At 43.1% G+C, this 72089-nt stretch overlaps 4 protein-coding genes across 5 annotated transcripts in view; 2 read left to right on the top strand and 2 right to left on the bottom strand.

Moving 5' to 3' along the window:
- Nucleotides 1–13974: 13974 nt before the first annotated feature.
- On the top strand, nt 13975–28379 carry LOC106606788 (pancreatic secretory granule membrane major glycoprotein GP2). Its single transcript, XM_045690789.1, has 10 exons — nt 13975–14113; nt 14433–14542; nt 16406–17056; nt 17351–17539; nt 17931–18136; nt 23552–23703; nt 24853–25098; nt 25345–25504; nt 27649–27724; nt 27887–28379. Exons 2-10 carry the CDS (start codon nt 14476–14478, stop codon nt 27904–27906), a joined length of 1767 nt encoding a protein of 588 aa, XP_045546745.1. The 5' UTR covers nt 13975–14113; nt 14433–14475; the 3' UTR covers nt 27907–28379.
- Nucleotides 28380–34132: 5753 nt separating this feature from the next.
- On the bottom strand, nt 34133–45781 carry LOC123725609 (polymeric immunoglobulin receptor). Its single transcript, XM_045692053.1, has 9 exons — nt 45739–45781; nt 45156–45383; nt 43718–43801; nt 42883–43218; nt 42447–42770; nt 39575–39715; nt 35644–35742; nt 35170–35222; nt 34133–34993 (listed from the first exon to the last, which is right to left on the bottom strand). The coding sequence occupies exons 1-9, from the start codon at nt 45779–45781 to the stop codon at nt 34667–34669; spliced, it is 1635 nt and encodes a 544-aa protein (XP_045548009.1). The 3' UTR covers nt 34133–34666.
- A 20418-nt stretch (nt 45782–66199) lies between these two features.
- LOC106564265 (dnaJ homolog subfamily B member 1) overlaps nt 66200–72089 on the bottom strand; it is an 8256-nt gene continuing 2366 nt past the window's right edge. The window contains exons 1-4 of one of the 2 annotated variants that reach the window (XM_014130308.2): nt 70572–71599; nt 68641–68975; nt 68245–68514; nt 66200–68069 (exon numbers count right to left, since the gene is read on the bottom strand). In XM_014130308.2, coding sequence (XP_013985783.2) covers nt 67839–68069; nt 68245–68514; nt 68641–68975; nt 70572–70791 — 1056 coding nt within the window. In that variant the 5' untranslated portion in view covers nt 70792–71599 and the 3' untranslated portion in view covers nt 66200–67838. Of the gene's footprint in view, nt 68070–68244; nt 68515–68640; nt 68976–70571; nt 71600–72089 lie in introns of those variants that run through there. The other variant, XM_045690787.1, reaches the window with a different exon arrangement.
- The window catches only part of tecrb (trans-2,3-enoyl-CoA reductase b), a 25527-nt gene continuing 25150 nt past the window's right edge, over nt 71713–72089 (top strand). The window contains exon 1 of the mRNA XM_045690788.1: nt 71713–71998. Within this exon, the coding sequence (XP_045546744.1) occupies nt 71984–71998 (15 nt within the window). The 5' untranslated portion in view covers nt 71713–71983. The remainder of the gene's footprint in view (nt 71999–72089) is intronic.

Genomic DNA, 72089 nt, shown 5'->3' with positions numbered 1-72089 from the left:
GGTCCATATTTGTGTGTCTTAATTGGCACAGAACAGGCTCAAATACAGCGAGCAACATCGAACTCCCTCACTGAAAATTGATCATGGACAGTGGACATTTTGGGGTGTTACCATCCACTGGAGGGCAGCATAATACCGCTCATTGGAAGATTTAATAGATTACAAACTGAAATAAGAACACCGTTTAGAACCCTGATTTGTGGCACTTGTCTTTAGTCAGCTGAAGAGTTTTACAAACATACCTTTAGAGTATCACTATATTTCAGTGTTTTAATGAACACCTAAGAGAAACATTTAATAATATTCTGCATTATTGGTGAAAAGAAAACATACCTCTGATGACATCTCTCGTGGGGAGGACAATCTGTGGATGGGAGAGAATGAAAAACTACAACTCAATTCAGCAATCACCAGAATACTCTACTTTACTAATTGCCTTTGCAAAAAAGCACACTTCATGATCTAAAGTATGTGGACACCTGCTCATCGAATATCTAATTCCAAACTCATGGGCATTAATATGGAGTTGGTCCCCCCTTTGCTGCTGTAACAGCCTCCACTCTTCTGGGACGGCTTTCTACTAGATGTTGGAACATTGCTGCGGGGGTCAGGCACTGATGTTGGGAGATTAGGCCTTGCTCACAGTCGGCGTTCCAATTTATGCCAAAGGTGTTCGATGGGGTTGAGGTCAGGGCTCTATGCAGGCCAGTCAAGTTCTTTCACAACAATCTCGACAAACCATTTCTGTATGGACCTCGCTTTGTGCATGGGGGCATTGTCATGCTGAAACAGGAAAGGGCTTTCCCCAAACTGTTGCCACAAAGTTGGAAGCACAGAATCGTCTAGAATGTCATTTTATGCTGTAGTGTTAAGATTTCACTTTACTGGAAGTAAGGGGCCTAGACCTAACCATGAAAAGCATCCCCAGACCATTTTTCCTCCTCCACCAAACTTTGGAGTTGGCACTATGCATTGGGACAGGTAGCATTCTCGTGGCATCTGCCAAACCCAGATTGGTCCGTCGAACTACCAGATGGTGAAGCGTGATTCATCATTCCAGAGAACGTGTTTCTACTGCTCTAGAGTCCAATGACAGCGAGCTGTACACCACTCCAGCCAATAATTAGAATTGCGCATGGTGATCTTAAGCTTGTGGCTGCTCAGCCATGGAAACCCATTTCATGAAGCTCCCAACGAACAGTTATTGTGCTGACGTTGCTTATAGAGGCAGCTTGGAACTCGGTAGTGAGTGTTGCAGCCAAGGACAGACGATTTTTACACACTACGCACTTCAACACCCGTTCTGTGACCTTGTGTGATCTACCACTTAGCGGCTGAGCCGTTGTTGCTCCTAGGCATTTCCACTTCACAATAACAGCACTTAGAGTTGACAGGAGCAGCTCTAGCAGCCTTCCCTGTAGCTCAGTTGGTAGAGCATGGTGTTTGCAACACCAGGGTTGTGGGTTCGATTCCCACGGGGGGCCAGCACAGGAAAAAAAAAAAAAAAAATGTATGAGTTGTATGAAATGTATGCATTCACTACTGTAAGTCGCTCTGGATAAGAGCGTCTGCTAAATGACTAAAAATGTAAAAAATGTAAAAATGTAGCAGGGCAGAAATTTGTTGGAAAGGTGGCATCCTGTGACGGTGCCATGTTGAAAGTCACTGAGCTCTTCAGTAAGGCCATCCTACTACCAAAGTTTGTCTATGGAGATTGCATGGCTGTGTGCTCCATGTTATACACCTGTCAGCATACCTGTCAGTTATACACCGAGTTGCCCCTAGGCCTCCCACCGTCTTCTTCAATGTACTTGTGCAGTACTAACTGGCGGGAGGCAGAGACGCTCCCTCGGTTTCACCGGGTGGGCAGGGTTTTTGCCAATGTAACCAGTGGTATGGTGGAAAGTTCAAACGAAGCCTCTCTTGTCTCGTGATGAAATATGACAGAGCTCCTGCCATTTTTTCATGCACTCAATTGTGTATGTGAGCCATTTAGAGGGTGAATGAGCAAGACAAAAGATTTAAGTGCCTTTGAACAGTGTATGGTAGTGGGTGCCAGGCGCACCGGTTTGAGTCTGTCAAGAACTGCAACCGTGAACTGCAACCCAAGGGCACAACGGCCACTCGCCGCAAAAGGCATAGATTTTTCTAGGGGGCATTACGGCCACACAAAGGCAATTCGAAGCATTATCAAGTGCTTGTGAAATTGTGAATGAGAGACTGAGGAAGTGTGTGCAGCCTGCGCAAAAAACAAAGCAGAGCTCATGCCCTTCAAGCAACTTTTTCAAATCATCATTAGAGTGGCATCATGCGAAACATATAGCCAAGCGTTTGTACCACAACTAAAGTTGCATAAATAACTCAAAATTATATATATTCTTTACCTTAATTTAACTATGCAAGTCAGTTAAGAACAAATTCTTGTTTACAATGATGGCCTAGGAACAGTAGATTAACTGCCTTGTTCAGGGACAGAACGATAGATTTTTCCCTTGTCAGCTGGGGGATTTGATCTAGCAACTTTTTGGTTACTGGCCCAATGCTCTAACCACTAGGCTACCTGTCTCTAGCCACTAGGCTACCTGTCTCTAACCACTAGGCTACCTGTCTCTAACCACTAGACTACCTGTCTATAACCACTAGGCTACCTGTCTCTAACCACTAGGCTACCTGTCTCTAACCACTAGGCTACCTGTCTCTAACCACTAGACTACCTGTCTCTAACCTGTTCAACCTCTCTTTCGTGTCGTCTGAGATTCCCATAGATTGGAAAGCAGCTGCTGTCATCCCCCTCTTCAAAGGAGGTGACACTCTTGACCCAAATTGCTACAGACCTATATCCATCCTACCCTGCCTTTCTAAGGTCTTCGAAAGCCAAGTCAACAAACAGATTACCGACCATTTCGATTCCCACCGCACCCTCTCCGCTATGCAATCTGGTTTCAGAGCTGGTCATGGGTGCACCTCAGCCACGCTCAAGGTCCTAAACGACATCGTAACCGCCATCGATAAGAAACAATACTGTGCTGTCATATTTATTGACCTGGCCAAAGCTTTTGACTCTGTTAATCACCACATCCTCATCGGCAGACTCAGTAGCCTTGGTTTCTCAAACGATTGCGTCGCCTGGTTCACCAACTACTTCTCTGATAGAGTTCAGTGTGTCAAATCGGAGGGCCTGCTGTCCGGACCTCTGGCAGTCTCTATGGGGGTACCACAGGGTTCAATTCTTTGGCCACTCTTTTCTCTGTATACATCAATGATGTCGCTCTTGCTGCTGGTGAATCTCTGATCCACCTCTACGCAGACGACACCATTCTGTATACTTCTGGCCCTTCTTTGGACACTGTGTTAACAACCCTCCAGACGAGCTTCAATGCCATACAACTCTCCTTCCGTGGCCTCCAACTGCTCTTAAATACAAGTAAAACTAAATGCATGCTCTTCAACTGATTGCTGCCTGTACCTGCCCGCTCGTCCAGCATCACTTCTCTGGACGGTTCTGACTTAGAATTTGTGGACAACTACAAATACCTAGGTGTCTGGTTAGACTGTAAACTCTCCTTCCAGACTCACATCAATCATCTCCAATCCAAAGTTAAATCTAGAATTGGCTTCCTATTTCGCAACAAAGCATCCTTCACTCATGCTGCCAAACTTACCCTCGTAAACCTGACCATCCTACCAATCCTCGACTTCGGCGATGTCATTTACAAAATAGCCTCCAATACCCTACTCAACAAGCTGGATGCAGTCTATCACAGTGCCATCCGTTTTGTCACCAAAGCCCCATATACTACCCACCACTGCGACCTGTATGCTCTCGTTGGCTGGCCTTCGCTTCATAATCGTCGCCAAATACATTGGCTCCAGGTCATCTACAAGACCCTGCTAGGTAAAGTCCCCCCTTATCTCCGCTCACTGGTCACCATAGCAGCACACACCTGTAGCACGCGCTCCAGCAGGTATATCTCTCTGGTCACCCCTAAAGCCAACTCCTCCTTTGGTCATCTCTCCTTCCAGTTCTCTGCTGCCAATGACTGGAACGAACTACAAAAATCTCTGAAACTGGAAACACTTATCTCCCTCACTAGCTTTAAGCACCAGCTATCAGAGCAGCTCCCAGATCACTGCACCTGTACATAGCCCATCTATAATTTAGCCCAAACTACTACCTCTTCCCCTACTTTATTTATTTATTTAATTTATTTTGCTCCTTTGCACCATATTATTTATATTTTAACTTTGAACTTTCTTCAAATAACAAATCTACCATTCCAGTGTTTTACTTGCTATACTTCATTTACTCTGCCACCATGGCCTTTTTTGCCTTTACCTCCCTTATCTCACATCATTTGCTCACATTGTATATAGTCTTATTTTTTTCTACTGTATCATTGATTGTATGTTGTTTTACTCCATGTGTAACTCTGTGTTTTTGTATGTTGTTAAACTGCTTTGCTTTATCTTGGCCAGGTCGCAATTGTAAATGAGAACTTGTTCTCAACTTGCCTACCTGGTTAAATAAAGGTGAAATAAAATAAATAAATAAATAACCACTAGGCTACCTCTCTCTAACCACTAGGCTACCTGTCTCTAACCACTAGGCTACCTGTCTCTAACCACTAGGCTACCTGTCTCTAACCGCTAGGCTACCTGTCTCTAACCGCTAGGCTAACTGTCTCTAACCGCTAGGCTACCTGTCTCTAACCGCTAGGCTACCTGTCTCTAACCGCTAGGCTACCTGTCTCTAACCGCTAGGCTAACTGTCTCTAACCGCTAGGCTACCTGTCTCTAACCGCTAGGCTAACTGTCTCTAACCGCTAGGCTACCTGTCTCTAACCGCTAGGCTACCTGTCTCTAACCGCTAGGCTACCTGTCTCTAACCGCTAGGCTACCTGTCTCTAACCGCTAGACTACCTGTCTCTAACCGCTAGACTACCTGTCTCTAACCGCTAGACTACCTGTCTCTAACCACTAGACTACCTGTCTCTAACCACTAGGCTACCTGTCTCTAACCACTAGGCTACCTGTCACTAACCACTAGGCTACCTGTCTCTAACCACTAGGCTACCTGTCTCTAACCACTAGGCTACCTGTCTTCTAACCACTAGGCTACCTGTCTCTAACCACTAGGCTACCTGTCTCTAACCACTAGGCTACCTGTCTCTAACCACTAGGCTACCTGTCTCTAACCACTAGGCTACCTGTCTCTAACCACTATGCTACCTGTCTCTAATCACTAGGCTACCTGTCTCTAACCACTAGGCTACCTGTCTCTAACCACTAGGCTACCTGTCTCTAACCACTAGCCTACCTGTCTCTAACCACTAGGCTACCTGCCTCTAACCACTAGGCTACCTGTCTCTAACCACTAGGCTACCTGTCTCTAACCACTAGGCTACCTGACGCCCCTATAATAGGAGGACATGTTTCTTTGTTAACCACTCAACACGGAATAGCTGCACGTGTGCACTCCCTCAAATCCTCTGGAGAAAATATCCTTTCTATTTTATTCAGCTTTGTTCAATTGTATTCTCTCTACTATTAAATAATATAAAACAATGCCACGGAATTCTAAACAAATCTTGTCTGCTTAATGAACTAGTGTAGCCCACAGCCATATGGCATAGCCACATCAGGACCTGCTTAATGAACTAGTGTAGCCCACAGCCATATGGCATAGCCAGATCAGGACCTAACATCAGGACAACTCAGAGTATGCTATTCTGTTCTTCTGAAATAGACTACATTTTCTTCATATCATGTTTCTTTAGACCTGTCTAAAATAAATAATGTATTTATTGTGAAGGTGTAGGCTATATTACATGGATTTATTAGACTTTTTTAAATGTATATGTTCCAAAGGTCTGCATCAGTGGATTGTAGGCTATGAGTGGAAGCCAGGAGAAGCTAAATGTGTTTGTTAATTAATGGTCAATTACTGTGAGACCAGCAGTTATTTGCTTGACAATCACATGCTGACAAAATGTCATGGCAGTCACAGCCCCATCCATGTCAAAGCCTGCTATGGAAACTACTATGTCTACAACTTTGTCCCAACAAAAAGATGCAACTTGGCCTACTGTGCATGTACAGTACCATAATGTGCTCGTCTCTGATTCTTAAGGACATCAATGTTCACGCTGTCTGGAATGCCTTCCAATTAGTCACAGCAAATCCATGAACCCCCCTCCCCTCTGTTCTTCCAGACATCAACACCAAGGTGTGTTCTACCTGTAGAGATGATGACACCTGTATGAGTGAGGATAAGATCACCTGGAGGTGTGAGAGGAAAGGTGAGTGTTAAGAAAAACGAAAATAAAGAGGCACAAATATTGTCCCAACAGTGACACTACCAACAGCAAAGATTAGGAGTTAATCAATATATCTTTTCTTTTTGTTGTGGGTTTTTGTTATGTAACCTTCTGCGTTTTTTGCTCTGGTGCTGGTCTGTGGGCGGAACTTCATACAGGTGGGCCTTCAAATGGTTAACCTGGAGGCCTGGATCCTTCCTCTGCTCACCTGGCCGACCCCCAGTTACTCCGCCAACCAGGAGGCTAACGGCATGGTGTGGTACCATGTGGAGCGCAGGGAGGGACGCTGTGGAAACACTCTGGAGGTGAGAACACATTACCTCAGTTTGTCGCAAGAAATTATGCAACACAGGAGGAGACAATGCATGTAATAAATCTCTTATGTCCTTTTGTCTTTTCTCCAGACCAACGCCACCCACGCTGTCTACTCCAACAGCTTATTTGTTTACCCATTAAATGCAAGAAACGACTCTCTCTCCCGACCCGTGAGCTATCCTTTCTCATGTCCCCTGGAGACAGAGAGCAGCCTGGATGTGGCTGTCAAACAATACCTGCAGTGAGAAATAGGATTTAGAACTGTTTGTTTTTAATTTCATCGTCATCATATAAACTTCATCATCAACTCAAGCTGTCATGATGAGCTACATTTAGTCTTATCATTCCATAATAGATCTGACTTCCAAACGTCAGTATTAAGGATGAGGCTGTCTCATATCTGGTTGCTTCATGTTCACCTCTCGACAGGACGGAGAGTGGAGTTTCAGGTTTAGGTGCCAAGGCCGAAGACTTCATGTCTCTGTATCAAAACGCCAACTTCACAGAGGCTTACCCACCTGGAGAAGTCCTCCTATCAGCGGGCTTTGCCTTGCACGTGGGTGTGTCCGTAGACAAGACAAACGACCAGTTGGTGGTGGTTCTGGAGAATTGCTACGCCACTCACACCCCCATCTTTGATGATCTTATGTGATACGTCCTTATTCAGAACAGGTCTGTCCGTGCCTTCTTGAGTTGTGTCTGGCCATTTACTAAAACTGTTTTTCTGTATGAATATTTAAATATTTAATGCATTCAGAAAATATTCAGAAAGTATTCATACCCTTTGATTCATTCCACATTTTCTGTTACAGCCTGAATTCAAAATGGATTGAATAGATGTTTTTTCACACACAATAACCCATAATGACGAAGTGAAACATTTTTGTTTTTTTTGCACATTTATTGAAAATGAAATTCTTCGAGCTCTGTGAAGTTGGTTGTTGACCATTGCTAGACAGCCATTCTCAAGTCTTGCCATAGATTTTCAAGCTGATTTAAGTCAAAACTGTAACTAAGCCACTCAGGAACGTTCAATGGCGTCTTGGTAAGCAACTTCAGCGTATATTTGGCCTTGTGTTCTATGTTATTGTTCTGCTGAAAGGTGAATTTGCCTCCCAGATTCTGTTGGAAAGCAAAAAAAACTCCCTAGTCCTTGACGATGACAAGCATACCCATAACATGATGCATCAACCACCATGCTGGAAAATATGAAGAGTGGGTCTCAGTGATGTGTTGTGTTGGATTTGCCCCAAACATAACGCTTTGTATTCAGGACATAAAGTTAATGTCTTTGCCAAATGTATTGTAGTTTTACTTAAGGACCTTATTGCAAACAGGATGCATGTTTTGGAATATTTGTATTCTGTACAGGGTTCCTTCTTTTCACTCTGTCATTTATGTTAGTATTGTGGAGTAACTACAATGTTGTTGATCCATCCTCAGTTTTTTATCACAGCCATCAAACTCTGTAACTGTTTTAAAGTCACCATTGGCCTCATGGTGAAATCCCTGAGCAGTTTCCTTCCTCTCCGGCAACTGAGTTAGGAAGGACGCCTGTATCTTTGTAGTGACTGGGTGTATAGATATACCATCCAAAGTTTAATGAATAACTTCACAATGCTCAAAAGGATATAAGTTGTTAAGAACATTCTTACTCCGGAACTTATTTAGGCTTGCCATAACAAAGCGGTTGAATACTTATTGACTCAAGACATTTTTTATGAATTTGTAAACATAAAAAAAATTGTAATTATGGGGTATTGTGTGCAGGCCAGTGACACACAATCTCAGTTTAATCCATTTTAAATTCAGGATGTAACACAACAACATATGGAAAAGGTCAAGGGGTGTGAATACTCTCTGAAGGCACTGCATTTAATAGAGTTTTTCTATGCTCTGCGCGAAAATGAGTCTGTCACAGGTGCCCTAGCGACCATCGTCAGGTGAGGGTGGAGAACAGCAGGTCGTCCCTCAGGGCTCGCTTCTCTGCTCTGCTCTTCCTGTACCAGGGGGACAACCGGGACATCATCCTACACTGCAGCCTCAGCCTTTGTGACCAGAGGAGCTCCTCCTGCACTCAAGTTAGTCTTCAACTCCTCCACAATCTCTCTCTCTCTCTCTAGTCCTACTGAGTCTCTCCCTGGTGTCTCCCTGGTGTTTCTGCTTCAGTGTCTGGTGTCTCCCTGGTGTTTCTGCTTCAGTGTTTGGTGTCTCCATGGTGTTTCCCTGGTGTTCCTGTCTCAGGGTCTGGTGTCTCCCTGGTGTTTCTGCCTCAGTGTCTGGTGTCTCCCTGGTGTTCCTGTCTCAGGGTCTGGTGTCTCCCTGGTGTTTCTGCTTCAGTGTTTGGTGTCTCCATGGTGTTTCTGTTTCAGGGTCTGGTGTCTCCCTGGTGTTTCTGCTTCAGTGTTTGGTGTCTCCATGGTGTTTCCCTGGTGTTTCTGTTTCAGGGTCTGGTGTCTCCCTGGTGTTTCTGCCTCAGTGTCTGGTGTCTCCCTGGTGTTTCTGTTTCAGGGTCTGGTGTCTCCCTGGTGTTTCTGCTTCAGTGTTTGGTGTCTCCATGGTGTTTCTGTTTCAGGGTCTGGTGTCTCCCTGGTGTTTCTGCTTCAGTGTTTGGTGTCTCCATGGTGTTTCCCTGGTGTTTCTGTTTCAGGGTCTGGTGTCTCCCTGGTGTTTCTGCCTCAGTGTCTGGTGTCTCCCTGGTGTTTCTGTCTCAGGGTCTGGTGTCTCCATGGTGTTTCCCTGGTGTTTCTGCTTCAGTGTTTGGTGTCTCCATGGTGTTTCCCTGGTGTTTCTGTTTCAGTGTCTGGTGTCTCCCTGGTGTTTCTGCCTCAGTGTCTGGTGTCTCCCTGGTGTTTCTGCCTCAGTGTCTGGTGTCTCCCTGGTGTTTCTGCTTCAGTGTCTGGTGTCTCCCTGGTGTTTCTGTCTCAGGGTCTTATGTCTCCCTGGTGTTTCTGCCTCAGGGTCTGGTGTCTCCCTGGTGTTTCTGCCTCAGTGTCTGGTATCTCCCTGGTGTCTCCCTGGTGTTTCTGCCTCAGTGTCTGGTGTCTCCCTGGTGTTTCTGTCTCAGTGTCTGGTGTCTCCCTGGTGTTTCTGCCTCAGTGTCTGGTGTCTCCCTGGTGTTCCTGTCTCAGGGTCTTGTGTCTCCCTGGTGTTTCTGTCTCAGGGTCTGGTGTCTCCCTGGTGTTTCTGTCTCAGTTTCTGGTATCTCCCTGGTGTCTCCCTGGTGTTTCTGCCTCAGTTTCTGGTATCTCCCTGGTGTCTCCCTGGTGTTTCTGCCTCAGGGTCTGGTGTCTCCCTGGTGTCTCTCCTCAAAGTCCGTTCTCTCTGACTGTCTTTGGTCTCTCTCCTCAGAACTGTGGTAGAAGAATATCCCACTCTGTCTTCACCTCGGCCTCCCAAAAGTCCCTCACTGTTGGACCAATCACCTGTCACACTCTCCTCAAAGTACCTTGTGCGCAGTCAGACACACACATACACACACACCCCTCACTAGTAACCTTCTCTTTGCACTGTTTGTTTTCTAGGGACCAAAGGGCCAGAGTGAACCAAACAGCACTGCAATGGGACAACAGAGAGCTTCTGTATCTAAGCGATTATTAGACAATAAAATGAAGCTTTTTACTCTTATATCGATCTGTTGTGTCATTACATCAATGTCTGTTCTCTGTTATCTCTTGGCATGGTCTGTTGGCGAAGCAGAGTTAGCGTTAGGGTTACAGATGTTAAATCTTAATTTGCTCACCTTGTTGTTGCAGGAAATGCAAATGTGTAGTGTATTCAAAGTTTAAAAAGGCATCTAAAGTTTGTAATTTCCACTTGACCATTTCAGACTTAATTTGCTCTAACTAAATAAATATGAACCCCTACAACAATGGCCATTAATTATAATTATTATAATATGAATTATAATAATTCATATTTCCTGTTGCTGCAGGATTATTTTCCTGCTGTGAGAAACTTGTCAAATTAAGATACAACACCTGTAAACGGAGGTTCTGACAGAATTTAATCTTGTTCCTGTCTTTTATTTTCTTTGTTATTTTCTACTTAATGTTTCACACTTAACTTGACTAAACAGCAGGACCTATTAAAGGGTTGCTTCCTTCTTCATCAATTAGGCTACATGATATGACCATATTTGGTTTTAGGCTTGTTGCTAAGGTGTTGAGTATGTTATTTACTAAGGTTTTCTAATTGTTTGATCAGGCTTAATGTTATTTTTACTCCCTTACAGTGGGGGGGGAAAGTATTTGATCCCCTGCTGATTTTGTACGTTTGCCCACTGATAAAGAAAGGATCAGTCTATAATTTTAATGGTAGGTTTATTTGAACAGTGAGAGACAGAATAACAACAAATATATCGAGAAAAACGCATGTCAAAAATGTTATAAATTGATTTGCATTTTAATGAGGGAAATAAGTATTTGACCCCCTCTCAATCAGAAAGATTTCTGGCTCCCAGGTGTCTTTTATACAGGTAACGAGCTGAGATTAGGAGCACACTCTTAAAGGGAGTGCTCCTAACCGCAGCTTGTTACCTGTAAAAAAGACACCTGTCCACAGAAGCAATCAATCAATCAGATTCCAAACTCTCCACCATGGCCAAGTCCAAAGAGCTCTCCAAGGATGTCAGGGACATGATTGTACACCTACACAAGGCTGGAATGGGCTACAAGACCATCGCCAAGCAGCTTGGTGAGAAGGTGACAACATTTGGTGCGATTATTCGCAAATGGAAGAAACACAAAAGAACTGTCAATATCCCTCGGCCTGGGGCTCCATGCAAGATCTCACCTCGTGGGGTTGCAATGATCATGCGAACGGTGAGGAATCAGCCCAGAACTACACGGGAGGATCTTGTCAATGATCTCAAGGCAGCTGGGACCATAGTCACCAAGAAAACAATTGGTAACACACTACGCCGTGAAGGACTGAAATCCTTCAGCGCCCGCAAGGTCCCCCTGCTCAAGAATACATATACATGCCCGTCTGAAGTTTGCCAATGAACATCTGAATGATTCAGAGGACAACTGGTGAAATTGTTGTGGTCAGATGAGACCAAAATGGAGCTCTTTGGCATCAACTCAACTCGCCGTGTTTGGAGGAGGAGGAATGCTGCCTATGACCCCAAGAACACCATCTCCACCGTCAAACATGGAGGTGGAAACATTATACTTTGGGGTGTTTTTCTGCTAAGGGGACAGGACAACTTCACTGCATCATTTGATGGGACCATGTACTGTCAAATCTTGGGTGAGAACCTCCTTCCCTCAGCCAGGGCATTGAAAATGGGTCGTGGATGGGTATTCCAGCATGACAATGACCCAAAACACCCATGGCCAAGGCAACAACGGAGTGGCTCAAGAAGAAGCACATTAAGGTTCTGGGGTGGCCTAGCCAGTCTCTAGACCTTAATCCCATAGAAAATCTGTGGAGGGAGCTGAAGGTTCGAGTTGCCAAACGTCAGCCTCGAAACCTTAATGACTTGGAGAAGATCTGCAAAGAGGAGTGGGACAAAATCCCTCCTGAGATGTGTGCAAACCTGGTGGCCAACTACAAGAAACGTCTGACCTCTGTGATTGCCAACAAGGGTTTTGCCACCAAGTACTAAGTCATGTTTTGCAGAGGGGTCAAATACTTATTTCCCTCATTAAAATGCAAATCAATTTATAACATTTTTTTTACATGCGTTTTTCTGGATATTTTTGTTGTTATTCTGTCTCTCACTGTTCAAATAAACCTACCATTAAAATTATAGACTGATCATTTCTTTGTAAGTGGGCAAACGTACAAAATCAGCAGGGGATCAAATACTTTTTTCCCACACTGTATAAGGGTGCAGCCTCTAAACATGAAATACCTAGCTCTCAAATGGTTCAAGCATGTACAACTGACTGAACACTAAAACAAAATAACAAAACTTGCTGTATCGTCTATAAGCCATAGAGAGAGGGATAATACCTGTGGAACACTATGGCTCCGTTTCAAATGGCACCCTATTCCCTATTTAGTGCACTACTTTTGACCATCTTAGTGAACAAAAATAGTGCACTATACAGGGAATAGGGTGCCATTTGAGTCTGTGTTTAGAGGGAACAGTTGACCTTTCCCTCAGCGTGAATAGTTGATATAATGTCATCATGGTGACAACTGGCTATTGTTGGTCATCTAGAGCAAAGAGAAAAGGGTTTGGAATAAGACAAAGGGATTGGGTCAGATCTTGGTATTAATCCGCTGATTCAGCGTGACTAATTGGAGATGTATTACGTGAGAGCAACACAGTTGAAACAGTTGAAACTATAGTACAAACAGAAGACAAGAAACTGAACGATAAAGGGAACAATGTCAAGAACACTTAGAGGTAGCCTATCTGTCAGCACGGCACAGTTGAAACAGGCATATCTATATCACAAACAGAAGACAAAAAAAAAACAGATTGAAAAAAATGGGACAATCAAGCTAGGGTGTATCCAAAAGCATGGCACGGTCGAAACAAGCATATATATAGCACATAAGACAAAAAACGGATTGAAAAACTGCACAGTTGAAACAGGCATGTCTTTAGCGCAAACAGAAGACAAAAAAACTGATTGAACAACTGATTGAAGAAGGGTGGAAATGACATTAAAACAAGGGTGTTGGCCTATCCAAGAGCACCAGCAACCCATTACACATTGTCTTTATAACAGAGCCTGAGAGGTAAGAAGTCAGCCAAATGTTAAGTGGTTCTCTGGGTTATTGTGAGGCATTATTTACCTCATAAATCATATGGTGTTGACCTAATGCCACCCACCCACCAGCCACCATACACATGCCCTGTCACTTAATTAGTTTGAAAACATCCAATGTATCTGACGCCACCCAACAGAGCATATAGACTTTACCTTAACCACACCCCAGGTTGTCATGGTTATCAGGCCATTGTTGCATTCCTTACATATGAACGTTGATACAGATGTAGGATCATAATTTGAGCCAGTTTGCTACAGAAGGAAAATAAACCTGCAGCAACAGAAAATGTGAACAATTATTATTATTAATGGACATTTTTGTAGGGGCTGATACATTTTTCGTAAAAGAAAATCAAGTCTAAAATTTGTAAGTGGAAATAACAAACTTTAGAAGCCTTCATAAAACTCAAATACACAGGGAAATGTTCAGCAACAAAAGAGTGATCAAATTAAGATTCTACTGTAGTTGGGATCTATAGTTGTCATTGAACCTCTTCCAGACCCATTGTTAGCCTGAAATCCAGTCAGTTTCTGATGACATTTCACTCCTTGTACTCTGTGTCATTGCCAAACAGTTTATCATGACAAGAAGTGGCAAGGAGTGGAATGAGAGCTGAACATACTGGGACCCAGGCTAAGGTATTGTCCCTGGGAATATTGCACAATGTGTCCCGTTTCCCCCACTCCCTGATAACCAGTGTATAAATGCCTAGCTTACAGGTGGGTTCCAGCAGTCAGCATCAAGATTTGGTAAGTCAGTATTCCTCTCAGATCACTATTCATACTGTATGGTTAAACAAAGTTATTTTTGGTTTGGTGAAATTAATATATCTGAACACATTAAGTTTGAAATGTTATAATACCCTCCAGAGAATGTGTGTGTCCATGCTCAATATATATTATTGTATTTTATGTTTTGTACCATGGTTCTTTGCAGTCTTGTGACAGAAAATAAAATATATTTTTTAATCACAATAGGATGACCTTGAATTTAAAAGTGACTGACTTTCCAGTAGATGTAAATTGTGGATAAAGTGTAGATGAATATAATAAGTGTATTTTCTTTCAGGTTGTGTTCCCCGTTTCTGCCCCTATATAAGTAACTAGTGTTGATGAGGATGATCCTGGTAGCTCTGCTGGTTCCTCTCCTGGTTCTGTCCAGCGCTGGACATACCTCAGGTACACGCAAATATACTATACATTGCATTCGGAAAGTATTCAGACCCCTTGACTTTTACCACATTTTGTTACGTTACAGCCTCATTCTAAAATAGATTAAATTCATTTTTTCCTCATCAATCTACACACAATACCCCATAATGACAAAGTGAAAACAGGTTTTTATAATTTGAATAAAAACTTGAATAACTTATTTACATAAGTATTCAGACCCTTTGCTTTGAGACTCAAAATTGAGCTCAGGTGCATCCTGTTTCCGTTGATCATCTTTGAGGTATATCTACAACTTTATTGGAGTCCACCTGTGGTAAATTCAATTGATTGAACATGATTTGGAAAGGCACACACCTGTCTATATAAGGTCCCACAGTTGACAGTGCATGTCAGAGCAAAAACCAAGCCATGAGCTCGAAGGAATTGTCAGTAGAAAACAGAGACAGGATTGTGTCGAGGCACAGATCTGGGGAAGGGTACAAAAAAATGAAAGTCGCCAAGAACACAGTGACCTCCATCATTCTTATATGGAAGGAGTTTGGAACCACCAAGACTCTTCCTAGAGCTGGCCGCCTGGCCAAACTGAGCAATCGGGGGAGAAGGGCCTTGGTCAGGGAGGTGACCAAGAACCCGATGGTCACTCTGACATAGCTCCAGAAGGACAACCATCTCTGTAGCACTCCACCAATCAGGTCTTTATGGTAGAGTGGCCAGATGGAAGCCACTCCTCAGTAAAAGGCATATGACAGCCCTCTTGGAGTTTGCCAAAAGGCACCTAAAGGACTCTCTGTCATGACTTCCGCCGAAGTTGGCTCCTCTCCTTGTTCGTTCGGCGATCGCCGCTCCATTTTTCATATGTCCATTTGTTTTGTCTTGTTCCATACACACCTGGTTTTCATTCCCTAATCACACTGCATGTATTTAGTCCTCTGTTCCCCTCCATGCCTTTGTGTGATATAGTTTCATGTTATGTGGGTATTGCCACGCGCCAGACCTTTTGTTCGTGTTCCGTGTTTTGGGCACGTTATTGTTGTTATGTGCTTTCATTTTTGGAACGGAATTAAAGTGCGACTGTTACTACACTCTACTCTCCTGCATCTGACTTCGCCTCCCACACGATTCTCTGGTCTGATGAATCCAAGATTGAACTCTTTGGCCTGAATGCCAAGCGTCACGTCTGGAGAAAACCTGGCACCAAACCCTACGGTGAAGCATGGTGGTTGCAGCATCATGTTGTGGGGATGTTTTCAGTGGCAGGGACTGAGAGACTAGTCAGGATCGAGGGAAAGATGAACGGAGAAAAGTACAGAGAGATCCTTGATGAAAACCTGCTCCAGAGCGCTCAGGATCTCAGACTGGGGCGAAGGTTCACCTTCCAACAGGACAACAACACTAAGCACACAGCCAAGACAACGCAGGAGTAGCTTCGGGACAAGTCTCTGAATGTCCTTAAGGGTAAAAAACGGTTTAATCCATTTTAGAATAAGGCTGTAAATTAACAACATGAGGAACAGGTTTGGTCTGAATACTTTCCGAATGCACTGTATATTTAATACATTAAAATATTTATGTATATTACATAATGAATACTACATATGATATAAACTATATAGCATTTGTTTATTTGATTTTCGTATTGAGTGTCTTATTTTAGTTTAGCCATATCGAACTCTGACCAAAATATATTTGGTTAGAGTTGACAGTGTAGGGATACATGTATTATGTATTAAGTATTAACCCACCACACAATTGACTTTCTCTGCTCTTTAGTTGCAGAACCTAAAAATGGAGGCATCAAAACAATGCAGGTGTATCATGATACCTCAACCTAAAAAGACGATGAACCCATATATTCCCAAATTCCCACAGGTACGATTGTCACCAGCTGCGAGGCGTGTCACGAACAAGCCGTTTGCCGCACCTCGCCCATGGCAGGTGACATCACATGTACCTGTAAGAAGGGCTTCACCGGAGACGGCCTCATCTGCTTACCTGGCCACACCGCCACCGACGACCACCATGCCCCTCGCCGTGTCCGCCGCTCCTACCCCACCTCCAACACCAACCTTGCCCATGTCCGGTTCAGCTGCGGCTTTTATGAGTGCGCCGATGGGGAGGACTGCATCACGGTCAACGGCATCCAGCAGTGCTCCAACCCCTGTAAGATCTACACGGTCCTGAACGACGCCTGGCGTTCCACCAACAACAACGTGGGCGAGAAACACTGCGACCGCAACGTCCACTGGGACGGCTATTACCGCATGTTCATCGGCAACCAGAGCGTGTCCATGCCGGACAAGTGTGTGGATTCGTTCATGTGCGGCACCCAGGCTCCCTTGTGGCTGGCGTTTCCTCCCCCCCAGCAGGTGGATGAGATTGTCCAGAGTGCAGTCTGCGCCAGCTTCAATGGGGACTGCTGCTGGGTGCAGTCTCAGCCCATCCACGTCAAGGCATGCCCTGGGAACTACTTTGTGTACAAGTTCGTCATGCCTCCCGGGTGCTACTTCGCCTATTGTGCATGTAAGGTTTTGCCCCCTGCTCTGCCAAGTTCTGAGTGGGGCTTGTTGTTGTTGTGCCTTTTGAATTGAAGTTATTGTATTTATTTTTTTAACTGTTTACTGCTTAGTCATTCACCAGCTGGTTATATCCACCATGATGTTCTTCTTATGGTCCTAGATATCAACAGTACTCAGCATATTCATCCAGTACATTCGTATTGTGTGATTCTGGTAATACCAACATACTAGTTCTTTCAAAACATGAGCGATGAATGTTCCCTCATAACTGTGTCTCCTGTTTAACTCCTTGTTCCAGATGTGTCAGCTCTCACCACAACACCAAAACCAGTCACAACTACAGAAACACCACTAGAGAACAATCGCACCACAACAACAACACAGTCACAGGTTGCCACGACTACACCAAAAGCAATGTGTGGTACCTGCAGAGCGGGGGAGACCTGCGTGAGCACCGATGGGGTCACTTGGCGGTGTGAGAGGCCAGGTGAGTTCTCAGAAAACACCTGATTGAGGGACCTATGTACTGTAAACTCCTATAAATAAAGGCGCTATCTAGAACCTAAAAGGGTTCTTCAGCTGTCCCCATAAGAGAACCCCGTGAAGAACCCTTTTTTGGTGCCAGCTATTACCCTTTTGGTTCTAGGTAGAACCCTATTGGGTTTCAAGTAGAACCCCTTCCTGGAACCAAAAAGGGTTCTACCTGGAACCAAAAAGGGTTATCCTATGGGGACAGCCGAAGAACCCTTTTGGAACCCTTTTTTTCTAAGAGTGTATATGAGAATTTGTAATTCCTTCTTTTCATTTGGGGTTCTTGAATAACTTTTTTCCTGTTGTCTTTCTTTTCTCATGACTCTCGCTCTCGTTCTCTCTTACAGATCAGCCTGTTTTGCTGCGACCTGAGCTGGTGTGTGGGCGGAGCCTGGTACAGGTGGGTCTCAACAGGACTAACCTGGAGGCCGCTGGTCTGGACGCCACCACTGCTAACCTGGCCGACCCCCGATGCAAAGCTCACGAAGAGCATGACGGCATGGTATGGTACCAGGTGGAGCGCAAGGAGGGCACCTGCGGAAACACTCTGGAGGTGAGAACAGACCCCGACCCGTTCACCCCTTTCCTCACCGGAACTTTCAACAGAGAACACTTGCTGTGTGAGACATTAGCCTGGATACCAGTCTCTTTAGATAATATTTCACTCATTGCCAATCCTTGTCATTGCCAAAGACACTGGCCTTTTGGCAATCTTCAAATATGAACATTCCATTTATTACATGTTTATCATCAGCCAATGTGATCACGTCACACCAGAGAAGCTCTCGCCATTCAAACTTCCCCCTCAGTTCATTGTGAACACAGTAGCCGGAAGACAATTTTATATCCAGTAAGAAAGAACAAGGTACTTCTTTTCTTTTTATATCTATATTTTTAATTGCTAAAAGTAAGTGACCAAACTACTGTAGTTTGCTTCTTCTGGGTCATGCTTGGGCAACTGGTTCAAACGCTATGAGAGGAAAACAGCGAGGTTGGAAGAGATAGAGGCAAGGGGAGATGCATGAACTGCACAAGGATGGAACAGTGAATAGATGTTTTATTTTTATGTTGAACCTTAACACGGAAGACATATTGAGGTCTACGTCTCTTTTTCAAATGCTGTGTAATACAACATAAATATACATACATATACACTACCGTTCCAAAGTTTGGGGTCACTTAGAAATGTCCTTGTTTTTGAAAGAAAAGCAACTTTTTGTCCATTAAAATAACATCAAACTGATCAGAAATACAGTGCAGACATTGTTAATGTTGTAAATGACTATTGTAGCTGGAAACGGCAGATATTTAATGGATTATCTACATAGGCGTACAGAGGCCCATTATCAGCAACCATCACTCCTGTGTTCCAATGGCACGTTGTGTTAGCTAATCCAAGTTTATCATTTTAAAAGACTAATTGATCATTAGAAAACCCTTTTGAAATTATGTTAACACAGCTGAAAACTGTTGTTCTGTTTAAAGAAGCAATAAAACTGGCCAGTTGAGTATCTGGAACATCAGCATTTGTGGGTTCAATTACAGGCTCAAAATGGGCAGAAACACAGAACTTTCTTCTGAAACTCGTCAGTCTATTCTTGTTCTGAGAAATGAAGGCTATTCCATGCGAGAATTTGCCAAGAAACTGAAGATCTCGTACAATGCTGTGTATTACTCCCTTCACAGAACAGCGCAAACTGTCTCTAACCAGATTAGAAAGAGGAGTGGGAGGCCCCGGTGCACAACTGAGCAAGAGGACAAGTACATTAGAGTGTCTAGTTTGAGGCCTCACAAGTCCTAAACTGGCAGCTTCATTAAATAGTACCCGCAAAACACCAATCTCAACGTCAACAGTGAAGAGGCGACTCAGGCATGCTGGCCTTCTAGGCATAGTTGCAAAGAAAAAGCCATATCTCAGACTGGCCAATAATAAGAAAAGATTAAGATGGGCAAAAGAACACAGACACTGGACAGAGGAACTCTGCCTAGAAGGCCAGCGTCCCAGAGTCGCCTCTCCACTGTTGACATTGAGACTGGTGTTTGGCGGGTACTATTTAATGAAGCTGCCAGTTTAGGACTTGTGTGGCGTCTGTTTCTCAAAATAGACACCCTAATGTACTTGTCCTCTTGCTACCGTTCAAAAGTTTGGGGTCACTTAGAAATGTCCTTGTTTTCCGTGAAAGCATACATGAAGTTAGTTGCAAAATGAAAAGGAAATGCAGTTGAAATCCGAAGTTTAAATCTACTTAGGATAGAGTCATTAAAACTAATTTTTTCAACCACTCCACAAATGTCTTATTAAAAACTAAAGTTTTGGCAAGTCGGTTAGAACATCTACTTTGTGTATGACACAAGTAATTTTTCCAACAATTGTTTACACACAGATTATTTCACTTATAATTCATTGTATCACAATTCCAGTGGGTCAAACGTTTACATACAGTGGGGGGAAAAAAGTATTTGATCCCCTGCTGATTTTGTACGTTTGCCCGCTAACAAAGAAATGATCAGTCTATAATTTTAATAGTAGGTTTATTTGAACAGTGAGAGACAGAATAACAAAAAAAATCCAGAAAAACGCATGTCAAAAATGTTATAAATTGATTTGCATTTTAATGAGGGAAATAAGTATTTGACCCCTCTGCAAAACATGACTTAGTACTTGGTGGCAAAACCCTTGTTGGCAATCACAGAGGTCAGACGTTTCTTGTAGTTGGCCACCAGGTTTGCACACATCTCAGGAGGGATTTTGTCCCACTCCTCTTTGCAGATCTTCTCCAAGTCATTAAGGTTTCGAGGCTGACGTTTGGCAACTCGAACCTTCAGCTCCCTCCACAGATTTTCTATGGGATTAAGGTCTGGCGACTGGCTAGGCCACTCCAGGACCTTAATGTGCTTCTTCTTGAGCCACTCCTTTGTTGCCTTGGCCGTGTGTTTTGGGTCATTGTCATGCTGGAATACCCATCCACGACCCATTTCCAATGCCCTGGCTGAGGGAAGGAGGTTCTCACCCAAGATTTGACGGTACATGGGCCCGTCCATCGTCCCTTTGATGCGGTGAAGTTGTCCTGTCCCCTTAGCAGAAAAACACCCCTAAAGCATAATGTTTCCACCTCCATGTTTGACGGTGGAGATGGTGTTCTTGGGGTCATAGGCGCATTCCTCCTCCTCCAAACACGGCGAGTTGAGTTGATGTCAATGAGCTCCATTTTGGTCTCATCTGACCACAACACTTTCACCAGTTGTCCTCTGAGTCATTCAGATGTTCATTGGCAAACTTCAGACGGGCATGTATATGTATTCTTGAGCAGGGGGACCTTTCGGGAGCTGCAGGATTTCAGTCCTTCATGGCGTAGTGTCTTACCAATTGTTTTCTTGGTGACTATGGTCCCAGCTGCCTTGAGATCATTGACAAGATCCTCCCGTGTAGTTCTGGGCTGATTCCTCACCGTTCTCATGATCATTGCAACTCCACAAGGTGAGATCATGCATGGAGCCCCAGGCCGAGGGATATTGACAGTTCTTTTGTGTTTCTTCCATTTGCGAATAATCGCACCAAATGTTGTCACCTTCTCACCAAGCTGCTCTGTGATGGTCTTGTAGCCCATTCCAGCCTTGTGTAGGTCTATAATCTTGTCCCTGACATCCTTGGAGAGCTCTTTGGTCTTGGCCATGGTGGAAAGTTTGGAATCTGATTGATTGATTGCTTCTGTGGAAAGGTGTCTTTTTTACAGGTAACAAGCTGCGGTTAGGAGCACTAAGAGTGTGCACCTAATCTCAGTTCGTTACCTGTATAAAAGACACCTGGGAGCCAGAAATCTTTCTGATTGAGAGGGGGTCAAATACTTATTTCCCTCATTAAAATGCAAATCAATTTATAACATTTTTTGACATGCGTTTTTCTGGATATTTTTGTTTTATTCTTTTATTCTGTTTCTCACTGTTCAAATAAACCTACCATTAAAATTATAGACTGATCCTTTCTTTGTCAGTGGGCAAACGTACAAAATCAGCAGGGGATCAAATACTTTTTTCCCCCACTGTACACTAAGTTGACTGTGCCTTTAAACAGCTTGGAAAATTCCCGAAAATGATGTCATGGCTTTAGAAGCTTCTGATAGGCTAATTGAAATAATTTGAGTCAATTGGAGGTGTACCTGTGGATGTATTTCAAGGCCTACCTTCAAACTCAGTGCCTCTTTGCTTGACATCATGGGAATATCAGCCAAGACCTCAGAAAAGAATTGTAGACCTACACAAGTCTGGTTCATCCTTGGGAGCAATTTCCAAACGCCTGAAGATACCACGTTCATCTGTACAAGATGAGATATGTCCTTTGGTCTGATGAAACAAATATGGAACTGTTTGGCCATAATGACCATCGTTATGTTTGGAGGAAAAAGAGGGGAGGCTTGCAAGCCGAAGAACACCATCCCAGTCGTGAAGCACAGGGGTGGCAGCATCATGTTGTGGGGGTGCTTTGCTGTAGGAGGGACTGGTGCACTTCACAAAATAGATGGTTTCATGAGGAAGGAAAATTATGTGGATATATTGAAGCAACATCTCAAGACATCAGTCAGGAAATTAAAGCTTGGTTGCAAATGGGTCTTCCAATGGACAATGACCCCAAGCATACTTCCAAAGTTGTGGCAAAATGGCTTAAGGACAACAAAGTCAAGGTATTGGAGTGGCCATCACAAAGCCCTGACCTCAATCCTATAGAAAATGTATGGGCAGAACTGACAAAGTGTGTGCGAGCAAGGAGGCCTACAAACCTGACTCAGTTACACCAGCTCTGTCAGGATGAATGGGCCAAAATTCACTAAATTTATTTTGAGAAGCTTGTGGAAGGCTTCCCAAAATGTTTGACCCAAGTTAAACAATTGAAAGGCAATGCTACCAAATACTAATTGAATGTATGTAAACTTCTGACCCACTGCGAATGTGATGAAAGAAATAAAGCTGAAATAAGTCAATCTCTCTACTATTAATCTGACATTTCACATTCTTATAATAAAGTGGTGATCCTAACTGACCTAAGACAGGGAATTTTCACTTGGATTAAATGTGAGGAATTGTGAAAAACTGAGTTTAAATGTATTTGGCTAAGGTGTATGTAAACTTCTGACTTCAACTGTACATATTCTCATTCATCCCTTTACATTTGTGTATGTAAGGCAGTCGTTGTGAATTTGTTAGATTACTTGTTAGATAATACTGTCTGAACTAGAAGCACAAGCATGTTGCTACACTCGCATTAACATCTGCTAACCATGTGACCAATAAAATTTGATTTGATATTATCTCATAGAACAAAATGTGTAAGATCTCCTAAGCCTGTGTCAACCTCAGACATTATTTTCAGCTTTTATTCCAAAACCGTAGTCTTTCCACATTAATATTTCCCTTAGGGATGGCTGAATGAACCAGAGGGAACTCATTTCCAGGTTTTAGGACTACAAGTTGGGGAGCTCCACTGACTTGAATGAAGACGCCCTTTCTATTCATTCTTATTTCTATGATTGACACTGCATTCTCACAAGATAATTACAGCATCAGGTCGTAACGGCATTGTTTGTTGTTGTTCTTAAGATTCTTATTCTATATTGATTCTATATTGATTCTATATTGTGCCAAATTTGCGCTCACCCCATGTTCCGTAACTTTGTCATGGAAAATATTTATGTTTTTTCCAACTACCAATCAGCAACTGCGCCGTAAATACGACTGGACACTGAGCATTGAGATTGCCGAAAGCCAGTCTGTTTGGCAATGACAAGGAGTGGCAACAAGTGGAATTTTAGTTAAAGAAACCGGTACTCAGGCTAGAGAGACATGTTGCCATCAACAGAAAATGATGAACAGATTAACTGAAATACAATAGTCCAAGAATGGTATTAGAAAATGGTAACTGGTGAGAGGTCCTCTCCTAGCTTCTAATCTTCTTCCCTTTTCCCCCTTTCACCAGACAAACGGAACTGATGCCATCTTTTCCAACAGTTTATTCATCTACCACATTCACGACGTGTCCTTCACTCGACCCGTGAGCGTGCCTTTCTCTTGTGCCTACCCTCTGGAATCAGAGACCAGCCTGGATGTGGCCATCAAACCCTACCTGTCGTAAGTGGAGACGTTACGTTACAGTAAACAATGTAAAACATGGACAATGTAACACAACAGGGGCACAAGTTTGACCAGTTTTATCATTGGAATGTGATACAATACGAGGCAACGGTGTACTTTAGGACCATGCGGACGCCTCCGAGTGGTTGGGTAGGCTTTTTATCTGACTGGATTTAAAAACAATAATAATTATGTCCCCCCCCACTTCTAAAACCAAAGTTGCGCCCCTGTAACACAATGTAACACAATGCAGGCTGACACATGTCGAACTGTCAGTATTCTGTTAATGCATAGACAGTTTATACTCTAAACCTGTGGTTCTTGATGATCCTTTAGATAACTAGTTAAGGGGTTTGCACCTCCTCTGTCCACTCATCACAGTACTGGTTGTTCTGGTTGTTCCATCAAGATACGTAGCTGAAGCTGGCTGTGTAATAGTGTTGAAATTATTATAATAATAATAATAATAATAATTTATTATCTTGCCTATCTAAAGTGACTTTGGGTGTCTTGAAAAGTGCCTCAAAAATAATGTGCATTATTATTATTATTATTATTATTATTATAAATAATGATAATAACAATTCATTTTATTTAGCCTGTAAAGTCCATTTCTCACACCCAAGGCACTTTGTTTGTCCTTCACCATCTCTGACTGCATCTCTTATTAACTGATGGGTTCTGACTCCTAAACTTGAAATATGGAGTACCATAGTCAGGTTTGTACACCAGAAGTTAATGGTTATCTGTAGGAGGAATGTATGTGGTGGAGGCAGTTAAGCTTGGAATGTATTGAGTAAAGGAAAGGCAATCACACGGATGCAAGAACTGATAAGGATGGAGAGATGTGGGTTAGGGAGGAATGGAGGTCAGGTCAGGTCACATTGGGAGAAGGAACAGTTTATTGCCTGCATCACTTAACTTCCTGCTTAGCAATAAACATGTCATGTTTAGAGGGAAGGAGGATGCTCCACCCAAACCGGGGTATATATACTACCACTGGTGGAAACATGTCTTTGTCATATGCTGCTGTATGACCCAGTGGGTGAATATACTTGGTTTGAGCTTTACTAAGTGTCCGTGAGTTTTTTACTCTGTTTATTTGGAATCTAACAAAACCAAATCTCCTATTTGCCCATTTGACAGGCTGAAGGATTCCAAAGTCGGTAAGGGCTCCAAATTGGGCTCCAACATGACTCTGTACCACAGCGACAACTTCACAAAGGCTTACCCAGCGGGCGGAGTCACCTTGCCGGTGGGTTCCGTGCTGCACGTGGGTGTGTCCGTAGAGGAGTCCGAGACGGAGCGTTTTGTGGTCGTTCTGGAGGACTGCTATGCCACACAATCCCCCGACCCTAAAGACATCATGCGATACTACATCATTCAGAACAAGTATGTGTGTGGGTGTCTTGGTTTATACTCAAGGAACATATGGAGGAGGGTTTCCCAGACACAGATTATTTCTGGTCCTGGACTAACAACACTTTAAATGGGGCTTCTCCATTGAGAATACTTTTTACTCCAGGACCAGGCTTAATCTGTGTCTGGGAAACCGAACCCTAATGTTTGTGTATTTTTTGGTTGCGTTTTTTTTGGTTGCGTTATCTAACCTAAACCCTGGCCCTCCCGGTTTCTTAGATGTCCAACTGAATTCCGTCAAGTTAGGGTGGAGGAGAGCGGCTCGTCCCTCAGGGCTCGCTTCTCTGCTCTGCTGTTCCTGTACCAGGGGGACTACCGGGACGTCTTCCTGCACTGCAGACTCAGCCTTTGTGACCAGAGGAGCTCCTCCTGCACTCCAGTGAGTCCTGCATCTTTCCCACTGGCTCATCCGCTCAGTCTGTGCTCTCTCTCTGGTCTCACTCAGTCTGTGGTCTGTCTCTGGTCTCACTCAGTCTGTGCTCTCTCTCTGGTCTCACTCAGTCTGTGCTCTCTCTCTGGTCTCACTCAGTCTGTGGTCTCTCTCTGGTCTCACTCAGTTTGTGGTCTCTCTCTGGTCTCACTCATTTTGTGGTCTCTCTCTGGTCTCACTCAGTCTGTGGTCTGTCTCTGGTCTCACTCAGTCTGTGGTCTCTCTCTGGTCTCACTCATTTTGTGGTCTCTCTCTGGTCTCACTCAGTCTGTGGTCTCTCTCTGGTCTCACTCAGTCTGTGGTCTCTCTCTGGTCTCACTCAGTCTGTGGTCTCTCTCTGGTCTCACTCATTTTGTGGTCTCTCTCTGGTCTCACTCATTTTGTGGTCTCTCTCTGGTCTCACTCAGTCTGTGGTCTCTCTCTGGTCTCACTCATTTTGTGGTCTCTCTCTGGTCTCACTCATTTTGTGGTCTCTCTCTGGTCTCACTCAGTTTGTGGTCTCTCTCTGGTCTCACTCATTTTGTGGTCTCTCTCTGGTCTCACTCAGTCTGTGGTCTCTCTCTGGTCTCACTCAGTCTGTGGTCTCTCTCTGGTCTCACTCATTTTGTGGTCTCTCTCTGGTCTCACTCAGTCTGTGGTCTCTCTCTGGTCTCACTCAGTCTGTGGTCTCTCTCTGGTCTCACTCATTTTGTGTGTTGTCTCTCCGACTCTCCTGAGGCTTTCTGGGCCCGTATCCACAATGCGTCTCAGAGTAGCAGTGCTGATCTAGGGTCAGGTCCCAATCTGTCCATATATTCTTATTAATTATGACCTAAAATGTGAAACTGATCCTAGATCAGCACTACTACTCTGAGAGGCTTTGTGGATACAGGCCCTGGTCTCTCTGTCTCAGTGTCTCTCTAACTCCTTCTCGTCTCTCAGTGTCTGGTCTCTCTGACTCCTGACTCTCTCTGTCTCAGTGTCTGGTCTCTCTGAGTCCTGATTCTCTCTGTCTCAGTGTCTGGTCTCTCTGACTCCTGACTCTCTCTGTCTCAGTGTCTGGTCTCTCTGACTCCTGACTCTCTCTGTCTCAGTGTCTGGTCTCTCTGAGTCCTGATTCTCTCTGTCTCAGTGTCTGGTCTCTCTGACTCCTGACTCTCTCTGTCTCAGTGTCTGGTCTCTCTGAGTCCTGATTCTCTCTGTCTCCGTGTCTGGTCTCTTTGACTCTCCTGAGTCTCTCTGTCTCGTTCTCTGGTCTCTCTGTAGGGTCTCTCTGACTCTCTCTGTTTCAGTGTCTGGACTCTCTGACTCCTCGTCTCAGTGTCTGGTCTCTCTGACTCCTTCTCGTCTCTCTGTCTCAGTGTCTGGTCTCTCTGACTCCATCTCGTCTCTCTGTCTCAGTGTCTGGTCTCTCTGACTCCTTCTCGTCTCTCTGTCTCAGTGTCTGGTCACTCTGACTCTCCAGTCTCTCTGACTCTCTCGTCTCTCAGTGTCTGGTCTCTCTGACTCCTTCTCGTCTCTCTGTCTCAGTGTCTGGTCTCTCTGACTCCATCACGTCTCTCTGTCTCTCTGACTCTCTCTGGTCTCTCTGTCTCAGTGTCTGGTCTCTCTGACTCCTTCTCGTCTCTCTGTCTCAGTGTCTGGTCTCTCTGACTCCTTCTGGTCTCTTTGTCTCAGTGTCTAGTCTCTCTGACTCCTTCTGGTCTCTCTGTCTCAGTGTCTGGTCTCTCTGACTCCTTCTCGTCTCTCTGTCTCAGTGTCTGGTCTCTCTGACTCCTTCTCGTCTCTCTGTCTCAGTGTCTGGTCACTCTGACTCTCCAGTCTCTCTGACTCTCTCTGTCTCAGTGTCTGGTCACTCTGACTCTCCAGTCTCTCTGACTCTCTCTGTCTCAGTGTCTGGTCTCTCTGATTCTCTCTGTCTCAGTGTCTGGTCTCTCTGACTCTCTCTGTCTCAGTGTCTGGTCTCTCTGACTCTCTCTGGTCTCTCTGTCTCAGTATCTGGTCTCTCTGACTCTCTCTGGTCTCTCTGTCTCAGTGTCTGGTCTCTCTGACTCTCTCTGGTCTCTCTGTCTCAGTGTCTGGTCTCTCTGACTCCTTCTCGTCTCTCTCCTCAGGTGTGCTCCAAAAGGAAATACCGCTCTGTCACCCCCTCCGTTCCCCTCGAACCCCTCACCATCGGACCAATCACCTGTGAGTACAACCTCATAAGTTATCAATCAAAACCAATAATTTAATAGATGTCAATCAAACAAATTATGTTGATGTCAGTGATGGACGCTCAGGTAACTAACTAACTAACTAACTAACCAACTAAATAAATAAATGACTGTTATGTTTGTTTCTGACTTCCAGGGTCCCAAAATGAAGTTTGAACTTCATGAATCCCTGTCATGCTTCCTGTATCCTAAATTAACAATGAATACAGTTATAAATAATGATCTATTTTTATATTTCTCGTATGGCTAGAATGATTAGTAAAATATTTATATTTGAACCAACACAAATTCATTGATGAACCTTTAACTAAGGCTTGAGGCCAGAAAGTGTATGTGCCACTAATGTTTGAAACATGAAAATAAATGGACATATAGTTGGGATTATATCAACACAAACATCTCCCCTTTCTAGTTCACACTGCAGTAAGAACTTCTATTTAAAAGAAAATATTATTTAATCCTATTACTCTAAAATGCTTTGTATGTGCAGCAATTTAATATTGTTATTAAAGACGATAAATGTATGTATCAATGTATTAATGTACTGGGCATGTAGTGTACTATTGCTCTAAAATGCTTTGTATGTGCAGTAATTGAATAGTGTTAATAAAATATAAATTATAAATATATGTATAAATATAGTAATGGATGAATAATGTACTGGGCATGTAGTGTACCACTGCTATAGCTGAGTTCTTTCTCTTTGGGATCAGTCTTGACAATGATGAACCAGTAGGTGTCAGTATTACCACAGAAACACTGGTAGAAGTCTGCATCATCACCACACAACAACAGCAGACTTAGAAAGAGGAAATCTCAATGAATTACGTAATTAATTAATTAAAAGGAAAATCTCTTCATTTTCATTATCGACAGCACATTGTCTACATATGTGAAAATGGCGCATTTCTACAAGTTGTAGAAACAAATATAAAGGTAAAAAGTTCTACCTGATGACCATCAAAAGTTAAAACGTGTTAAAAACATTGGCTGTGTTCCAAAATGCGCACTTGTGTTCTTACGTATGTAACCACGATTATGTGAGCTATTGGATCACTCCAATATGGTATCACAATACCAGATGAATCGGTGAACTAGGTAAGTGCCAGACAGAGAGCAAAGTCCCATAGGACTGAGCTCAGGGCAGTCATAGTTGATATGTCCCCCACTCAGGGGATGCCCAACTGGCCGAGGCGCAAATGTCATTGAGGGGAACTCCTCGGAGCAGTGATCACAATGTAGCTACTCCTCTAGTAGAATGCACCGCTACAGCAGAGGTCAGAGGTCAGAGGCCCACGATGTAGCTACTCCTCTAGTAGAATGCACCGCTACAGCAGAGGTCAGAGGACCACGATGTAGCTACTCTAGTAGAATGCACCGCTACAGCAGAGGTCAGAGGTCAGAGGCCCACGATGTAGCTACTCTAGTAGAATGCACCACTACAGCAGAGGTCAGAGGACCACGATGTAGCTACTCTAGTAGAATGCACCGCTACAGCAGAGGTCAGAGGTCAGAGGCCCACGATGTAGCTACTCTAGTAGAATGCACCACTACAGCAGAGGTCAGAGGTCAGAGGCCCACGATGTAGCTACTCTAATAGAATGCACCACTACAGCAGAGGTCAGAGGCCCACGATGTAGCTACTCTAGTAGAATGCACCGCTACAGCAGAGGTCAGAGGTCAGAGGTCAGAGGCCCACGATGTAGCTACTCTAGTAGAATGCACCACTACAGCAGAGGTCAGAGGTCAGAGGCCCACGTTGTAGCTACTCTAATAGAATGCACCACTACAGCAGAGGTCAGAGGCCCACGATGTAGCTACTCTAGTAGAATGCACCGCTACAGCAGAGGTCAGAGGTCAGAGGTCAGAGGCCCACGATGTAGCTACTCTAGTAGAATGCACCACTACAGCAGAGGTCAGAGGTCAGAGGCCCACGATGTAGCTACTCTAATAGAATGCACCACTACAGCAGAGGTCAGAGGCCCACGATGTAGCTACTCTAATAGAATGCACCACTACAGCAGAGGTCAGAGGTCAGAGGACCACGATGTAGCTACTCTAGTAGAATGCACCACTACAGCAGAGGTCAGAGGTCAGAGGTCCACGATGTAGCTACTCTAATAGAATGCACCACTACAGCAGAGGTCAGAGGACCACGATGTAGCTACTCCTCTAGTAGAATGCACCACTAGGAAGGTAGAGGCCGGCTGGCCTGCCGATATGCTGTAGTAATAGTGTCCACAATCCAGCGTGAGGGTCGTTGTATCGATAGGCTCTGGCCCAAAACTCTCTCATCATAGCACCACAATCCAGTGTGAGGGTCGTTGTATCGATAGGCTCTGGCCCAAAACTCTCTCATCATAGCACCACAATCCAGTGTGAGGGTCGTTGTATCGATAGGCTCTGGCCCAAAACTCTCTCATCATAGCACCACAATCCAGTGTGAGGGTCGTTGTATCGATAGGCTCTGGCCCAAAACTCTCTCATCATAGCACCACAATCCAGTGTGAGGGTCGTTGTATCGATAGGCTCTGGCCCAAAACTCTCTCATCATAGCACCACAATCCAGTGTGAGGGTCGTTGTATCGATAGGCTCTGGCCCAAAACTCTCTCATCATAGCACCACAATCCAGTGTGAGGGTCTTGTATCGATAGGCTCTGGCCCAAAACTCTCTCATCACAGCACCACAATCCAGTGTGAGGGTCGTTGTATCGATAGGCTCTGGCCCAGAACTCTCTCATCATAGCAAACAAATAGCCAATCAGTCTGTCATATTGTCTGTGTCTGTGTAATGTAAGTGGCCAAGGCACACTTGGGGAAACAAACACCCAGCTAACCCGCAGCCGTGGGAGGAGAAAATGCAGACAAATGTAAAGGCCGGTTCACGTCTGTCAAACAGGACCTTCAGCATGAATGAGGGGTTAAGACGGAGGGTGACACTCCTCTTGTCTGGACCCATTCTGAAAAACATTGCTCACTGAAAAGGCATGTAGTTCACTCACCATCTTAGTGGAGGTAATAGCCAACAGGAATGCCACCTTCATGGATAGGTGCTTCAAAGTCATCGACTCTACCATCAGACCTGACCACAGACAGGAGGAGAGACTTTACAGAGTACTGTATATATCATAGATACCATCAGACCTGACCACAGACAGGAGGAGAGACTTTACAGAGTACTGTATATATCATAGATACCATCAGACCTGACCACAGACAGGAGGAGAGACTTTACAGAGTACTGTATATATCATAGATACCATCAGACCTGACCACAGACAGGAGGAGAGACTTTACAGAGTACTGTATATATCATAGATACCATCAGACCTGACCACAGACAGGAGGAGAGACTTTACAGAGTACTGTATATATCATAGATACCATCAGACCTGACCACAGACAGGAGGAGAGACTTTACAGAGTACTGTATATATCATAGATACCATCAGACCTGACCACAGACAGGAGGAGAGGCTTTACAGAGTACTGTATATATCATAGATAACATCAGACCTGACCACAGACAGGAGGAGAGACTTTACAGAGTACTGTATATATCATAGATAACATCAGACCTGACCACAGACAGGAGGAGAGACTTTACAGAGTACTGTATATATCATAGATACCATCAGACCTGACCACAGACAGGAGGAGAGACTTTACAGAGTACTGTATATATCATAGATACCATCAGACCTGACCACAGACAGGAGGAGAGACTTTACAGAGTACTGTATATATCATAGATACCATCAGACCTGACCACAGACAGGAGGAGAGACTTTACAGAGTACTGTATATATCATAGATACCATCAGACCTGACCACAGACAGGAGGAGAGACTTTACAGAGTACTGTATATATCATAGATACCATCAGACCTGACCACAGACAGGAGGAGAGACTTTACAGAGTACTGTATATATCATAGATACCATCAGACCTGACCACAGACAGGAGGAGAGACTTTACAGAGAACTGTATATATCATAGATACCATCAGACCTGACCACAGACAGGAGGAGAGACTTTACAGAGTACTGTATATATCATAGATACCATCAGACCTGACCACAGACAGGAGGAGAGACTTTACAGAGAACTGTATATATCATAGATACCATCAGACCTGACCACAGACAGGAGGAGAGACTTTACAGAGTACTGTATATATCATAGATACCATCAGACCTGACCACAGACAGGAGGAGAGACTTTACAGAGAACTGTATATATATCATAGATACCATCAGACCTGACCACAGACAGGAGGAGAGACTTTACAGAGTACTGTATATATCATAGATACCATCAGACCTGACCACAGACAGGAGGAGAGACTTTACAGAGTACTGTATATATCATAGATACCATCAGACCTGACCACAGACAGGAGGAGAGACTTTACAGAGTACTGTATATATCATAGATACCATCAGACCTGACCACAGACAGGAGGAGAGACTTTACAGAGTACTGTATATATCATAGATACCATCAGACCTGACCACAGACAGGAGGAAAGACTTTACAGAGTACTGTATTTTATTGTATTTCTTTTATTTTTATTTCACCTTTATTTAACCAGGTAAGCTAGTTGAGAACAAGTTCTCATTTACAACTGTGACCTGGCCAAGATAAAGCAAAGCAGTGCGACACAAACAACAACACAGAGTTACACATGGAATAAACAAGCGTACAGTCAATAACACAATAGAAAAATAGAAAGTCTATATTCAGTGTGTGCAAATGGTGTGAGGAGGTAAGGCAATAAATAGACCATAGTAGCGAAGTAATTACAATTCAGCAAATTAACACTGGAATGATAGATGAGCAGATGATGATGTGCAAGTAGTGATACTGGTGTGCAAAAGTGCAGAAAAGTAAATAAAAACAATATGGGGATGAGGTAGGTAGATTGGGTGGGCTATTTACATGTATATCATAGATACCATCATTAGAGAAAAGCAAAATGGTCACTGTATTTGTGGATGCCTTTTCTTTCGTTTTACACACAGCTCCTCCTAAACCGTCAACTGTCACCTCTAGACCTCATGTCTGCACAACCTTCCCAAACTTCTCTACAACATTATCTAACATCTCTACAACCTTCCCAAACTTCTCTACAACATCCTCTAACCTCTCCACAACATTTCTGACATCTGGAGTGTTGGTCCTTCACAGTTAGCAGGTATGATGGACTGGTCACTTGCCATCATTCTATCACCTTCAGACAACTTTAACATGCTGTTATATAATTCAGGCTATCAGATGATATAGGCAGAAACGACAATATCTGGTCATGCATTGGACAAATCTCACTACTTCTGTCTTTCTCTCTCTTTCTCCCGCTCTCTCCCTTTCAATTCAATTCAAGGGGTTTTATTGGCATGGGAAACATATGTTTACATTGCCAAAGCAAGTAAAATGGATAAACAAAAGTGAAATAAACAATAAAAAGTGAACAATAAATATTACACTCCCACAAGTTCCAAGATAATAAATATATTTCAAGTGTCATATTATGTCTATATAAAGTTTTGTAACGATGTGCAAATAGTTAAAGTAAATAAGGGAAAATAAATATTTACAATGATGTTTGTTTTTCACTGTTTGCGCTTTTCGTGTGGAAACTGCTGTGTGATTACACACTGGTTTTTCACAGAATAGATGTGGGAGTTAATAAAAATGGGATTTGTTTTCTAATTCTTTGTGGATCTGTGTCATCTGAGGGAAATATTCTCTAATATGGTCATACATTTGTCAGAGGTTAGGAAATGCAGCTCAGTTTCCACCTCATTTTGTGGGCAGTGTGCACATAGCCTGTCTTCTCTTGAGAGACAGGTCTGCCTACGGCGACCTTTCTCAATAGCAAGGCTATGCTCACTGAATCTGTACATAGTCAAAACTTTCCTTAAGTTTGGGTGAGTCACAGTGATCAGGTATTCCGAAACTGTGTACTCTCTGTTTAAGGTCAAAAATCATTCTAGTTTGCTGTTTTTTTTTGTTAATTCTTTCCAATGTGTCAAGTAATTATCTTTTTGTTTTCTCATGATTTGGTTGGGTCTAATTGTCTTGCTGTCCATGGGGCTCTGTGGGGTGTGTTTGTGTTTGTGAACAGAGCCCCAGGACCAGCTTGCTAAGTGGACTCTTCTCCAGGTTCATCTCTATGTAGGTGATGGCTTTGTTGTGGAATAATTTGGGAATCGCTTCCTTTTAGGTGGTTGTGGAATTTTAACGGCTCTTTTCTGGATTTTGATAATTAGTGGGTATCGGCCTAATTCTGCTCTGCATGCATTATTCTATGTTTTACGTTGTACAAATCAGAAAAAATCTCATTATAAAACCACCACAAAACACAAAGACAATAAACATCAAGTAAAAAGATAACAGATTTATATTACACCAAGCATCACATTATAATCACATAATATTATATACAGGGAAATAATAACAATAATAATCATTATCATCATAATCTACTGGGTGGGTGCCCTCGCTTTGAACTTTTAAGGCAGAGTTTGTTAACTCCACCCCTATATCGAGCCTCGTTGTCAGTTTTGAGCAGGGCATTCGGGTTTTGCTGCTGGGATCCTAAGTTGCCAATCAAGAGATACATTCGCTCACCTGGGCGAGAATCGGGCATCTCATAATAGCGAAACATGCACACTCATGGCCAGGATTTGAGACAGATTATGAGAGAGAGAGAGAGAGAGAGAGAGAGAGAGAGAGAGAGAGAGAGAGAGAGAGAGAGAGAGAGAGAGAGAGAGAGAGAGAGAGAGAGAGAGAGAGAGAGAGAGAGAGAGAGAGAGAGAGAGAGAGAGAGAGAGAGAGAGAGAGAGAGAGGCTAAAAATAGAGTTCAGCGCATATAGTTAAAATATGTCTCTTGTGATTGGTTGCCAGTGACTCAAGTGTCTCTGGGTTTGCTGATTGTGGAATAGATGGGAGGAGCCTCAGAGGAGCTGTGTGGATGATTGACAGTAGAGTAGGTGGGGCTTTGACCAAAGTTCACAGTAGCATAGTCACATGATGAAGTGCCCTCTTTAGTAATGGTGTCAGTGGCTTCGTTGGGGCATCTGGGGTTCTTGTGGAAGTTGACTCTGGCGTAGTGGAGAGAGTCAGAGTGGCTGGTGGGTAAGTTGACGGTGGCGTAGATGGTGGAGGTCACAGCGCCTGAGTCTGACCTTAGGGGGCTCTCCTTTATCTCTTCATAGTCACCGTCACCATGACAACCCTGGAGAGGAGGAAGAGGAAGAGGAGTAGGGAGAGGGAGAGGAGGAGGAGGAGGAGAGAGATACAAGGAGAGAGAGAGAGGGGAAGAGGGGAAGAGGAGACAATAGTATGACTAATAAAACACAACTCATTGACATCTTTCAGTCCAAAAATAATAATTATAACACAGACACTGACCCCTTCATTGTTTCCTGTTTCTGGACTCACTCTGTGTGTTGAAGAGACAGATCCTGTGGAACACAACACACACACACAACACTCAGAGAGAGAGATAGAGAGAGAGACAGGAAGAGAGAGACAGGAAGAGAGAGGGAGAGAGAGAGAGAAGAGTGCTTTACTTCCCCCAGAACCAGGCAGGTGTCAGACACTCCTCAGGGACTATTCATACTCTTCTTCTCAACCAGGGCGCAATGATGATGTGGATATTATGCAAATGATTTTATCTGAAAGGAAAACTGAGATATTTGAAAAAGGGGAACTTACTCTCCTTTTATAAACCTGTGTGTGTGTGTGTGTGTGTGTGTGTGTGTGTGTGTGTGTGTGTGTGTGTGTGTGTGTGTGTGTGTGTGTGTGTGTGTGTGTGTGTGTGTGTGTGTGTGTGTGTGTGTGTGTGTGTGTGTGCGTGTGTGTGCGTGTGTGTGTGTTTCTCACCTGTGACCTTTTTGTATTTCCATCTGTAGACTATGATCAGGCTGATCACCAGCAGTAACACTACCAGACTAACAGACACCATGATGACCACTGAGGTACCTGGAACACACACACACACACACACACACACACACACACACACACACACACACACACACACACACACACACACACACACACACACACACACACACACACACACACTGTTACGTAACAGATTAGACAAACCTACTGTTACACTATACTTGCTAAGTCTAGGGGTTGTGGCCTTGCATACTGTTCTGTAACTTAACTAGGTGTTCTGTAAACTGACTAGGTGTTCTGTAACCCAACTAAGTGTTCTGCTACCTGACTGGGTATTATGTAACCTGACTAGGTGTTCTGTAACCTGACTAGGTGTTCTGTAACCTGACAATGTGTTCTGAAACCTGACTAGGTGTTCTGTAACCTGACTAGGTGTTCTGTAACCTGACTAGGTGTTCTGTAACCTGACGATGTGTTATGTAACCTGACGAGGTGTTCTGTAACCTGACTAGGTGTTCTGTAACCTGACAATGTGTTCTGAAACCTGACTAGGTGTTCTGTAACCTGACTAGGTGTTCTGTAACCTGACAATGTGTTATGTAACCTGACTAGGTGTTCTGTAACCTGACTCGGTGTTATGTAACCTGACTAGGTGTTCTGTAACCTGACAAGGTGTTCTGTAACCAGACACGGTGTCCTGTAACCTGACAAGGTGTTCTGTAACCTGGCAAGGTGTTCTGTAACCTGACTAGGTGTTCTGTAACCTGGCAAGGTGTTCTGTAACCAGACAAGGTGTCCTGTAACCTGACAAGGTGTTATGTAACCTGACAAGGTGTTCTGTAACCTGACTAGGTGTTCAATAACCTGACTAGGTGTTCTGTAACCTGGCAAGGTGTTCTGTAACCAGACAAGGTGTCCTGTAACCTGACAAGGTGTTATGTAACCTGACAAGGTGTTCTGTAACCTGACAAGGTGTTCTGTAACCTGGCAAGGTGTTCTGTAACCTGACTAGGTGTTCTGTAACCTGACAAGGTGTTCTGTAACCTGACAAGGTGTTCTGTAACCTGACAAGGTGTTCTGTAACCTGGCAAGGTGTTCTGTAACCTGACAAGGTGTTCTGTAACCTGACAATGTGTTCTGTAACCAGACAAGGTGTTATGTAACCTGACAAGGTGTTCTGTAACCTGACTAGGGGTTCTGTAACCTGACAAGTTGTTCTGTAACCTGACAAGGTGTTATGTAACCTGACTAGGGGTTCTGTAACCTGACAAGGTTTGCATTTTCAGTGAGAAGTCAGAGCATGCAGACCGTGTTGGATGCATGTGTCCAGGGGAAATCAACTTTACCTGGTTCCAGGGGACAGCAAACTTACGTGGGTACAGGGGAGAGCAAACTTACCTGGGTTCAGGGGACAGCAACCTTACCTGGATTCAGGGGACAACAACCTAACCTGGATTCTGGGGACAACAACCTAACCTGGATTCTGGGGACAACAACCTTACCTGGATTCAGGGGACAGCAACCTAACCTGGATTCTGGGGACAACAACCTAACCTGGATTCTGGGGACAGCAACCTAACCTGGATTCTGGGGACAACAACCTAACCTGGATTCTGGGGACAGCAACCTAACCTGGATTCAGGGGACAGCAACCTAACCTGGATTCTGGGGACAACAACCTAACCTGGATTCAGGGGACAGCAACCTAACCTGGATTCTGGGGACAACAAACTTACCTGGATTCAGGGGACAGCAACCTAACCTGGATTCAGGGGACAACAACCTAACCTGGATTCTGGGGACAGCAACCTAACCTGGATTCTGGGGACAACAACCTAACCTGGATTCTGGGGACAGCAACCTAACCTGGATTCAGGGGACAGCAACCTAACCTGGATTCTGGGGACAACAACCTAACCTGGATTCAGGGGACAGCAACCTAACCTGGATTCTGGGGACAACAACCTAACCTGGATTCAGGGGACAGCAACCTAACCTGGATTCTGGGGACAACAACCTTACCTGGATTCTGGGGACAACAACCTAACCTGGATTCTGGGGACAACAACCTTACCTGGATTCTGGGGACAAAAGCCTAACCTGGATTCTGGGGACAACAACCTAACCTGGATTCTGGGGACAACAACCTTACCTGTGTTCAGGACCAACCCCACGTTGACGTCTGTGTCAGCCAGCCAGCAGGTTATAGTTGTTCAAGGTGACCAAAATAAATATATACACAAAAAAATACAAAAGAAGACAAAGACCTGCTGAGAGGCTTCTCACCACCTCTCTCAATCATCCCCAATTACCTGAGTCATTATCAAGACTTCCTGGCAGAGCAGAGAACCCTGGAAGTGTTTTAACACTAACCTACCCTCATATCATAACACTAACCTACCCCTCATATCATAACACTACATACAGACATGTCTACCACTAACCTACCCTCATATCATAACACTACATACAGACATGTCTACCACTAACCTACCCTCATATCATAACACTAACCTACCCCTCATATCATAACACTACATACAGACATGTCTACCACTAACCTACCCTCATATCATACCACCAACCTACCCTCATATCATAACACTAACCTACCCTCATATCATAACACTACATACAGACATGTCTACCACTTACCTACCCTCATATCATAACACTACATACAGACATGTCTAACACTAACCTACCCCTCATATCATAACACTACATACAGACATGTCTAACACTAACCTACCCCTCATATCATAACACTAACCTACCCTCATATCATACCACTAACCTACCCTCATATCATAACACTAACCTACCCCTCATATCATAACACTACATACAGACATGTCTACCACTAACCTACCCTCATTTCATAACACTAACCTACCCTCATATCATAACACTACATACAGACGTGTCTACCACTAACCTACCCTCATATCATAACACTACATACAGACATGTCTACCACTAACCTACCCTCATATCATAACACTACATACAGACATGTCTACCACTAACCTACCCTCATATCATAACACTAACCTACCCTCATATCATAACACTTCATACAGACATGTCTAACACTAACCTACCCCTTATATCATAACACTACATACAGACATGTCTAACACTAACCTACCCTCATATCATAACACTAACCTACCCTCATATCATAACACTTCATACAGACATGTCTAACACTAACCTACCCCTTATATCATAACACTACATACAGACATGTCTAACACTAACCTACCCTCATATCATAACACTAACCTACCCTCATATCATAACACTACATATAGACATGTCTAACACTAACCTACCCTCATATCATAACACTACATACAGACATGTCTACCACTAACCTACCCTCATATCATAACACTACATATAGACATGTCTACCACTAACCTACCCTCATATCATAACACTACATACAGACATGTCTAACACTAACCTACCCTCATATCATAACACTACATACAGACATGTCTACCACTAACCTACCCTCATATCATAACACTACATACAGACATGTCTACCACTAACCTACTCTCATATCATAACACTACATACAGACATGTCTACCACTAACCTACCCTCATATCATAACACTAACCTACCCTCATATCATAACACTTCATACAGACATGTCTACCACTAACCTACCCTCATATCATAACACTACATATAGACATGTCTACCACTAACCTACCCTCATATCATAACACTACATACAGACATGTCTACCACTAACCTACCCTCATATCATAACACTACATATAGACATGTCTAAAACTAACCTACCCTCATATCATAACACTACATACAGACATATCTAACACTAACAAAAATGAGACTCGTACATTCAAATTTGTAAAAGTTGACTTACCAAATCCGTTGAGTGATGGTGATGATGGTGATGGTGATGGTGATGGTGATGATGATGATTGTGAGATGAAGGTGGTTGTGGCTGGGTCTGGAAGTGCTGTAGTTGTTGTTGTTGATTTTGTAATAGTGGTGGTTGGTGCTGCTGAAAACAATTGAAACAAGTGGGAAAATGTTTAAGCAAGGTGAGGAGAGGGAGAGAGAGAGATGGAGGGAGAGAGTCACAGGGAGAGAGAGAGAAAGAGAGTAGTAGAGAAAGAAAGAGAGAGAGAAATGGAGAGAGAAAGAAAGAGAGATAGAGAGAAAGAGAGTAATAGAGAGAGAGTGAGAGAGAGATAGAAAGAGTGATAGAGAGAAAGAGAGTGAGTGATAGAGAGAGAGAGAAAGTGAGAGAGATAGAGAGTAATAGAGAGAAAGAGAGATAGTGTGATAGAGAGAGTGATAGAGAGAGAGTAGAGACAAAGAGTGATAGAGAGATAGAGAGTAATAGAGACAAAGAGAGTGATAGAGAGATAGAGAGTGATAGAGAGAGAGAAAGAGATTTATAGAGAGAATGCACTCAAACAAAAAGCCCGCAGAGCATTGTATGTAATAAAAATGAAATTATTCTATATCAACATCCCAATTAGAATTTGGACCAAGATATTTGACACTGTAATCCTACCAATAGCTCTTTACGGAAGTGAGGTTTGGGGTCCACTCAATACACTTTAAAATGTGGGACAAACATCCAATTGAAGCCCTACATGCAGAATTCTGTCAGAAAATTCTACAAGTCCAGAAATACACAAACGTATGCATGTAGGGCAGAATTGAGCCGCTTTCCAGTGGTAATGAAAATACAGAAAAGATTTAAAAAATGTTGGCTACATCTAAATTCAAGTCTGCAATTTAAATCACTTCAAACCCAAGAGCTGAGCCCAGAAATGAGCTCTCTCAGTCAGCTGGTGTTGGACCTAACCACTGCTTCAAAAGAAAGAATTCAAATAAACAAAATCATGAACCAATCAAAGGACTCATATTTACAACATTGGAAAAACAAAACAAAATCCCAAAGCCGACTAAATTACTATCTGGCCCTAAACAGAGAATATGAATTGGCTGATTATCTCTGCTCTGTCAGAGATACGAAGCAGAGACAGATGCTTACCAAGTACAGGCTGAGTGACCACCGATTGGCAATAGAAACCAGCAGACATAAAAAGACATGGCTACCCAAAGAGGAGCGTGTATGTGGTCACTGCACGACAGGGGAGGTAGAGACAGAGATGCACTTTCTCCTTTACTGTGATACATTTTCCTCACCAAGAGATTCATTATTCACAGAAATGACTACATTTATTCCAAATTTTAACTTATTAAACCCAGGGGAAAAACTCAAAATACTCATGGGCGAAGGAGCAATGGCTCCTCTTGCAGCCAAATATGTGTTTGCCTGCCATAGCCTGAGGGACACTGAATAATAACATCTGCATAGTAAGCAGTAACTTACTTATTATTAGTATTATTGTTATCACTTTTATTGTTGTTACTATTATTATTGTTGTTGTGATTATCATTCCAAATTGTATGGGTAGTAGGGTGATGGTAATGATAACAGTTTAGTGATGGTGGTAGTAGTAGTAGTAGTAATGATGATGGTAGTTGTAGTACTGATGTAATGGTGAAGATGACAGTTATTTAGTTATAAGTTAGTTATAGTTTCATCTTCCATGTTTAGGTTTTTATATTTATTCCATTTCGACTACTGACTTACCATTTTATTGTTGTTATTTTTGTATTTAATTTTGTATTATTATTTACTACCATTTTATATTATTATATGTTATTGTTTATAATTTTATTACAATGTATATTGTATACATTGTTGCTTTGGCAATATTGACACAATGTTTTTCATGCCAATAAAGCAGCTTGAATTTGAATTTGAATTAGAGAAAGAGAGTGATAGAGAGATCAAGAGAGAGAGAGAAAGAGAGAGATAGAGAGAAAGAGAGTGATAGAGAGAAAGTGAGTGATAGCTCACCCTCTCTCTTGTCTCTCTTTCATCCACATCCATCTCTCTCTATCTCTCTTACACTCATCACTCTCTCTATCTCTCTTACACTCATCACTCTTTCGTATCTCTCTCTCTCTCTCTCTCTCTCTCTCTCTCTCTCTCTCTGATGACAACTGCAGGTTTCATGATGACATTCATACTGAAACTTGGGGTTTTATATCTTGAACACATGACTGCTTAGTGATACTGAGACAGATATAGAAACACACAGTTATTACAGAGGAAGTTACAGTGTTCTGGTCCAGTGTCTTTTCACACCACTACAAACACACAGTTATTACAGAGGAAGTTACAGTGTTCTGGTCCAGTGTCTTTTCACATCACTACAAACACACAGTTATTACAGAGGAAGTTACAGTGTTCTGGTCCAGTGTCTTTTCACATCACTACAAACACACCCAGCCTCCACTAACACACTGACTAACATACTGTAGTTATAACTAATAGATTGATATAATAGAATGATATATACTATTTACATGGTCAGACATAACATACTGTAGTTATAACTAATAGACTGATATAATAGAATGCTATATACTATTTACATGGTCAGACAGTATATAACATAGTTACTGCAGGTGTACAGCATGGGGAGCAGAGAAGGCTGGTGGGAGGAGAAATGGGAGGATCGGCTCATCCTAATGGCTGGAATGGAATAGATAGAACGGTATTGATCCTCAAAGACACACATAGTTTCCATGGTTTCCACGAGTTGATACTTTTCCATCCGTTCCATTCCAGCCATTAGGGTGAGCCTCTCCTCCGATATCTCCACCCACCAGCCACCACTGATGTAAAGAGTTGATCCACTTACCCACAGAGATTATAAATCTAGTGTAGTCTGCAGGTCTCCATCTTCTATCAGATCCACACCAATATGTCCCAGAATCCTCTGGTCTCAGCTCTTTGATGTACACTGTGACGATGGTCTTCTCACGGTTGTCAAATAGGGAAAACCTGCCATTGTCTGCCATTTTGTTCTGTGTCCTAGATGTTATTTTATCTTCACATGTTGAAGGACTGTCCCCTTTACAAAATATCTTCTCTTTCTCCTCATTCTCCCGTGGATATTTACACCAGAGACTGACGACCTCCCCAACATGTCCTGTCTTCTTTACAGATCTGACGTCCCTCCAATCTGTGAATGACATTAAAAAAACACATGCAATTATTTTGTTACATACAGTAGATATGACTAACTTGTGTGTTTACGTTCACATGTTAAAGAGAAAGAAGAAGTTTATACTCACCTATAACATCCAGCTTCACCTGTGTGATCAGTGTAATGTAACGTTGTCCTGTCCTACTGGTTTCTACTCCACACCAGTAGGTCCCAGTATCATCTTCAGTCAGGTCACTGATGGTCACTGTGGAGAATCTCTCTCTTCTGTTGTCAGACAGAGAAAATCGTTGTACGGTGTCAGATATTTTGTTGCTGTTGGAGTTAATGGAATTGCAGACGAAGCGATCTTGTTCCTTGCAGAAATACTTGATGCTGTCCTCATGGTCCTCTGGATAGTTGCATCTGATGGTAGCTTCTCCTCCCAGATAGGCCGTCTCTGTGACTGACTTCTCACAGCAGTCATCTGTCAATAGAAACACACATCACAACCTTAGTCTAATACTATAGACTGACTTCTCACAGCAGTCATCTGTCAATAGAAACACACAACACAACCTTAGTCTAATACTATAGACTGACTTCTCACAGCAGTCATCTGTCACAGTGGCGAAAATCTGATATCAACTTTGGGGGGGACAATTACATGAAATTTTCTCAAGAGCAATTCCTGAGGGGGACACCAAAAGTAGTGCTGTAACACATAGCCTACATTGTAATATGGTAAATGTATATTGAGGAACCAAAGAAATAAGGTGTTTGCCATACTCCTAACTACCGGTACCCAAAACTGCACAACTAATCACAACAGCAATACCATTGCCTTTAACAAATCTTAGTTCAGTCACCAGTTTAAGTTGAGAGTGGGGGTATCCATGGCATTTTCCAATTATGTTCCTATTTTACAAGTAATAAAATTTGAGAACCTTTCATAATGTTGCCAAACAAAGACTCAACAAACTTACCTGAGACTCCCTGTCTCTGCCAGTCTGTCCCTGCATATCTGTCCCCAACTCTGCTGTCTGTGTGCCATCTGTTGCCTGCTCTGCCTAATGACATCATTGTAAAACATTTCCATTAGAATTTCATTTCTTTCTTATGAACATTTTATCAACTAATCTTTGAGATATTAGGCTACTAGGGTTCTTACTTTGCGTTTTGGCGTACTTAAAAATACTCTGATGTCCGTCTTTTATTTTTCTGCCATTTTTCTACCTGGCTGGCTGGCTACACACACACACAGTATGTAGGTTATTTACAGTAGGAGATGGGCTTCTATCACCTTATCTTTTATCATTCTATTTGGGCTTCGATCTAAAAGGTAGCTAGCAAATGTGAAACGGATTAAAATTACAAGAGTTGACAGCTGTATGAGTTCACCATTTACACAACATATGCTGCAACCTTTTGTAATTTTAATAGTTTGTTTCATATTGGCTGGCTTCCAACAATAGCTGAATTTGCAAAGCTAGCGAGCACCAATTCAGTTTCAGTGGTGTTTGCTATAATCTTTGCTACCCGGGTTAAATAAAATAAATAAATAAAAGTTCCCTTGCGACAATTTAGCTTTTGCAACGAGACCATTAAATATATTTAAGACAACGGTAGAAGAGAGTGTAGTTCTGTTCAGTTTGGACTTCAGTTTATCGCTAACCTTATCACAGGGACTTTGAAGCACTAACTTACATCATCTGCATGCTGATCTCGGAATAAATTGACGATAGCAAAGATTCCATCTTTGACGAGGCCACATAAATGGAATAGGTACTAGCTAGCTTAATAGTTAATATTTGCGCGCTAGCTCTGCATATTCAGCTAGTGTGTGTGCGCGATTGACTGGATTAACCTCACGTCAGTTACGTTCATTGAGTGCCTTTCAGACAGTGGCTACGACCCCTCTGTTCCCTTGCCAGTGGATCAAACCATTGTGAGGAAAAGGGTGGGGGGGTCGCAATCTTTTGAAACTTAAAAACGCGCTATTAAGTGTCTATAATCAGCACAATTGCTTTCATTGCGTATTATTAATATTATTTAAATTACATAGTTATGTTTCAGTGATATATTGGGGGGGACAAATCATATTTTTCCCAGGATGGGGCGGTCGTGTCCCCCCCGTCCCCCCCGGGATTTCCGCCCCTGATCTGTCAATAGAAACACACAACACAACCTTAGTCTAATACTATAGACTGACTTCTCACAGCAGTCATCTGTCAATAGAAACACACATCACAACCTTAGTCTAATACGATAGACTGACTTCTCACAGCAGTCATCTGTCAATAGAAACACACAACACAACCTTAGTCTAATACTATAGACTGACTTCATTGACTAGTGGTACTGATCATGTAAGAACATATGTAGCTAAATTCATTTTATAAGGTTAAAGTAAAAGTCTCTCACCCTTCTTCACATCCAGCTCTACCTTGGTATAACTGTCAGGTATAGTAGGTTTGTCCACTCCACACCAGTAGGTCCCTTCATCTTTTCTGGTCAGTTGTCTGATGATCACCTTGAAGTAGTTTCCTCCAGTGTTGTCATACAGAGAGAATCTACCACTGTGTACCCAGGTGTTCTTCAATCCAGTTTTGATTTGATCCTTGCTGTTGCCATCAGTGAAATATTTTGATTGTCGTCATGACGATGTGAATATTTACAGTAGAGGATGACAGTTCCTCCAGAGTATCCTGTCACTTTGAAGGAGCTCAAACAACCTGTCAATCAGAACAGAGGAAAATATATTTTATATTCCTCTTGGTTTAGTGTTTTGTAATAGTAACTTACTTACGGTTAGGATTCCTATACCAGTACATCCTCAAATTACACACACACACACACACACACACACACACACACACACACACACACACACACACACACACACACACACACACCGTAGTGTTTCCTTATCTGTAGTAGCAGCCTCTATAAGAAGGCTAACTGAATTTTATTACATTGTTATAGAGAGTTATAACAAGCTTATTACCTGTCATGAAGGAGAGGAGGATGAATATCAGCAGGATCCTCATCTTGTTGTGTTCTCTCCAGGTTGGTCCAGGTGTCTATAGGACCTGATATAATGCTGTGTTCTCTCCAGGTTGGTCCAGGTGTCTATAGGTCCTGATATAATGCTGTGTTCTCTCCAGGTTGGTCCAGGTGTCTATAGGTCCTGATATAATGCTGTGTTCTCTCCAGGTTGGTCCAGGTGTCTATAGGTCCTGATATAATGCTGTGTTCTCTCCAGGTTGGTCCAGGTGTCTATAGGTCCTGATATAATGCTGTGTTCTCTCCAGGTTGGTCCAGGTGTCTATAGGTCCTGATATAATGCTGTGTTCTCTCCAGGTTGGTCCAGGTGTCTATAGGTCCTGATATAATGCTGTGTTCTCTCCAGGTTGGTCCAGGTGTCTATAGGTCCTGATATAATGCTGTGTTCTCTCCAGGTTGGTCCAGGTGTCTATAGGTCCTGATATAATACTGTGTTCTCTCCAGGTTGGTCCAGGTGTCTATAGGTCCTGATATAATGCTGTGTTCTCTCCAGGTTGGTCCAGGTGTCTATAGGTCCTGATATAATGCTGTGTTCTCTCCAGGTTGGTCCAGGTGTCTATAGGTCCTGATATAATACTGTGTTCTCTCCAGGTTGGTCCAGGTGTCTATAGGTCCTGATATAATGCTGTGTTCTCTCCAGGTTGGTCCAGGTGTCTATAGGTCCTGATATAATGCTGTGTTCTCTCCAGGTTGGTCCAGGTGTCTATAGGTCCTGATATAATGCTGTGTTCTCTCCAGGTTGGTCCAGGTGTCTATAGGTCCTGATATAATACTGTGTTCTCTCCAGGTTGGTCCAGGTGTCTATAGGTCCTGATATAATACTGTGTTCTCTCCAGGTTGGTCCAGGTGTCTATAGGTCCTGATATAATGCTGTGTTCTCTCCAGGTTGGTCCAGGTGTCTATAGGTCCTGATATAATGCTGTGTTCTCTCCAGGTTGGTCCAGGTGTCTATAGGTCCTGATATAATACTGTGTTCTCTCCAGGTTGGTCCAGGTGTCTATAGGTCCTGATATAATACTGTGTTCTCTCCAGGTTGGTCCAGGTGTCTATAGGTCCTGATATAATGCTGTGTTCTCTCCAGGTTGGTCCAGGTGTCTATAGGTCCTGATATAATGCTGTGTTCTCTCCAGGTTGGTCCAGGTGTCTATAGGTCCTGATATAATGCTGTGTTCTCTCCAGGTTGGTCCAGGTGTCTATAGGTCCTGATATAATGCTGTGTTCTCTCCAGGTTGGTCCAGGTGTCTATAGGTCCTGATATAATGCTGTGTTCTCTCCAGGTTGGTCCAGGTGTCTATAGGTCCTGATATAATGCTGTGTTCTCTCCAGGTTGGTCCAGGTGTCTATAGGTCCTGATATAATGCTGTGTTCTCTCCAGGTTGGTCCAGGTGTCTATAGGTCCTGATATAATGCTGTGTTCTCTCCAGGTTGGTCCAGGTGTCTATAGGTCCTGATATAATACTGTGTTCTCTCCAGGTTGGTCCAGGTGTCTATAGGTCCTGATATAATGCTGTGTGTCCAAGTCTACAACTCTCTCTGTTCTCTCTCTACTTTTAACTTCATGTACTTTATGTAATCTCTCTCTCTCTCTCTCTCTCTCTCTCTCTCTCTCTCTCTCTCTCTCGCTCTCTCTCTCTCTCTCTCTCTCTCTCTCTCTCTCTCTCACTCACTCACTCTATGCACTCTTATAACTATGTACTTCGCTATTTCTGCATCTCTCTCTGTCTCTCTCTACAAGTTCAAACCCTCCTACCACATGTTATGTCTGACAGCCCCTCCCTCTTCCTCCTTAACCAATCACATCTCTGTTCCTACATCACAGTAGAGAGAGAAAATGAGATCAGTGAGAAAAAGAGAGTGAGAGATTCCTCTATGGATCATAGCATAGAAACACATTTATACACTCTCATGCAGACTGGAGGCTGTCTACAGAGGAGAGAAACAGAGAAACAGATATAATGCATTGTGTCCAAGTCTACAACTCTCTCTGTTCTCTCTCTACTTTTAACTTCATGTACTTTATGTAATCTCTTTCTCTCTCTCTCTCTCTCTCTCTCTCTCTCTCTCTCTCTCTCTCTCTCTCTCTCTCTCTCTCTCTCTCTCTCTCTCTCTCTCTCTCTCACTCACTCACTCTATGCACTCTTATAACTATGTACTTCCCTATTTCTGCATCTCTCTCTGTCTCTCTCTACAAGTTCAAACCCTCCTACCACATGTTATTTCTGACAGCCCCTCCCTCTTCATTCTTAACCAATCACATCTTTGTTCCTACATCACACAGTATTGAGAGGGAGGGAGGAAGGGAGAGAGGGAGAGAGAGAGGCGCCTCTCTTATAACACATAAACACATTCATACGCTCTCATGCAGACTGGAAGCTGTCTACGGAGGAGAGAACCAGAGTTATTCTACCACTGGAGGGCACTATCCCTCCATCTATCCCTCCATCTCAGCTCTGTGTGTCTAGTGACAGTGGTACATGCTGATGAGACAGGGACTGAGTTTACTGACAGCACCAGTGGAGGCTGGTGAGGGGAGGACTACTTATAGTAATGGCTAGAATGGAACGTATCAAACACATAGAAATACATTGGGGCTTTATTGATAAATATAAATAGTGTCATTTCCCATCAAGTGGAGTAAAAAACACTACAAAGCTACAAACTGTCTCTTTTTGTTCATACACTCTCATGCAGACTGGAGGCTGTCTACAGAGGAGAGAAAAATAGTTATTCTGCCACTGGAGGTTATGCTCTCTCCCGTGTGTGGCCTCCACGTGCCTGTATGACCTCCCTACAACGCCTGGGCATGCTCCTGATGAGGTGGCGGATGGTCTCCTGAGGGATCTCCTCCCAGACCTGGACTAAAGCATCCGCCAACTCCTGGACAGTCTGTGGTGCAACGTGGCGTTGGTGGATGGAGCGAGACATGATGTCCCAGATGTGCTCAATTGGATTCAGGTCTGGGGAACGGGCGGGCCAGTCCATAGCGTCAATGCCTTCCTCTTGCAGGAACTGCTGACACACTCCAGCCACATGAGGTCTAGCATTAGGAGGAACCCAGGGCCAACCGCACCAGCATATGGTCTCACAAGGGGTCTGAGGATCTCATCTTGGTACCTAATGGCAGTCAGGCTACCTCTGGCGAGCACATGGAGGGCTGTGCGGCCCCCCAAAGAAATGCCACCCCACACCATGACTGACCCACCGCCAAACCGGTCATGCTGGAGGATGTTGCAGGCAGCAGAACGTTCTCCACGGCGTCTCCAGACTCTGTCACGTCTGTCACATGTGCTCAGTGTGAACCTGCTTTCATCTGTGAAGAGCAAAGGGCGCCAGTGGCGAATTTGCCAATCTTGGTGTTCTCTGGCAAATGCCAAACGTCCTGCATTTGGCATTTGGTGTTCCATTGTTGCCGTGCTAGTTCCTCGTAACGTTGCCGTTCCTCCCTCGCTGTCTCCACCTGCTTCCATGGCAGGGTCTTGTCCCCTGCCATTACCTCCTCCCAGGTCCAGGACGTCCTCCATTCTTTCCTCTCCCGGGCCCAGGATCCCTGCTCCTCCTGGGCACGCTGCTGGTCCTTTGGTGGTGGGAGTTTCTGTCACGTTTGTCAAAAGGAGTAGACCAAGTTGCAGCGTGTGTGTTGTTCCACATTTTATTTACACTGTGAAACTTTGCAATACATACACAATAAACTGAATGAACAGAAAACAACAAACCGTGACGCAGAGTAGATAGAAACACTAACTCAGAAACAATCTCCCACCAACCCAGGTGGAAAAAAACCCTACTTAAGTATGATCTCCAATTAGAGACAACGAGGATCATCCCAAACAAAACCAACATAGAAAAACCAAACTAGAACATGAACATAGAAATAGAAAACATAGAAAAACACCCCTGTCACGACCTGACCTACTCTACCCTAGAAAATGACATCTTTCTATGGTCAGGACGTGAAAAACTGAGTATTATGGCATTACTGTCTTCATTATTAAAACAGACAAAATGAAGCCAATATGCTACGACAAACACAGTTCATATTTACACAAATATTTGCAAAAATATTTGCAAAAACTTTCACAAAATCTGGAGATACAATTTATTTTAATCCCAGATGTTCATATTTTCCATACATTATATTCAATAAAATCGCATAAGCTGTTTTAATACAATATGTCAAGGATTTGAAACATGAATGGGATTGGGTTTTCTAATGCATATCCAAGATGGCGGCTCTGTGGTGACAACCCTTCATCTCTCTACAGGGAGCTTCCCTTCATCCCAGATGGCACCTTGTTCCCTATATAGCACTGCCTTTGACCAGGGTCCATATGGGGGATAGGTAATAGGGTGCCACTTGGGACGCATCCCTTGTATAGATCCTATAGTACTACATTATTTTGGGTGGCTGGGCTGTAGAGTAGATGGTGTCTTCTGGAGTGTCTTTAGAGAGGTGTACTATCTTGTAGATTCTACTGTATCTTTGGGTAGCTGGGCTGTAGAATAGATGGAATCATCCTGGGTTCCACTGGCTGTTGGAGGGCTTGATAGCTTGGATTTATATATCTTTGGGAAGTCCACAATAGAATAACATGGCAGGTTAGGTTAACTAACGTGGGAGGTTAGTAGAAATAAAATAGCAGGTTAGGAAAATGTACATTGCCATTCAGCATAACTAACGTGGCAGGTTAGGAAAATCAGGTTAATGTTAGGAAAAGAGTTGGGTTAGCTAAAATGCTACAAGGAAGCAGCAAGCAGCCATGCAAATAGATATTGAGTGGCCACCAAACTGCCCAATTAGCTGTTAGGTTTCCATACACCCACTAATGTTGCTCTTCCCACTTATTTGTCAACGCCCACTTTCAAACACTCCACGTGTGCAGTTACACATGAATCTGTAGAATACCTGTGGCAGAGCTAGCAGGGTAGGTTGTAGAGGCTTGTCCAGCAAGGTAGGTTGTAGAGGCTTGTCCAGCAGGGTAGGTTGTAGAGGCTTGACCAGCAGGGTAGGTTGTAGAGGCTTGTCCAGCAGGGTAGGTTGTAGAGGCTTGTCCAGCAGGGTAGGTTGTAGAGGCTTGACCAGCAGGGTAGGTTGTAGAGGCTTGGCCAGCAGGGTAGTTGGTAGAGGGTTGGCCAGCAGGGTAGGTTGTAGAGGCTTGACCAGCAGGGTAGGTTAGAGCTGGTAGGTGAGTTTACAGTAGAGTAGACTGAAGAGATGACCACAGGGAGTATGTCTGTCTGTCTGACTCTCTGATCTCCTCACACACACAGTCAACCTGCATACAGAACCAATGACAATTACTACATACATGGTCAATATGGAAAAGATTGGAGGCGCACAGCCAATGTGAGTCAAGGTTCAAACTAAAAAATGTCATGAAGAACTACATTGTTAATATGGCTGCATTTACACAGGCAACCCAATAATTGGCTAAATATCTAATCTGATTGGTCAAAAGACCAATCATTAGATCAGAATTGGGCTGCCTGTGTTGAACACCCTTAGATGTCTAGTTTACCACCCCCTGTCTATCACCTCTACACTACAAGTTGTTATGGACACACACACACACACACACACACACACACACACACACACACACACACACACACACACACACACACACACACACACACACACACACACACACACACACACACACACACCCTGATATGTCTCACCTCTCCAGTAGGGTCAGGTTGTGTGTTGGAGGAGACTGGTGGTGGTGGTGGTGTTCTCCTGGTTCCTCTCCTCTGTCTGTAGAACAGGAGCAGGACCAGTCCTAACACTGTCACCATGACTACCAGACCAGCACTGGTCCACACCATCAGACCTGACCACAGACAGGAGGAGAGACTTTACAGAGTACTGTATATATCATAGATACCATCAGACCTGACCACAGACAGGAGGAGAGACTTTACAGAGTACTGTATATATCATAGATACCATCAGACCTGACCACAGACAGGAGGAGAGACTTTACAGAGTACTGTATATATCATAGATACCATCAGACCTGACCACAGACAGGAGGAAAGACTTTACAGAGTACTGTATATATCATATATACCATCAGACCTGACCACAGACAGGAGGAGAGGCTTTACAGAGTACTGTATATATCATAGATACCATCAGACCTGACCACAGACAGGAGGAGAGACTTTACAGAATACTGTATATATCATAGATACCATCAGACCTGACTACAGACAGGAGGAGAGACTTTACAGAGTACTGTATATATCATAGATACCATCAGACCTGACCACAGACAGGAGGAGAGACTTTACAGAGTACTGTATATATCATAGATACCATCAGACCTGACCACAGACAGGAGGAGAGACTTTACAGAGTACTGTATATATCATAGATACCATCAGACCTGACCACAGACAGGAGGAGAGACTTTACAGAGTACTGTATATATCATAGATACCATCAGACCTGACCACAGACAGGAGGAGAGACTTTACAGAGTACTGTATATATCATAGATACCATCAGACCTGACCACAGACAGGAGGAGAGACTTTACAGAGTACTGTATATATCATAGATACCATCAGACCTGACCACAGACAGGAGGAAAGACTTTACAGAGTACTGTATATATCATAGATACCATCAGACCTGACCACAGACAGGAGGAGAGACTTTACAGAGTACTGTATATATCATAGATACCATCAGACCTGACCACAGACAGGAGAAGAGACTTTATCAGGGTTAAAATCTTCCAGGTTTTCCAGTAATGACCAGAATAACTGATCCCAATGCTTTACAGTCTGTAGATATCATACTGATAGATAGTTACCAGGTTGCTCTGGTGGGTGTGTTAGAGATTGGTAGATAGGTCAGTCAATAAGGTCGACAGACAAGCAGACAGACAGACAATAAAGGTGTGATGAAGGAAGAGACTATGAGAAAGATACTGATCAGAGTTACCATAGCAACAGAGGCCATGGTGTCAGCAGCAGCTCTCCACAAAACCTTAAATGTTGCATCACTTCCTGTGGGCCTCTTTGAGACTCACATCTACATGGCCTCAAATGCTTCCTGGGACAGATAACATTAGCTGAGAGAGAGAGAGAGGGCAGCATTACTGTATTTCATTAGTTGCAATGTCTAAGATGAGAGATTCATCATACCTGCTCGTGATAGAGGAAGACCACTGATATCTCTAGATGCCCGAAACATTGTAGAGAGGTAAGAGGATGTTGTGAGGTTCAGGAGGGTTGTGAAGGTGTTTGTTGGGGATGTTGTAGAGAGGTTTGGGAGGGTTGTGGAGGTGTTTGGCGATGTTGTAGAGAGGTTTGGGAGGGTTGTGGAGGTGTTTGGGAATGTTGTAGAGAAGTTTGGGAGGGTTGTGAAGGTGTTTGGGAATGTTGTTGAGAGGTTTGGGAGGGTTGTGGAGGTGTTTGGGGATGTTGTAGAGAGGTTTGGGAGGGTTGTGGAGGTGTTTGGGAATGTTGTAGAGAGGTTTTGGAGTGTTGTGAAGGTGTTTGGGAATGTTGTAGAGAGGTTTGGGAGGGTTGTGGAGGTGTTTGGGGATGTTGTAGAGAGGTTTGGGAGGGTTGTGGAGGTGTATCTTCCTTGAGTTACATTCTTGCTCCTCTTTGTTTCAACCAGAATGTCTTTACCAGAACATGTCCCCTTGCAGAAGTATTTGTTGTTGTTCCCTGCCCAAGTGAATGAGCAGCCCACAGTGACTTGTCCTCCTACCACTTCCTTATTGACAGCTGACACCACAACACACAGAGCTGTCAAACAGAAACACACAATACAGTCACAACTGTTGACCTGTGAGATATACTTTAACCCTGCTCAAATCTAACTTTAACTCTGCATAAATCTTACTTGAACCCTGCTCAAATCTAACTTGAGCCATGCATAAATCTTAGTTTAACCCTGCTCAAATCTAACTTTAACCCTGCTCAAATCTAACTTTATCCCTGCTCAAATCTAACTTTAACCCTGCTCAAATCTAACTTTATCCCTGCTCAAATCTAACCTTAAACCTGCTCAAATCTAACTTTAACCCTGCTCAAATCTAACTTGAGCCATGCATAAATCTTAGTTTAACCCTGCTCAAATCTAACTTTAACCCTGCACAAATCTTACTTGAACCCTGCATAAATCTAACTTTAACTCTGCATAAATCTAACTTTAACCCTGCTCAAATCTAACCTTAACCCTGCTCAAATCTAACTTTAACCCTGCATAAATCTTTCTTTAGCCTTGCCAATCTTACTTTAGCCCTGCATACATCTTACATTAGCCCTGCATACATCTTACATTAGCCCTGCATACATCTTACTATAGCCCTGCATACATCTTACATTAGCCCTGCATACATCTTACTTTAGCCCTGCATACATCTTCATTTAACCCTGCATACATCTTACTTTAGCCCTGCATACCCTACAGACCTCAACAGAGAGGAGACAGCAGGAGACAACATGGAGTATCTTTATTCTGGACAGTTACTCCTCAGTTACTATGGTGTTAAAGTTACTTTACTATCACAGTTTCTATACTGTTAAAGTGACTTTACTACCACAGTTACTATACTGTTAAAGTGACTTTACTATCACAGTTACTATACTGTTAAAGTTACTTTACTATGACAGTTACTATACTGTTAAAGTTACTTTACTACCACAGGTATTAATCTGTTAAAGTTACTTTACTACCACAGTTACTATACAGTTAAAGTTACTTTACTACCACAGTTACTATATTGTTAAAGTGACTTTACTATCACAGTTACTATACTGTTAAAGTTACTTTACTATACTGTTAAAGTAACTTTATTATCACAGTTACTATACTGTTAAAGTCACTTTACTACCACAGTTACTATACTGTTAAAGTTACTTTACTATCACAGTTACTATACTGTTAAAGTGACTTTACTATCACAGTTATTAATCTGTTAAAGTTACTTTACTACCACAGTTACTATACAGTTAAAGTTACTTTACTACCACAGTTACTATATTGTTAAAGTGACTTTACTATCACAGTTACTATACTGTTAAAGTTACTTTACTATACTGTTAAAGTAACTTTATTATCACAGTTACTATACTGTTAAAGTCACTTTACTACCACAGGTACTATATTGTTAAAGTGACTTTACTATCACAGTTACTATACTGTTAAAGTTACTTTACTATACTGTTAAAGTACCTTTATTATCACAGTTACCATACTGTTAAAGTTACTTTACTACCCAGTTACTATACTGTTAAAGTTACTTTACTACCACAGTTACTATACTGTTAAAGTTACTTTACTATCACAGTTACTATACTGTTAAAGTTACGTTACTAACACAGTTACCATACCGTTAAAGTAACTTTATTATCACAGTTACTATACTGTTAAAGTGACTTTACTACCACAGTTACTATACTGTTACAGTTACTTTACTATCAGAGTTACTATACTGTTAAAGTGACTTTACTATCACAGTTATTAATCTGTTAAAGTTACTTTACTATCACAGTTGCTATACTGTTAAAGTTACTTTACTATTAAAGTTACTATAGTGTTAAAGTTACTTTACTATCACAGTTGCTATACTGTTAAAGTTACTTTACTATTAAAGTTACTATACTGTTAAAGTTACATTACAATCACAGTTACTATACTGTTAATGTTACTTTACTATACTACCAGCTAGCACAGGTCCACAACAGCTTGTCTGTCAGCTATTCATTTGACAGCAGGGTGTTTCTGAAATGCTCTGTCTTCCTTAACTGTAAGCTCCTCCCCCTCTGACACCCCACTCCTCTCTATCTGTCTCTCTCTGTCTTTCAATTCAATTCAATTCAAATTGCTTTATTGGCATAGGAAGCATATTTTTACATTGCCAAAGCAAGTGAAGTAGATAATAAACAAAAGTGAAATAAACATAATAAAACTAATGTCAGAGAGAATGAGATAGTGATGGTGGTGGTAGGAGAGGGTGAACATTAGCTGAAACATCCTCATTTCTCTGAATTGACCTCAGTGTCTCCAGGTCTATATGTGCTGCAGAGTGAAACTGGTTCAATCAGGCCGGAGTTTAGACTTCTAAACCACCAGACAACTCAGCTTCCTGTAGGTGACTAAGTGTTAAAACGGTCAACTTCTCTGTTCTAAAGTTACCATGTTCGTTTCAGCAGAGGAGGAACATATTGTTGAGATGATGACAATATAGTTAAAGTATACATCAATATATTTTATTACTTTTTCTGACATTTAATTGATCCAAATACAGTCTTTGTAAATGATCAACTCAACAGATGAGTTTCTGAACAGAAGAAATATCCCTCCTCTACAACCCAACTCCCCTTAATGAATGATGTCATCACATAACAGACAAGCTACTGAGATCTCAGTAAACCAATAGAACAACCTCCACATCGCCCCTACAGAATGTTATCAGTACTGATGAATAAATCTACTATAATCTCCACCACCAGTCGTCTCTCTCTCTCTCTATGGAGCCTGGGGACGAGGTTACAGTTATTCTAATGAACTATATGTTTCAACTCAGTCAATTCAGGAAGTGAAGTGAAATTCCATTCATGGATTGAAAAGTCCACATGGAAAATGACAGTCATCATTGATAAATTGAATTGTGATTATTTTAATGAATTTAATTGAATTCTATTCAATTGGACCCCAGCTCTGGTAACGATAACACTTTTGGGTCAAAACCATCAGGCGACCTCTTCTCTTTAGAACACAGAGCATAGAATTACATATTAGAATCTAATTACATATTAGAAACTAGTTACATATTAGAACTTCATTACATATTCAAATGTAATTCCATGTAAGTCAGGTTTTAATAGGATCTCTGTGCTACAGAGTCTATCCGGAGCCAGTAGTTGTGATACTGTTGAGGTTCTGGTCCAATGCTTTAGGGTCGAGTGCTTAAAAGGCTGATTGGTAGAGGGCGGGGACATGAGCAATGCATTCTGGGTCAGCGGTAGACACGGGCTGAGGGGCCGCTCCATTGTGGGTGGAAGTTATATTTTCTTCATCCTCACCATCTTCCTCATCATCAACCTTTGAGACAGTGAGGAGAATCATGACTGTTACCATTAGGTGAAGACAGAAACACACACACGGATGCGCACATACACACACTCTCTCTCTCTCCTCTCCCTCACCTCTTCAGTGCTTCCTGTGTCTGCATCAGGCCTGTTCGAGATTGACCCTGTGAAACACACAATAAACTGTATATTATAACTCTGTGTATGTGTGTGTGTGTGTGTGTGTGATATTGATGGTATCTCACCTAGAGCCTTGTTGCGTTGCCAGCACCTGTAGAATATGAGGGGGATGACAGCAAACACCAACACAGCCAGACTCACACACACAATGATCCCCACTGAGGTACCTGGAATACAGGGAGGTATGAGCGGTGATAAATGACAGAAATTAACCGGTGAATGTCCTGTAGGAAAACAAGAAAAAATCTGAAAAGTCAGGACATTTTACATTTTCTGAATTTGTTAACCTCTCTCCGCTAGGTGGAACTCTAGCGTCCCATCTGGCCAACATCCGGTGAAATTGCAGAGCGCGAAATTCAAAAATACAATATTCGTAATATTAAACATTCATAACATACAAGTGTTCTACATAATTTAAAAGATTAACTATTTGTTAATCCAGCCGCTTTGTCAGATTTCAATAAGGCTTTACGGCGAAAGCATACAATGCGATTATCTGAGGTCAGCGCCCCGCACACAAAAGCAGTAATTCATTTTTCAACCAAGCAGAGTCATCACTAAAGTCAGAAATAGCAATTAAATAAATCACTTACCTTTGAAGATCTTCTTCTGGTTGCAATCATAAGAGTCCCAGTTACATCACAAATGGTCCTTTTGTTCCCAAACGTTACCAATACATTTCTCCAAACAAGTCAAACAACGTTTATAATCAATCCTCAGGTACCCTATTATGTAAATTAATGATACAATTCAAGACGGAGAATAGTATGTCCATTACCGGAGATAAACAAGAAGTATGCGCTCTCATCCATGCGCGTCATAAAACTACAAGCCAAAATGGGAGCCACCTGGAAAAATTACAAATTCTAGCTCATTTTTCTAAAAACAAGCTTGAAACTCTTTCTAAAGACTTTTGACATCTAGTGGAAGCCCAAGGAACTGCAATTTGGGAGGAATTCGTTGTATTTTTCCACTGACAGGCATTCTAATCAGGGGTGAGCTGGAGAAGAAAAAAAATCTGGATGGATTGTCCTCGGGTTTTCACCTGCCATATCAGTTCTGTTATACTCATAGACATTATTTTAACAGTTTTGGAAACTTTAGAGTGTTTTCTATCCAATACTACAAACTATGCATGTCCTAGCTTCTGGGCCTGAGTATCAGGCAGTTTACTTTGGGCACCTCATTCATCCAAACTTCCGAATTCTGTCCCCTAGAGCGAAGAAGTTAAAAGGGTTAGGGGTTAAGGGTTAAGGTTAGGGTTAGGTGTTTAGAGTTATACCCTGAATACACCGCTCGCAGCGCATGTGCGATTTTTGCAAAATAAATTTAGGAATCTATGTTATTAAATTATTGCACCCACACTGCTCGCGCGCTCCAATGAGCGTCTGTGTTTCCAAGGGATAAAATAGAAGTCATTCCTATTTCTGACGCAGATCGCTCTGCAAGTTCTGCCTCTCCCATCTCCTCATTGGTTTATAGAAGCAGGTATCCACGTGCCATCTCCTCATTGGTTATACCCACGTGGGTGATTGAAAGACGAACTGTGTTGCCGGTTGTCGTGGTAATACTATGGAAGTTTAGATGCCGATCACCATATAAGTTCAAAGATGAAAAAGCCTGGAAGGATGATAAGAGAATTATCTATATAGAGGTAAATGAATCAATAAACCATGATGAATTATTAGTCATACAGAATGGTTAATGAATAATCAATGTAATGATCAATGTAGTGATCGATTGGTCTGATTAGTTCCAGAAAGTCCAGGAACCACTGGAGAGGGAAAGAAATGTGTGTATGTAATTAGTATAGAGAGCAGGGGACAGATGGTAAAGGGAGTAAAACTTCAAAGAGTTCCTAACCTTGAGGGAAAGGAACAGGCTGAGCTAGGCAGTGATAACAGTGTGAGAAGTCAATGGGGGATGCAGGTCACCAACAGTTTGTGTGTAAATGCATGTGCGTAAGTAAGCAAGAACTATAAAATGACTGTTTTGTTATCCTGACCTCAGAACGTTCTCATGAATAAAGCGACAGAAACCTTTTGCCGAAAGCTGAGTCCTTGCCTAATTATTTAACCCATTGTCTTACAAACCTTGGGCATTAGTCAAGGCGAATTGATTATTGATTATTATCATCAAGATATAAAATTCCTTTAACAAAGGAGGAGAGATGACTAGAAACGATTCGGTTGACCGTTTTATGTGTGGATTAATTGTCGGAGTAGAGGACCTTGTGCATTTCAGGTAAAATAACAACTAAATGTTTATATCCCAGGACAAATTAGCTACCAACAGCAAGCTAGCTAGCTAAATTGCCATACATGTTTAATGCTTTTCGACCTGTCCCCAAATTAATGTAATTGGTTCAGAGTTTGTTTTGATATTTTAACCTATGTGTCATGATCGCCTTTGGTGTAGGGGGACAAAATAAACTTATGCACGATGGCGCACGCGTGCAGCCGGTTTGGGTTCCATGTTAGGGTTATGGAAAATAGGATTTTGAAAGGGAATACATCTGTTGTCCAGAAAATTCACAAAAACAATGTGTGTGTTTATGTCTGTGTCCTGTAAGTACCTGTTAGGAGGGACTGTGAATGAAAACCTCTCTTGATCTCCTCTGTTGAATGCTGTGTTAGTAGTACTGCTGGGGATAGACTGGGCCTACTGGACGATGACTGTTGTGTTAGTAGTACTGCTGGGGATAGACTGGGCCTACTGGATGATGACTGTTGTGTTAGTAGTACTGCTGGGGATAGACTGGGCCTACTGGATGATGACTGCTGTGTTAGTAATACTGTTGCTGGGGATAGACTGGGCCTACTGGATGATGCGGACAGCGTGGTGTAGACTGTGAGGAGAGTTCAGAGCGGACAGGAGTGTTCAGAGAATAGAGGAGAGGAGAGGAGAGTGTATCACAAGATCCAAATAATTTCTCTCTTTCATAACAAGATACAGTTGAAGTCAAAATTTTACATACACCTTAACCAAATACATTTAAACTCAGTTTTTCACAATTCCTGACATTTAATCCTCGTAAAAATGCTCTGTCTTAGGTCAGTTAGGATCACCACTTTATTTTAAATATGTGAAATGTCAGAATAATAGTAGAGAGAATTATTTAATTCAGCTTTTATTTCTTTCATCACATTCCCAGTGGGTCAGAAGTTTACATACACTCAATTAGTATTTGGTAGCATTTCTTTAAATTGTTTAACTTGGGTCAAACATTTTGGGTAGCCTTCCACAAGCTTCTCACAATAAGTTCGGTGAATTTTGACCCATTCCTCCTGACAGAGCTGGTGTAACTGAGTCAGGTTTGTAGGCCTTCTTGCTTGCACACACTTTTTCAGTTCTGCCCACAAATTTTCTATAGGATTGAGGTCAGGGCTTGTGATGGCCACTCCAATACCTTGACTTTGTTGTCCTTAAGCCATTTTGCCACAACTTTGGAAGTATGCTTGGGGTCATTGTCCATTTGGAAGACCCATTTGCGACCAAGCTTTAACTTCCTGACTGATGTCTTGAGATGTTGCTTCAATATATCCACATAATTTTCCTGCCATCTATTTTGTGAAGTGCACCAGTCCTTCCTGCAGCAAAGCACCCCCACAACATGATGCTGCCACCCCCGTGCTTCACGATTGGGATGGTGTTCTTCGGCTTGCAAGCCTCCCCCTTTTTCCTCCAAACATAACAATGGTCATTATGGCCAAATAGTTATATTCTTGTTTCATCAGACCAGAGGACTTTTCTCCAAAAAGTACGGTCTTTGTCCCCATGTGCAGTTGCAAACCATAGTCTGGCTTTTTTATGGCGGTTTTGGAGCAGTGGCTTCTTCCTTGCTGAACAGCCTTTCAGGTTATGTCGATATAGGGCTCGTTTTACTGTGGATATACTGTAGATACTTTTGTACCTGTTTCCTCCAGCATCTTCACAAGGGTTTTTGCTGTTGTTCTGGGATTGATTTGCACTTTTCCCACCAAAGTACGTTCATCTCTAGGAGACAGAACGCGTCTCCTTCCTGAGTGGTATGACGGCTGCGTGGTCCCATGGTATTTATACTAGCATACTATTGTTTGTACAGATGAACATGGTACTTAGTGTATGTAAACTTCTGACCCACTGGAATTATGATACAGTGAATTATTAGTGAAATAATGTGTCTGTAAACAATTGTTGGAAAAATTACTTGTATCATGCACAAAGTAGACAACTATAGTTTGTTATCAAGAAATTTGTGGAGTGGTTGAAAAACAAGTTTTAATGACTAACCTAAGTGTATGTAAATTTCTGACTTCAACTGTATGTTATAAAACATGTATTTGTTTGTTTGTAGTCATGCCTTAGACACTACTATAATAACTGTGGTCAGAATCCTGACTTGAGATGTTTCTGACTATTGCTACAGGTCAAAACACACAGCTATAAGACAGGACCAGAACTACATGTCAAAACACACAGCTATAAGACAGGACCAGAACTACATGTCAAAACACACAGCTATAAGACAGGACCAGAACTACGTGTCAAAACACACAGCTATACGACAGGACCAGAGCTACAGGTCAAAACACACAGCTATACAACAGGACCAGAGCTACAGGTCAAAACACAGAGCTATAAGACAAGACCATAGCTACAGGTCAAAGCACACAGCTATACAACAGGACCAGAGCTACAGGTCAAAACACACAGCTATAAGACGGGACCAGAGCTACAGGTCAAAACACAGCTATAAGATAGAGGCAGAGCTATATGTCACAGCTATAAGACAGAGTTAGAGATACATGTCACCCAGCTATAAGACAGAGGTAGAGCTATAGGACAGAGGTAGAGATACCTGTCACCCAGCTATTAGACAGAGGTAGAGCTACAGGTCACACAGCTATAAGACAGAGGTAGAGCTACATGTCACACAGCTATAAGACAGAGGTAGAGCTACATGTCACACAGCTGTAAGACAGAGGTTGAGCTACATGCCACACAGCTATAAGACAGAGGTTGAGCTACATGTCACAGTGTTTAGAGTCAGAGAAAGACTGTAAATTGAATCAAACATGCAGTGTGGAACATAACTTTGCTACAACCCCTCCTCATTTGTATTTCTCAAAGTCAGTAAGCTTACTTCTACTTGAGTAAAATGTCATTAAAGTAACAGTACTACTACTTTAGTAGGATATTGAGTAAAAGAGGGAGTTTGTGAGTGATGAAGAGTAAATGAGGGAGGGAAAGTGAGTGAGTGAGTGAGTGAGTGAGTGAGTGAGTGAGTGAGTGAGTGAGTGAGTGAGTGAGTGAGTGAGTGAGTGAGTGAGTGAGTGAGTGAGTGAGTGAGTGAGTGAGTGAGTGAGTGAGTGAGTGAGTGAAACCGTGTGAATGGGTGATTGAGTGAGTGAAACCGTGTGAATGGGTGATTGAGTGAATGTCAGCTGGCCCCATGGACAAGCAAGAAATAACAGAGCGGTGAATGAGGGATTGAATAGGTGAAAGAATTAGATCTGTTTGTTTCTGGAGTCTGAAGTAGATTCTGTTTGTTTCTGGAGTCTGAAGTAGATTCTGTTTGTTTCTGGAGTCTGAAGTAGATTCTGTTTGTTTCTGGAGTCTGAAGTAGATTCTGTTTGTTTCTGGAGTCTGAAGTAGATTCTGTTTGTTTCTGGAGTCTGAAGTCGATTCTGTTTGTTTCTGGAGTCTGAAGTAGATTCTGTTTGTTTCTGGAGTCTGAAGTAGATTCTGTTTGTTTCTGGAGTCTGAAGTAGATTCTGTTTGTTTCTGGAGTCTGAAGTAGATTCTGTTTGTTTCTGGAGTCTGAAGTAGATTCTGTTTGTTTCTGGAGTCTGAAGTAGATTCTGTTTGTTTCTGGAGTCTGAAGTAAATTGAAGTCTGGCAGCTTCATTGTTTAGGACTCTTTTTTTCTATTGCTTGTTTATTTTAAAAATATATATATATTTAACCTTTATTTACACCGGTTTTTCTCATTGAGATAAAATCTCTTTTTCAAGAGAGACCAGGTCAAAATGACCTTGTCTATGATTCAATATGTTTTAATTTCTTTGAATGTATAATTTATTTTCAAATGTTAATAGTATATTTTTGACAAGTCCTTATTTTGTTTTACACAGAGATCTGCCTTGTTACAACTGAAAAAATAAATCAACTTAGTTCCTACTGTACATTCATTTCCTCTCTTCCTTTTGAAGTTGATGCATGGACAAGGTCATGTGTAACAACCTACACGTAACCTTATAGCAAAATGATCAAGGTCAATGTTTTTTTTAAAGTAACTCAATTAATTTTACTCTGAGTACTTTTTAAATTAGCTACTTTTTACTTTTACTTGAGTAGTTTTTTAACATCAGTAATTTGTCAGTACTCTTTCCAACCCTGGTGATTGGTTAGTAATTGGTTAGTGATTGATTAGTGATTGATTAGTCCAGTCTGACTGGCTGAAAACAGAACTCACCTGAGAGGACGCAGCAGGTGACAACATGGAGGATCATTGTTCTGACTCCCATAGAATCTACACCACGACTCACGTCAAGACTCACGCCAAGACTCACACAACAGCACATTTCCTCCAATACTACAAATAATCAGATCACTTGAACTACAAAAATACACCAACTTTAAGAACAAAAATACACCAACTGTAAACTATAAAGTACACCTACTGTTACCACAATAATAGTAATCTCATTTAACCCAAAAATAAATGTTGTGTAAGTTGGTCTCTCTCTCGCTCTCTTGTTATTTTCTGCCTCATCTGTTGTAACACACACACACACACACACACACACACACACACACACACACACACACACACACACGGGTGAGAAGGGAGGGGACCGAGTGGGAGTGTGGGAGAGAGAAGAGAGAGAGAAGTTAGACTCATTCTGCATCGGCTATTAGGAAACACACACACACACACACACACACACACACACACACACACACACACACACACACACACACACACACACCTCTCTCACCTGTCCTGGGTCGTCCTGCTCACACTCACTGGTGTTCTTTGGGGCCCAGCGTCCGTCCCCACTGCACACTCTATACACCACACCCTGCTGGACTGGAACACACACACACACACACACACACAAATTAGTGCACTATATAGGGACTAGGGCCCTGGTCAAAAGTAGTGCACTATATAGGGAATAGGGCTCGGGTCTAAATTAGTGCACTATATAGGGAATAGGGCTCAGGTCTAAAGTAGTGCACTATATAGGGAATAGGGCTCTGGTCTAAATTAGTGCACTATATAGGGACTAGGGCCCTGGTCGAAAGTAGTGCACTATATAGGGAATAGGGCTCGGGTCTAAATTAGTGCACTATATAGGGAATAGGGCTCTGGTCTAATGTAGTGCACTATATAGGGAATAGGGCTCTGGTCTAAAGTAGTGCACTATATAGGGAATAGGGTTTTAGTCTAAAGCAGTGCACTATATAGGGAATTGGGCTCAGGTCTAAAGTAGTGCACTTTATAGGGACTAGGATGCCATTTGGGATGAAGCCTGGCTTTTGAGGGGCGGCAATGCTGTTTCCGTGCTGAATACTGCCTCCTAGTGGCTTAATAGTCACAGCTGATCTTTTGATTAGACATTATAGCAAAGATCAGCTGTCACTTTTTTAGTTAAGTAGACAGAATATCATAATCTGTATCACCATCATCATCACCATCCTCATCATCATCGCCACCCTCCTCACCAGTCTCACCTGTTGTAGGACAGCAAGTAAAAGTGAGACCTCTTTTCCATTTCCTCCTTCAGGGTTGCCACAACAACCAGCACAGAGTTAAACAACATGTATTTGTATTAGTGTTTATTATGGATCCTCATTAGTTCCTGCCAAGGCAGCAGCTACTCTTCCTGGGGTTTAATATGGATCCTCATTAGTTCCTGCCAAGGCAGCAACTACTCTTCCTGGGGTTTAATATGGATCCTCATTAGTTCCTGCCAAGGCAGCAGCTACTCTTCCTGGGGGTTATTATGGATCCTCATTAGTTCCTGCCAAGGCAGCAGCTACTCTTCCTGGGGTTTATTATGGATCCCCATTAGTTCCTGCCAAGGCAGCAGCTACTCTTCCTGGGGTTTATTATGGATCCCCATTAGTTCCTGCCAAGGCAGCAGCTACTCTTCCTGGGGTTTATTATGGATCCCCATTAGTTCCTGCCAAGGCAGCAGCTACTCTTCCTGGGGTTTATTATGGATCCCCATTAGTTCCTGCCAAGGCAGCAGCTACTCTTCCTGGGGTTTAATATGGATCCCCATTAGTTCCTGCCAAGGCAGCAGCTACTCTTCCTGGGGTTTATTATGGATCCCCATTAGTTCCTGCCAAGGCAGCAGCTACTCTTCCTGGGCTCCAGCAACATTAAGGCAGTTCTAAAAACATTACACAACAGTGTGTTCCTTCAGGCCACTACCACATATCTACAACATAATATCCATGTGTACTGTACGTGTGTGTGTGTATGTATGTGTGTCTCTTCACAGCCCCTGCTGTTCCATAAGGTGTCGTTTTGTCTGGTTTTTAAATCTGATTTTACTGCTTGCATCAGTTACTTGATGTTGAATAGAGTTCCATGTAGTCATGGCTCTATATAGTACTGTGTGCCTCCCATAGTCTGTTCTGGACTTGGAGACTGTGAAGAGACCTCTGGTGGCATGTCTTGTGGGGTATGTATGGGTGTCTGAGCTGTGTGTTAGTAGTTTAAACAGACAGCTCGCTGCATTCAAAATGTCAATACTTTTCACAAATACAAGTATTGATGAAGTCAATCTCTCCTCCACTTTGAGCCAGGAGAGATTGACATGCATGTCATCAATGTTAGCCCTCTGTGTACATTTAAGAGCCAGCCGTGCTGCCCTATTCTGGGACAATTGTAATTTTCCTAAGACTTTCTTTGTGGCACCTGACCACACGACTGGACATAACAATATGTTTTGACCATGACAGTTTACAATACAGGGTTACTCCAAGCAGTTTAGTCTCCTCAACTTGATTTCACTTGCTGTGGTAGCTGACGTGTATAATGTTGAGTCATCAGCATACATAGACACAAGCTGCGAAGAGGCCCCAGCGCGAGAGACGTCTTCATACCAGATCACACTGTTATAACCCGTTCATGACGTCTTTCTAGAAAGACAAACAAGGATCCGTTTATCTAGAAAACACACTTTATTTACCTATGAAAGTTATTCACGTAGAACATACATTCTGTGTATAGAAAACTGTCAAGAAATATAATACATACATGGCAAATGTATAGTAAACTAAGAAATTCGAAGTCTGGTTGCAGTTTTAGAAGATGCTGTCAAGGGTTAACGTTTTCTTAAAGGTATTCCTTAAATATAAACTACATGATTTAAATATAAAACTACTTCCTGTTGTGAAGGAGAAATAAATGGCCTCTATATTGAGGTGAGGGATCTTTCCTTTAAATGCATCATTTCAAAACAAAAGTTTATATTCTTTGCTCAATAAACATTGCTTTATGTCAGTTTTTGGACAGTTCTCACTTGCTGCATCAACAACAGGTAGCAACAATACATGTGTATACTATTGAGTAAAGAGGAATGCTCTGGGTATAACATGAAAGCCTATATCTCCCATGGTTACTGTGCTAACATCCCATCTCATGATAGTACACAATCCAACAGTTGCACCATACAAAGCCCAGATCCTACAGCAAGTCATACATTCCAAGCATTTCTGTACAAAACGTTCACCTAGTTAGCTAACTCATACACACTAGCTGAAACACACACCTCTCACTCACACTTCCCTCCACCCTGTTATTGTAGGCATCCTGGAAAAGTAAAGACCATTCAAGCATAGAAACAGATTCAGCATTGACTTGAATGGGAAGGTCCGTTCTATAGATTATATTTCTATGCATTCAAACAGCATTGTTTCTGTTCTAAACCAATGACTATGGGTATTATCAGACTATGGGTATTGAACAGTGGCAATACTTTCTATTGCCATGAAACCCACCCATGATACCTAAACCCCTAGAATAGGTACGTGAGGAGCTGCCATCTGTAAAGAAATGCGACCAAGAAATGCAATCTAATCCCCCAAAACAGGAGTTTTCAGTGAATCAGGTGATCTCTTACTCCAACAGTCTCTCTGGCAGTAAATGCCTTGGAGAGGGAGTCAAATAGAATCCATTCATTCTCACCCTAATCTCTCTCTCATAATCAACCAGTCATCAAGCCCTTGACCAGGTGAATCAGGTGAGCTAGTTCAGGGCTACAACAAAGTTGGGTTAAATGTCTGGGGGTCCCAGAGGAGAGGTTTGTAGAGCTAAAAAGAGGCTCATACTAAAGGAAGCTAAACAACATGTATTTGATGGTCTCTGATTCTACAGTGCAGGAGTGCTGATCTGGGATCAGGTGCCCCCTGTCCATGTAGTCACATGTATGATTATCTAAAAGGCTACACTGATCCTAGATCAGCACGCCTACTCCAAGATGCTTTTTGAATACGGGTTTGCAGGTTTTCCCTCAGTTCACTAGTGGTTCTGACGTGGATTCACGAGGTCCAAAGTGGCAGTTTCCTCAACTAAAGGACAAGAGACACCGTGAAGAAAGTTGGCCGTGCGCAGTAGGTCACCCGATGGGTGTCGACGAACGATGGCGATTCAACACGCAGAATGGTCTGGAAATGAACAGAAAAGGGCGGCGGTAAACGTTCTTTGGTCAGAGGCGATAGGGAGGACACCTGTTGCTTTTCACTGTTCGTCGGCGCCGTCCGTTTTGTCCTTAAGAAGTTCATAGTTTATAGCCATCAGGACTAGGGTGGAAGAACCTGTGCGACGGTCTCCTTGGCACCCTGACTCAGCCTCTCCGGAAACACCACCTCGTACTCCACCAGCAGGTCACCGCGGCGATCGGGCCTCTTGGGCAGAGGAAGCCCCTCCCCCGTGATGCGTCGTTTCATCCCCGGACACACCACGTCCCCTGTCGTCACGGTTACCATCTTGCCGTCCAAGGTGGGGGCGATGACCGTGCAGCCGCACAGCGCCTGAAGGAGAGAGAGAGGTTACGCTTCATCACTCTAGTCTACATACAGTTGTCTGTACGTTCAATAATTATTATCATTCTAAGTACTATCAATTTGTTTTAGCAAGCACTTGGAGAGCAACATATAAAAACAGAGTATATTTAGTTTAGTTAAAGTTCAGATCATTCTGCCTTACCTCTCTGAGGGAGACCTTGGCGGGGTAAACGATGTCAGAGCCGTCTCGCCGGAACAGCGGGTGTGGCTTATCCTTGACCACGAACACCACGTCTGCCGGGATGTTAGTCGGCGTCTCGTCCCCCTCTTTAGGGAAGGTGACCTTCGTCCCCTCCTTCCATCCCTTCTTTATCTCCACCACCAGGATCTTGTCCTCCGTCCGGGTGGTGCGTCTGTCTGCGTTCAGCCGCTTGTGGGATATCTTCATTCTCTTAGTGCAGCCTGAGAACACCTTTAAAAAAAACACCACAATGGAAATGAGGCATCGACTTTATTATCCTAGACAACTTTTTAAATTGTATGATGTGCTGTGTGTACATGGATACTTATAATTGTCAACTAAAATAAGTCAACCAACCTCCTCTAAGGTCACCCTGAGGTCGTGGAGCAAGGGGGGGTCCTGGTGCTTCTCAACCATCTGGCCCCCCATCGCCCCTTCCCCCATCCCTGTGCTGAAGGAACGGGGGAACCCCCCCATGCCGCCGCCGCCCATCCCGAAACGGGCGAAGGGATCGTCAGTGTCCATGTTGTCCTCATCTGGGCCCCCGCCGTTTCGGGGGAAGAACTGGTCGAAGGGGCTTCGGCCTCCGAAGAACTCGGCGAAGATGGCGTGGGGGTCGCCTTGGAAGGAGTAGCTGAAACTAGGGCCCCCGGGAACACCCCCTCCTCCTGAGGGGCCTCCTCCCTTCAACCCTGGAGAGGAGAGGGAGGGGAGAGAGGGGGAGAGAGAGCGGGAGAGAGAGAAAGAGAGTTAAAGATTTGTGGCTCTGGTCCAGACTTCTTTCAATAGAAGTTGTGTAAACATTCCCTATGTGCAGTGGCACCCATGGGTGTGGAAACAATGTGTCTGTGTGTAGGGCTAGAAGGGAGGCTGCTGAGGGGAGGACGGCTCTGTGTGTAGGGCTAGAAGGGAGGCTGCTGAGGGGAGGACGGCTCTGTGTGTAGGGCTAGAAGGGAGGCTGCTGAGGGGTGGACGGCTCTGTGTGTAGGGCTAGAAGGGAGGCTGCTGAGGGGAGGACGGCTCTGTGTGTAGGGCTAGAAGGGAGGCTGCTGAGGGGAGGACGGCTCTGTGTGTAGGGCTAGAAGGGAGGCTGCTGAGGGGAGGACGGCTCTGTGTGTAGGGCTAGAAGGGAGGCTGCTGAGGGGAGGACGGCTCTGTGTGTAGGGCTAGAAGGGAGGCTGCTGAGGGGAGGACGGCTCTGTGTGTAGGGCTAGAAGGGAGGCTGCTGAAGGCAGGACGGCTCTGTGTGCAGGGCTAGAAGGGAGGGAATAAAGGTTGTACTGGTCTACAGAACAGGAGGCTGGTGAGGGGAGGACGGCTCATAATAATGGCCAGAACAGAGCAAATGGAACAGCGTATTTGATACCATTCCACTAGTTCAGCTCCAGCCATTACCACGAGCCCTGTCCTCCCCTATTAAGGTGCCACCAACCTCCTGTGGTCTAGTGTCTGTTACTACACACTGAATAATGCAGCTTGACCGTTGAGTTATCTAGCCTGGTCCTTAAAGACAACTGATAAGAACGCAGCAGCACCGTTGTAATCTCGGTCTACTGTAGGTACCAGGAATACACAACCACACCATCTGTCATTTGAGAAGCTTGCTGACAGGCTAGCCTGTCAAATTCAAACTCTCCGCCGCGCTGTGACGTCAGCGCCCGAACCTTCCAGTAGTGGGCGCGCACCTCTCCCTCGGCGTGCAGCCAATCAGCATTGTTATTGTATCTATCCGTTTTTTCCTCCCATTCTTATGATTGTGCAGCAAGGGATTCTTGTTGGAACTCGCGAATCCCTTGCAGCACAATCATAAGAATGGAAAAAAAACTGATAGATGCAACAAGCCTGCTGTGTCTTGCCCTTTCTAGTTATAAAATATATATCTCACATAGGCTAAGAAAGGTAGGCTTTTAAACTATTGCTCACACAGGCCAAGGAGGGTAGGCTTACGAGGTATTGCTTGGTTGTTATAAGCATATAGCGTTTGTTTTAGGAACTTCTGTGGCCCAAAGCGTTAGAACACTAGAAATACAACAACGATTTCAGCACCACTGAAGAAGAGTAGATCATCAGAGGAAAGAGGCAGTTCTTGAGCGAGAACTTGGAAATGCATTTTCGCCTTAATACTCATCAAAATATCCAGCGACAATGACTCAGCTCTACATCTTTATAATCGCAGCTTTGAAATCGTTTCCGATAGGCCTACCTAACTAACGCAATTTGGAAAACAACGTGTATTTATTCATCACTTTTAATAATAACATGTTGCGTCTGGTAAATAGAACACGTACCTTCTTCGCCGAATCGGTCATAAATGTCCTTTTTCTTTGGGTCGCTCAGAACGTCATAAGCTTCAGCTATTTCTTTAAACTTGTCCTCGGCTTTAGGAGACTTGTTTTTATCCGGGTGGTAACGCAGAGCCTGCTTACGATAAGCCTTCTTGATCTCGTCCTCCGTCGCTCCTTTCTGTATGCCCAGGACATTATAGTAGTCTTTACCCATTTTGACCATTTAGCTGTCTGTGTGTTTATTCCGAATAGCTGCGAGAAATAGTTTAAAGTTCCCTTGCTTGAGCCTGTGCTGACTGTCAATCAAATGCACACAAGGTAGACGGGTTGTTCTCTTTAAATGCGCTGGTCCGCTTGCAGTCTATTGAATGGTAAGTAAACGTCTGAAAACCTGACCTGCACACATACTGTTGAAGAACGCTACCGTTCTGTCAGCTCAACTCGACACTCCGCTTGGGACCCATTCTAGTTTATACCCGCGCAGAAAGTTCGAGAATTTTCTAGGAGAATCAGGAAGAGTCTGAACGCAGCTCAGCTCCTGTCGGACGAAAGTTCCTGGGAACCGGTCACGCCTACTGGAGCGTCGCTGAGTTTCAAAGTTCGACAGGACACGCCTCTGTAGTCTAGCCGAAACTCATCCACGTCTTCCTTATAGAAATCTCACCCTGTGTGTGTGTGTGTGTGTGTAGTGGCAGATCCAGTGTTGACTCACTGGATGTATCAAAGGTACTAAGAATCGTGTTAGTGAACAAAAGGTATCACAATGTGTCTGTCGGAAAAGCTTTATGGATCGCCTGAACAAAACTGATTCCCTCATAATGTGGTTTGTCTGTCGCTTTTGTTGGAACTATAGGTTTAGTCGTCGCTATGCTTCAGGTTTATAGGTACTATGCGTTAGGTTGAGCCCCGTCCTTTCTCAATTTAAATAATTACGTTATTTCACCTTTACTAGCCTCTTGGTCAAATACCCACAAACAGGTCTAGGTCTGTCCTTGGCAAACAACCTTGCTGCTTTTGAAAACCACCGCTGGCACATTATGCCCAATATAACAGTCAGTAATCGACGAACTAAAATTGCTGATTTGTAAAGTCAGTATAGCTTGCCCTGGTGTTGATAACATAAGATTTACTAAAAATAATCACCCGCTAATACAATTTACCCCGCATCTCCATTTGTCCAAACGGATCACTCCATTGTGGGAATCTACTCCCCCATTGGCTACAGTACGGGAAGTAAGGCATATCTACTTAGCTTTCCGACACATTGATTGGACGTGATATTAAAGAGGTAACCATTGGACTTCCCAATCATTGGACCAATTGGGGACCTCAAAGCCATCACTGCTTCCTCTTGCTCTGATTGGAAGTCACGACCCGTCGCTCACCTTGGATGAGAGCGAACACAAACTGCCAAGATGAAGCATTACGAGGTAAGATAGTATCCGCTGTAACCCTAAACCTTTAATCGGGATTCTGTACATTAGATTTCAAACTGTTTCATACCGGTGTTGTAAGATTGTC

This window comes from Salmo salar, chromosome ssa12 (assembly GCF_905237065.1).
Source record: "Salmo salar chromosome ssa12, Ssal_v3.1, whole genome shotgun sequence".
Lineage (NCBI taxonomy): Eukaryota > Metazoa > Chordata > Actinopteri > Salmoniformes > Salmonidae > Salmo > Salmo salar.
The sequence above is the reverse complement of the archived record's forward strand: the minus strand, read 5'-3'. Positions and strand labels throughout refer to the sequence as shown.

Excerpts from the sequence above, each read along its gene's own strand:
- LOC106606788 (XM_045690789.1), top strand. The coding sequence starts at position 14,476 with ATGAGGATGATCCTGGTAGCTCTGCTGGTTCCTCTCCTGGTTCTGTCC. Across the intron at positions 17,057-17,350 it reads CTACTTCGCCTATTGTGCAT|ATGTGTCAGCTCTCACCACA; the intron begins GTAAGGTTTTGC and ends TCCTTGTTCCAG. Across the intron at positions 18,137-23,551 it reads CCTGCGGAAACACTCTGGAG|ACAAACGGAACTGATGCCAT; the intron begins GTGAGAACAGAC and ends CCCTTTCACCAG.
- LOC123725609 (XM_045692053.1), bottom strand. The coding sequence starts at position 45,781 with ATGAGGATCCTGCTGATATTCATCCTCCTCTCCTTCATGACAG. Across the intron at positions 39,716-42,446 it reads TAGATTTATAATCTCTGTGG|CAGCACCAACCACCACTATT; the intron begins GTAAGTGGATCA and ends AATTGTTTTCAG. Across the intron at positions 35,743-39,574 it reads ACCATCACTCAACGGATTTG|GTACCTCAGTGGTCATCATG; the intron begins GTAAGTCAACTT and ends TGTGTGTTCCAG.